The 72,089-nt window shown below is 36.0% G+C and overlaps 1 protein-coding gene, 1 long non-coding RNA gene and 1 pseudogene across 2 annotated transcripts; 2 read left to right on the plus strand and 1 right to left on the minus strand.

The window, feature by feature from the left end:
- Positions 1-6,073: 6,073 nt before the first annotated feature.
- Positions 6,074-19,142, plus strand: LOC139706198 (uncharacterized). Its single transcript, XR_011707848.1, has 3 exons — positions 6,074-6,136; positions 17,238-17,389; positions 19,004-19,142. It is a non-coding gene; the product is annotated as an uncharacterized lncRNA (long non-coding RNA).
- A 3,333-nt stretch (positions 19,143-22,475) lies between these two features.
- On the plus strand, positions 22,476-32,873 carry LOC139706197 (amine sulfotransferase-like). Its single transcript, XM_071613879.1, has 4 exons — positions 22,476-22,566; positions 23,386-23,480; positions 30,379-30,565; positions 32,557-32,873. The coding sequence occupies exons 1-4, from the start codon at positions 22,548-22,550 to the stop codon at positions 32,676-32,678; spliced, it is 423 nt and encodes a 140-aa protein (XP_071469980.1). The 5' UTR covers positions 22,476-22,547; the 3' UTR covers positions 32,679-32,873.
- Positions 32,874-59,361: 26,488 nt separating this feature from the next.
- The window catches only part of LOC139706199 (amine sulfotransferase-like), a 15,566-nt pseudogene continuing 2,838 nt past the window's right edge, over positions 59,362-72,089 (minus strand).

A 72,089-nucleotide genomic window follows, 5' to 3' on the forward strand; every position in this document is an offset into this window, starting at 1 on the left:
GAGTATTCCCTAATTTTTAAACTTTTGCTAACTATGAATTAATGTTTTGTCCATTTAATTACTGCAAGATTTTTTCTGCTCTTTGGAAATGTTTTCTTATTTATTTTATAAATCAAATAAATGTATGGTAAAAATCAGAAAAATATACAAATCCTATGTACACTGTCACACAAATATTCCCAAAAGGAACAGTACTAAGATCAAGGGAAAAGAAAAAATGCTAACATCCCAGAAGTGCTCTCATTTACCTGTTAAGTTACTGCATTATTCCTTGAAGGTGAACACCCACCTTCTAAAACCATCATTAGTTGCACCTTTTTTCGAATCATATAAGAAAACATGCAATAAGTGTCTGGCATGTTTCCACTGAATATTATATTTCTAAACTTGTGTATGTTTTTCAGAGAATTGTAATTCATGCTTCTTTATAGATAATTTGTTTCATAATGTGAAATATCACAATTTACTTATTTATTTGGATGTACATGGATATTGGTTTGTGCTATGGTTTGGGTAAGTGTCCTCCAAAAGACCCCTGTGTTGAAAGCTCCATCCCTACTCCTTAGTGCTCTTGGGAAGCAGACCACCTGTCGGGTCTAGATGGAGAAAGTTAAGTCATCAGGGCCATTCCATTGGGGAATATTAGGACCCTGGACTTTTCTTCTTTCTCTCTTTTTCCTTCCCAGATGCCTTGAAGGGAGGAGCTTTACTCCACTACACACTGCCCATCATGAAATAATGTTTCACTACAGCCCATAATCCACTGAGTCAAGTGACTGTGTCTGAAAACTCTGAAACAATGATCCAAAATGGACTTTTCCTTTCTTATGAATTTATTATCTCAGGTATTTTGTTATAATAATGGAAAGCCAAGTAACACAGGTTGTTTCCATTTGATGACTTTGTATGGTGCTACCCTTAAAGGCTTATAAATCTACTAAACTTTTATTAAATATTCAACTGTTCAATTTCTGTGATGTAATTTTATTGAGTGATACATTATGGATAGAACTTTGTTGTTGTGGTGGTAGTGTTACTGTACTGGGGAATAACCACAGGGGAGTTCTACTACTGAACTATATCCCCAAGCCTCCTTTCCTTTTCTAAAACTTTTGACACAGGGTCTCTGTATGTAGCTGAGGCTGGCTAGAACTTGCTATCCTCTTACCTCAGCTTCCTAGGTCGTGAGATTACAAGTGCATGCCATCCTGACCAGCCTAAAAAACTATTTTTTCATCTAGTGCAAACTGTGATCTGTTAAATTATTAAAAAGAAGTACCTATTTATATAGGACTTCTCCATTTATTCTATATCACATTTGAATATCCACATTGATTTCGAAACCAAAGAATTAAAATTTAAGTACAAGAATAAAATGATTTTTAATGTTTAATTGATCCTGAATTTAATTGTGGGTATTGGAAAATACACAATACAGAATTGCTGGGAGCCATTAGCCAAGTAGGTATGACAATTTCCTTGCCAGCGTACCCCATGTTGCAGTGACATTGAATGTAGGTGACCTTGCTCAAGGACCAAGGCGAATTAGGGCGTTCCCGGTTTAGGTTCCAGGTTTAAGGTTTAAGATTATTCCTGCTGGGAATAGGGCGTATCCTGCTGCCTGAGTTCCCCTTGAGTTCTCACGGGATTCAGACAGTATATTTTGGAGATAGAAGCCCAGTGGAGGTGGATTTGGGCAGAGAACGTGGATTTCCCCAGAACGTGTTTGTAGACGGCTGGTGTGAGTTTGGGAATAAAGAGCTGCTGTTTGAATCTACAAGCTGAAGGAGCCGTCAATTGGCTTGGTGTCGTGGCATTTCTGTATCCTCCTCCCTTCTGCTAGTGATGGTCTAAAATTTGGGGGCCAATGGCTTATGCTGGACCGGTAGTCAGTGACGGGTATGATCCAATTGCAGTGGTATCAACCTAAGACAGGAGGCTGACGCCTAAAGGTCAGTTTTCCGATGACGGGTAAGAACCATATGTTGAATTGGACAACCTACCAGGCACGGTCCTTAAGCCACATTAACCTCACTCCCCCACTGGCACCAAGGCCAAATTTGGGGGCCAACAGAGGTGAGGCAAAGAACCTCACCCCCCCCCCCCCACTGGTGCATAGACCTATCCACAAGTATGGCTGTATGCTGGACTGGTGGTCAGTTACGGGTATGATTCAATTGCAGTGGTATCAACCTAAGACAGGAGGCTGATGCCTAAAGGTCAGTTTTCCGATGACGGGTAAGAACCATATGTTGAATTGGACAACCTACCAGGCACGGTCCTTAAGCCACATTGCTTGTTGTTTAATTAATCAGAAGGGGGGAGATGCTGGGAGCCATTAGCCAAGTAGGTATGACAATTTCCTTGCCAGCATACCCCATGTTGCAGTGACATTGCATGTAGGTGACCTTGCTCAAGGACCAGGGCGGATTAGGGTGTTCCCGGTTTAGGATAATTGGGTTTAGGGCGTTCCAGGTTTAAGATTATTCCTGCTGGGAATAGGGCATATCCTGCTGCCTGAGTTCCCCTTGAGTTCTCATGGGATTCAGAGTATTTTTTGGGAGACAGAAGCCCAGTGAGAGTGGATTTGGGCAGAGAACGTGGATTTCCCCAGAACGTGTTTGTAGACGGCTGGTGTGAGTTCGGGAATAAAGAGTTGCTGTTTGAATCTACAAGCTGTGTGGTGGCTCGTGATTGTGTGCCCAGCCAGACTGCGGCAAAGAAAGAGTATTTTAAGAATCATTTCATGAAGACTCAGTTGGATGTTTAGGGAATTTCAATAATTTGAAATCCTAGATTTTTCAGTGAAAAATTTATACCATGAATGAACCAAACGTATCCTAGAACTTTCTTAGGAAACACCTGTAATATGATTTGTATGTTTAAGTTATTAAAGAAAAACATCATAGCAAGATACATATTCCACATGAGGTACATTGTCATATTTCATTTATGAAATTTAAATCGCTTGGTTATATATTTCTTCACTTTTGCCTTACCTTCTTTTCCACTCCCTCTTCTACTTTCTCTCACCAAATCCAATTTGATTTCTAAATCATGTCGATTCTGTCTTTAAGATGTGTTCGTTTCCTTTCTATCTCATTATTTCAGCCAATTATCTGCTCCAGTGAGTTAAGAACTAGAAAGAATGAATTTCATATTGCAATCTTCAGCCACACATGACCAAAGACAAGGCATCAAATATTACTCCTCTTTATTAAATGTGACATCCCTAATATCTTGTTTTTAAAATACTGCTTTTGGGCTGGGATTGTGGTTCATTGATAGTGTGCTTGCCTACCATGTGTAAAGCACTAGGTTCATTCTCAGCACCACATGTAAATTAAATAAGATAAAGGTCCGCTGACAATTAAAATATATATTTTAAAAAACACTGTTTTTTCTTTCACAACTGAATTAATGAAACTTCCTCTACCCTCTCAATAACTAGTTGCATTTTATACATAAATACTAGTGTATGTTTTTTCAAATCCCAGAATTGCAATGTGAATTTACTTTTAAGAAAAGTCTCTGTCAAAATACTTTCACATTGAAAAGAAACTCTTCTGTTCAGTGTGGATACAGGCATGAATTGCTTTTCTGGTGAATATGCTTTATTATTTCTCAAATTTTGTTTCTAATTATTTGTTCAATTAGACCTTCTGTCCCAGTGAAGTAAATTTAATAAAAATCATTTTCATTCATATGGTAAGAACCAGCTAATAGCCTTTATAAGTTCCCAGTATGTCATTTCTCTCAAAAAATATTTTAAAATCATCTTTATGCTCAAGGACTTACCACTTTATGCCATTCCCAAACAATTCTTCCTTGGTTTAGAGTGGCTCTTTCTGAGAACACTGAATTGCTGCTATAAAATTTTGTAAATTATATATTTCCTATTCAGAAACTGCATTAGGTTCTTCCATGGCCAAGATTAGAATTGTATTTTTTATTTATTTCCTCCTTTGCTAGAAAGAAACAAAATAAATATAGGCTCAATAATTGTCTATTTACTATTAACTGACCTGAGATATTATTTCTGAGTTTCTTCTTTAATGTGTATGTTTATCTTTGACCTTAAGACTGTCATAAGACATTCTGAATTTAGTTGTACAATGTTCCTGATTTCATACACCAAAGGCATGTCCTAATCTTTGTAGATATATATTAAAAATTTTATGATGTTCTGAAAAGAATCAATATAAATTCTTATAGCTTTTATTTAATTATTTTATTCTCCAGTTATTATTCTCCAATTTCTCTTCATAGGGATTATTTGATAATAGCTAATTCTTGCATCAAATATAGTATAGGTAGTGTATTGTTCACATTGGTTATATTCTCATCATTTATTGATATTTAAGGGTCTTCTAAAAATAATTCTTCCACAGTTCCATTTCATTTGAAAGTTTCATATCAAGAGTATGAAACATATAAAATTACATGATTTCTATCACAGAGAATAAAAGAATTGCCTCTGATAATGTTCACAAACAAACATTTATAGGAAGAGATGTTGGCAAGGAGTAAGGATAGCCATAAATTTTTAATATGTTGAATATTTTTAATATGCTGAGCAAACCAAAGCAAGTAAAGTTCATGTCACAGAAAGAGAGAGAGAGAGAGAGAGAGAGAGAGAGAGAGAGAGAGAGAGAGAGAATATGTCACAAGAAAATATGCAGATGCTATTGGCAACCAATGTGAAAGGCAGTTCACAAATCTTATGTTTGAAGTATATGTTGTTCTGTTGCCCAAACATCACTGTTCTTGTTCTTCAACAGGATTGTTTTGACTAGGAGATTCTTTAAAACTTTATCAACCTTGCCTAATTTTTATTTAGTGTTGAAACTCATGGAGAAGCCTCTAGACTAAAAAGATGGTTGTTTGGGGGCAATAGCAGGGTTTTTAAGTAGAGTGTTTGATTTGCTCCAGTTAGGAGCTAAGAAAATCAGACTCCAAGCCCAAAGTCTTATTTTATTTTTCAATATATTTTTAAGTTTCAATATAATGTCCATATGTGCTTTATTCATAGTTCTTCATTTATAAAACTCCCTGGATTTTGTCCTTTCCTTTGTGGGACACTTTTGGAAGTCTGAGCTTAAAGATGATGCACTAGTTTATCTGGTGAAGGAAATTTCAATACAACACAGCATTTAGATCATAGCATTGGTGTTATTGACTGATTTTGATGCATGGGATTGAAAAGCAAAAAGGAAGAGAGCACAGGGATTTGGGAAATTTTTAGCTTGACCAGAAAAGAAAGAGTACAGAAAGTTTCAACTAAAATGGGCATGGCAATGCTTCACACTTGGACAATAAGAAGGATTTCTCAAGAGCAGCCATCACAGGCTCTGAGATATAAAAATGCAAATTTGTTTCAAAAGTATTGCAGAGAAGAATCATTTGAGAAAAGAGCCCTAGGCCACCCTGAATGCCCAGGACGACTTAGAGAATCATTTCTCTATGTATAGCCAATTTGGTAGTCAGAGGCTGCCACATCTGTGGATCAAGCAAGCCAAGGCACAGCTCATAGCAGATGCAGACTTTGGCATTACACACATGATCTCATTGGGCAAGTAGACAGAATGCAAGATGTATCATCATTGTAGCTTCCATTGAAATGTCAGAGGAAATCTTCGGGTGATGTCGGGCAATATCCAGGGTCAAAGTTTTGCAAGGAACTCAGTCTTGTGACAGCTACTCTCTTGAGACATGCCTGTGATTTCCGTGAAGTGTCTTGACACACTAGGACTATGGCTTCCGTGTATGTGCCTGCCTTAAGGCAGATATGGCTTCCGCATGTGCAAACCTAATTCTGCTAAAGCCCTAGCAACAAGGGTGTGCCTTATCTCTGTTGGCTCCTGCTATCTCCTCCATTCTAACCCCTCCTTCTTTCTCTATAAAAAGCCTATGTACACAATAAGAGTTGCTGGGCCAGTTCGGCTGACTCAACTCCGGACTCTGTGTGATTTTTGTCCAGGCGGGGTGGCAGAGGCCGGGTTGTGACACTCATCTCATTAAGCCCTGGGGACACTAGCTGGTCTAGTGCTCTCTGCTAATCTCCATCGGAGGGCAGTTCTGACAGCTGGTGCCCCATGTGAGGAGGGAACTTCGCTGATGAGCAATCAGTCTACGGGTGAGTGTACCCACATAAGTTCTGGGGCAGTCTTCTTCAAAAAATGATCTCTCCCTTCAATCCCTCGGAATCCTCCTTAAGAGTAGAGGTCTCGAGATTTCTGACACTCAGGCGTTTAAGACCTGGGAGACTATGGTTAAGGCTGCTTCCTGGCTACCAGAGAGTAATTTATTTGATTGGGAGACCTGGGATAGGATTGAACAGCTGGTCCGAAAAGCCCAGGTTAATCGGGGTGAAATTCCTCCTCTTGGAGTTTATCCCATCCTGTCAGCCCTTAAGAGTTGTTGCCCTCCTAGTAGGTCGTGTTCCACACCAGAGGTCAAGGGCCCGCAGCTAAGGGAGGCACTCGGGACAAGATCTATTCCCCTAGGAGACCCTGACCACACACCTTCAACTGAAGCCAGTCCTAAAAGGGAAAGGGGCGATGAGGAGTCCGGGGAGAGCCAAAATGCAGGACCCTTGGACCCCTTTGATGCTGCTCCATGGCCTCCTAGACAGGGAAATTCTCTCCACCCTCCATTACCTAGTTCTGAATCCTCTCAGAACCCTTTTAAAGCATCCACCAGCAGCCCTGGCAGGTCACCCTCTGCCCTTCCTCCACCATATCTGAACTCCGGACCGAGGCTGTACTCCCTTCTAAGGGCTCAAAGTCTCCTACCGGTTGCTGGCTCCACACGGAGTCAGAACCCCGCTCACAGCTTAGTTCAGGGCCATATCAATTATTTCCTGTTAATATTAATCCAGGTGGTAATCGCCCTGCAGCCTGGTATCCCTGGGATCCAGGTGATCTCAAGGAGTTACTTCAGGGCTTTGCCCATCAACCATGCACCTTGGCAGATTGGAGGGCTTTGGTCCTGGCGATTCTTCCTGCCCGGACAATGGGCAGCCAACTCCTTGTTGTTTGCCTCACCATGGTAACCATGGGGTGCCTGGGGAAAGAGCAAGTTTCCTGGTCCCACCTCCCACACTTTGGTGGGCTTCTAATTGATTCTTCCACAGTCACTCAGACAGAACTTCTAGTCCCGCCTTCCAATCACTAACCTGTATTTTCTGTTTCAGATTGCTTCCAGAGCTGCCCAGAGCCCATATTTTTAAGAATGCCTATCTGTAAATGCTAACGAAAGATATTTTTTTCAGACAAAATTTAATTCCACAGGTTTCTATGTTGCAGCCCTAAATTTAAGTTAGTTCTGAGTTACATAACCTGACTTTTGGGGCTGGGGATGTGGCTCAAGCGGTAGCGCGCTCCCTGGCATGCGTGCGGCCTGGGTTCGATCCTCAGTACCACATACAAACAAAGATGTTGTGTCCGCCAAAAACTAAATTCTCTCTCTCTAAAAAAAAAAAAAAAAAAAAATTAAAAAAAGATAACCTGGCTTTTCTTATAGTTGTGTTACTAAATAATCTATTAATAAGAGATATCTAACATGCTTGTTTGTATTTAACTTTAATTTTGGAGGTTATGGAGAAGCATTTGCTCGCCACAGGAACAAAGCCAGCAATGTTCCTGTAATGACCAAAAAAAACCCTTATTCTAATTCCTGACTATAAAAAATAAAAATGTATACACAAGGATCTTATTTCAGTTACATCAAGTGACATCACATAAAAGAGTGCACTCCTAGGTAAAAATAAATTGAAATGGATCCAAGTATTTTAAAAACCACGTGATTACATAAAGTTAATACAATTATAAGTTATGTCCTTATTCTTAATATAATCTGTAAAATAATTAGTACATGTCTAATTGTTTAGTTAATATATATTTGCCTAATTTTTTTTTAACAGAAAACTCGTAATTTATGTTTTATACGTACATTCATCAGATACTCTGCCTTTTCAGTTACAGATATTTGAGATAAATGTATTTACTATAAATTTGCTTTTAAGTGAAAATACAATCTTCAAGTAGTTTCTAATTCTCAAAGTTATTGTTCAAACTCAAAACATGATAAACAAATATAATTCTTTTTTATTTATTCATTTTTTAATAATTAGTTGTTCAAAACATTACATAGTGCTTGACATATCATATTTCATACATTTGATTCAAGTGGATTATGAACTCCTATTTTTACCCCGTATACAGATTGCAGAATCACATCGGTTGTACATCCACGTTTTTACATACTGCCATACTAGTGTCTGTTGTATTCTGCTGCCTTTCCTATCCTCTGCTATCCCCCTCCCCTCCCCTCCCCCCATCTTTTCTCTCTACCCTAACAAATATAATTCTGTCTACAAAACATCTAAGGATTTAAACTACATTTTTATTGATATTTTTCTTATCAAAGTACAATAATTTGTTTATAGATTCTAAGGTTTCCAGAAATTATTCCAAAGTATAACCAGAAAAAAAAATTCTAAAAGAAAAAGATGCTTCAACAAAGAGAAAGCACACATTGGATCCGAACAGGCAGAAAGAAATCAACATGCTACTCCTGTAGTTCCCCTTACCATGGGGATGCTCGCAGGGACTGCAGAACAATATGCCTCAGGGATACAACAAGCTGCCATTCCCCCCACTCACTCCTCTCTTCTGTCAGTGCCCACACTCAGACCCACCAGGTCCTCTTGCCAGCTAACTCAAAACTCAAACAAGCTGAGTAGAGCCCTCAGACCCCCGTATCAGAGACCTGATGAAAATGGCCTTTAACATTGCTTTGTCATCACTGAAAACAGGTTACTAAGAATTAAAGTCCCTTACAGGCTTTTTGGGATATTCACTCTGGTCTTCCCCTCTGCTCTACCTGTTCAACTGCTCAAGTTTTCCTTGCTAGGAAAATCCCAAACCACTTTCCCATTATTCTTTTACATCTCCTTCCTCATTCTCAGATCCACCAGAGCTGCTCTCAGCCCTGCCTTCCCCGTCTTCCCCCTCCCTACCCAGGCCCACAAAAAGTCTTAACTGACCTTCTCCAGAAATCTTCACCATGGCTGATTTTAGGACTTTCAGCAAAAGAATCCCTATAAAAGAGTTCAGTGTAGATAAACTTCCTTTTTTTCGTGTTGCCCTGTTTTACTTGGCCACTGGCTGGAAAAATCAGTGCTCCAAAAGCTAGACACTCCCTTACTAGTTTTTCACAAAATATGTAAATAAGGCCTCTGGCCTTGAGCTGGGCTTCACAGTGATGGCTACATTTCTAAGATAAGGGAGTTATCAACTAGGCTCCATGGTAACAGCTGGCAGGATGAGGAAAGAAAGGAAAGAAAAAGCTCTCCCCCTCCCAGGTGTCCTTGAAAAGTTAACTTGCCCAGAACAGAAATAAAACAAAAAACAATAAACAAAAACTGCTTTTTGTCAACAGAGTGATATTGTTTTGTCTTGATCCATCATGGCCACAGAGTGGTCTTGTCTAATCCTAATGTTATGTAAGATTGATTATGTTTAATAGGAGAACAACCAGACTTTGTCATGAGTAGCAGAACAGTTTGTCTGATAAAACTGGCCTCATACTCACAGCAGGGCCTGGCTGACAGGCCCCAAAGAGGAGACAAGATACTGGAAGATAATATACTTTCTTTAATATGAAGAGAAAAACTGGGCACAACCCCAGGACATCACATAGGGCAGGTATTTCCCCAGAAGTAAGTACTACAGTCTTAGCTGATGTTGCTGATGATTCTCAAATTACATCAAGGACACCCAGCACCCTGAGTGATACAGAGAAGTGAAGAATCTCCTTACATAAGAAGATCCAATTGAAAAACTTGAAATGTGAAGGATGAACAGCTTAAAAAGAAACCATGAAACCTTGATATGGCATTCCTGCTCCGTTAGATGGCTTTTTGCCACTGTGATAAAATGTTTGACAAGAACAGCTTAGAGGAGAAAAAATTTATTTTAGGCTCATATCTTCAGAAGTTCAGTCTATAGTCTCTTATTTAGTATGAGAAAACTGGTGTAAACTCAAAAAACTGTTGCAAAGGGCAGAGGTTATTTCATAAAATGGAATAGTCTAGTGAATAGGTTACAACTCTCATAATCTAATCATTTCACCTCTGAGCATTCCTGTATTGAGTACTGCAATGAGCTTATTGGGAGACACCTTATATCCAAACCGTAATACCAGCCTAGGAATTTTGCTTCAGTTTAAGTAGGATGGAGTGAGGGAGAAAGGAAGCTCCAAGTGTCCTCTATAACATAAAAAGATTGCAAGCTAATCATCATATTTGTCATAGTTGATGAACCAATATTGATACAGCATTTTTAACTAATGTCCACTGTTTACATTAGGGTTCATTGTTCATGTTGAATTTGTTTTATAGTCTGGACAAATGCCTCATGAGTCCAGCATTCAAAGTTCATACGGAATAGTTTCAGTAAAAATCCTATGTGCTCCACGTGTTAACCTCTCTTCCTTAACCCAAACCTTGGAAACCACTAATCTATTCACTATTTCTATTGTTGCCCTTTCCAGAATATGCTATAATTGGTATTACACAGTATTTAATCTTTTTGGACTGATCTTTTTGCACCTTTTGCATTTAAATCTCCTCCTTGTCTTTTCATGATTTCATAGCACATTACCTTTTTCACTAAATAATATTCACATTATTTATGAACAGAACCAGTTTTATTTCTTTCTTGTCAACAAGTATACATTTCATTTCCTTTACTTGTGTAATTGTATTATCTAGACCACGTAGTACAATAGGAGTGATAAAGGCACATTCTTACTTTTCTGTTAGGATAAAATAATTTATTTTTCTACCATTAAGTACAATGCTAGATGTAGGCATTATTTTTTAAAGATATTTATCATAAAATAAAGTCCCACTCCAATATTAAGTTGCTGGAGTTTCTTTTCAAAATGAGCGAGCATGAGATTTTGCGAAATACTTTTTCTATATTTACTGATAAAAGCATAATTTGTCTTCATAAAAATAAAATAAAGGTATTATGTCTACCTACAACTAAAAACTAAATGTTTAAAAAAATTTTGAGACTAAAATCATGTCCTTTTATTTCTATTTACTTATATGGGTATTTCCGTAGAATAATGACATTATCTAAAATAAACATAATACAATTATCAAAAGCAGGAAATGCAACATTGATGCAGTCCTATTATATAAACTACAAATATATATTTTAAAATGTTCAGTTGTAACAACAATATCCTATAGATTTTTTTTCTGTGATAGGATCAAATGCAACATCATGCATATTTATTAATTTATTTATATTGTGGTCTTGGGTATAGAACCCAGGGGCACTGTAACACATAAGTACACCAGCAAGCTCTTCTATTTTTTATTTTGAGACAGTGTCTGACTAACCTTCCTGACTGCCCTCAATCTTGCAATCCTCCTGCCTCTGCCTCCCAAGTCACTGAAATTACAGGTGTACACCATTGTGCCAGACTATGCTTTGTATTTAATTGTCATGTCTAGCTAGTTTCCTTTATTCTCAAATCATTTCTGTCCTGCTTGCTTACTCCTTTTGGCATTGTTAAAAATAGTATATGGCATAATGGGTATTAATGAGTTTTTCTGATGTTTACTCATGATAGAATAAGGTTGAACTTTTTGACAGGAATGCCCTGAATTCAATGTGCTCTCAGTGGTCAACAGGAGAAATGTAGGTTGGCTTAATGTCAGTATTAGGGATGCTACTTTGATTAAATTGGTTAAAGTGGTGTCTATCTGGGTTTTACCTAGTAAAATGACTCTTCTGCACTTTATTACATAAAAATTAATTATTTGACAGTACATGCTTTGAATACATGTAAATAACCTTTTCCTCATTCAAGCATTCCCTCCCATTATTTCTTCTATATTTACTTCTTGATATTTCAGTCCAAAGAGATATTTTTCCTTCTCACATATTTAATCATGCCTTCATTTTTACCAGTATCCATCAGAGATATTTTATCTACAGATGTGAGGCAAATCCATCCCATCATCTGTTTCTATATAGTCTGTGAAGGAAGAATGATTTTCCTTCATGAATGGAAAAGAATTAAAATAATTTTTTTCACATAAACATTATATGAACTCTAAATTTCAGTGTAATTTCATGAAGTTTCATTTTCAAAATGTTATGGTCATTCATTTAATATGTCTCTGATCACTTTTGTATTACATAGTCAGTTTGAGCAATTGTTGCAGAAACTACACCTGGCTGTCTACATGAACATTGCTTTGCACTGTTGCCTATCGCACTACAAGTCACAGTGATGTCATTGTAACACAACAGTGCTTCATGTGGCAGGTGTTTTGTCATACCCTGGTAGTTAGTTAATGTTTTAAAATCACCAGTGCATACTCAGTGTGTAAAAGCTAGAAGAGAAAGGTGTATTATGAATATTTTTAAGGAAACACGGAGTGTGGATTACCTCTTATTAAGGAAGTTGGCAAAGCACCCATTTGGCTACCAAATGCTAAAGAACATAGTGTATATCACCATTATCAGATTAAGCAATCATCACAATATTCCCAAGTCACAAGAAAGAAATGTTTAGAAACATTTAGAAGCTTAAAACCCATCAAATTCCAAATTCTTAGTTTTGCAAATATTTCAACACAGGCTACTAAAGTTATTGAAAGTGTTATATTTTTTGCTCCATTTAAGATTTTATACGTGTTCCACATCTGATAGGATGGGACAAAATATTAAACATGGTTTCATAGATTCAACATCAGAAAATAGTCTGCCCTGCTTGACTATCAAATGAATCACTAAGATGTTGACTTTGATTACAGATTCATTTTTATTTTTATTTTTATTTTTTATTTTTTTGGTAAAAAAAATTTAATGAGATTTAATGGGTGAGGCCTACTAAAGAGTCTAGTCTTTGGAAAGAGGATATAGTAATACTTTTTAAGTGCATGTTTTTTTCCAAAAAAAAAAAAAAGGAAAAATGAAAATGATGCTGTAAACAAACTTCTCAGTATTCATTTGTGAGTCAAGCAAGGTAGGCTGTTTCCTGCTGTTCATTCAAGTAAATGAACTTTGATTAAAGCAGTTGAACACATGTGCCCAGAGAAAATAAAGTTGCCTAACATCACACTCCCCTTCCAAAATGAGTGCACTCTAATTTTACTACACATGTATTGACAAGAACTGTTATAAATTAGTGTTATCTTTGCATCTGTTAGAAAAAATTAGGGACTTTTTTCTTTCTTGTTGATAACATCTGAATACTATTTTGTTCTTGCCCCTTGTCCTGAAAGGCCTAAAACTTTTAATGTATGTCTCAGCCAGTAAGGTTTGTCTTACCTTTATATAAACTCACATTTCCTTATTGTACTGAAAAGGTTGTGATCTATTCTATGATTATGTATTGCAAAATTCGAATTGTTCTTGAAGTGGTCAGATGTGATACCTGCAAGCTGGCTCTGGTGTCCTTTTGACTTTTTCATTATTCTTTGTGTAAATCTTTACACTGTGGTACAAGATGTCCCACATCTATCCTTTCCTGCCCCACCTCTGCACTCAGCCATTGCTCTGGATTCCTCTCAGGCCGCCTTATTTGCTAGATGCACATAACATCTAGCAAGAAGGGAAGAAGGGAATCAAAATGCTGCCTCTGCTCATGGAAGCAGCTGTCTTATTCACTTGGCTGTTATTACTGACTGGTCTAGATGTCTCACAGCTGATAATTATTGGGAGTCAGGGAGAAAAAGAGGGAAGAGAGGAAGGCAAAAGATTCCAAGAACCTCAAAAGACCCCCTTATACATTCGGTTCATTAAAATTTGTATAATAAAAGAAATTCTTATTGAGCCTGTCATAATAATAAATAGAATACTCCTATTGATTTCTACTTTTCATGCTGTATTTATTTTCACAAAATGGACTATTTTAGAAACTCTAATTTGACAAATATCATGAGGAATAAGAGACAGGTTTAATATTTATAAACTGAAATTAGCCTCAGATTACACACTACTTTCTAACCAGAAGGAATTTTATTTTGAAAAGATTCAAGATCTCTCCTAGGTTCAAATTCTGTATGTAGTGGGAACTTGAAAATCAATCATTAGATAATCATTATCTAAGAGCAGATTTTATGAGCAACAAAAGACTGAGGAATGACTCAATTTTCCATGAGAAATGTTAGAAAGACCTGAGATGAATCATAGTTATTTGTGGAAAACAAAAAGCTAACATCTATCATTAAAATGAATAAAGGCACATTGATTAGAAAAGGCAAACTCTATGTGCACTGGAAAACAAATTTATGTTCTTTTCGAGTTTATATAACCCACTTGTAAGTTTATATAACCCCTAGAGCCTTCTGTAGCCACTGCCAGTCAAACAACAGAAGAAACAAACTGGGTGAGATTATGCAAGGAAAGATCTTAAGAATGATCACCAGCCCCTGAGATGGGCTGGAAAGACAGACTTAACCATCATTCAGGTACAAGGAAGCTGTCCTTGAAGATTTCGAATGTGTTTTTTTGTTTGTTTCATAATTGCTGTAATTCAGTAAATGTGCCCTCTCTTATTCTGAAATTTTTAAAGTATCTCCAAAGGTTTGATCCCTTTAAAAAAAAACCTGGGATAACCTGATATGCTTTCCACAGTGTCAACAAAATCTTACCCAATTTATAAGAGCTGAGTTACTCAGTCAGGTTCTAGAACACTACTCACTGGCCAAAACAAACTCCATAGGACTATTTATTCCTCAGTGACAGAGCAGTTCCTGTCAGCTTAAAATTTTTGTGAGAGCTGGTTTTCCTTCAGCAGCTGATCTCAACAGTGAGTAACAGAATAGTTTCTGAGCCATTGTCAATTCTCATCCTGTTTTGCATGAGAGACAAATATCTGTATTGACCTCCTTTTCTCCATAATTATCTATGAACACCCTCACCCCTTTTCTTTCGGACTTCCATGAAGGAATAAGAAGGAGACACAGAAAGGCTTGCTACTTACACAATTTCCTTCTCCTACATGCATCAAAGACATGCAAACTATACTGGGTAGCCAGACGGCACCTACCTGAATCCTCTTCACATGCAGCTTTTTCCTTTGCTTCTGTGATACCAGAGCTCTCAAAATTTTCTCTCCCCTCAGACTGACAGTTGAGTGACTAAATAGAAGAATTCGGAATGTTTGTAGATGCTGCCTGATGCTCTTTCTCATCACTCATAGTTTCTGGAACCCTTTGTGAAATTTCAAAGGGTGTGTGGATGGTGTTACTAGCGGTTAGGAAGGATGTGGTAGGGATCACACTTCACTTTTGGCTTTCTCCTCAACTTATATCTCCTACTATGCGCTTCTCCGTTTATCCATGTGATGCAGTATAAATTCTCCCTCACTACAATTTGAAGGCTGAATTCTCCAAGGTTTTTCCTAGGAAATGCAGGATGTCAATATCAAAATAGCTCTCCATCTGCCTGCATTGAAAACAATCTTTTGATGCATCAGCCCAGCTCTTCTGTCCCCAGGACTCAATATTTCATGTTTCCTAGATGTCAACTTAATGAGGGGAAACCTCTAGCAGCTTAGTAGGGCCTTAATTTTATCTTTCATTTGGTAGCCAAGAAACCAGTCATGAAGGCATCACCCAGGTGAGTCTAACATTAATCATTTTCTGTTCTTATTCTGGAAAAGACTAAACTCTGAATTCCTCCTATTGATCAGTTAACTTGGATTGTTTGTAAAGAACTCAATGTTATTTCTTGACATACAATTTAAACAAAGCCATATTTGCAGCTTTTTAGCAAATTCAGTTTCTTGGCATGCACAGAATTAAAAAAAAAACCTGAAATCTATATTGATTCTAAATCTACTATTAGAACTTATGGGATTGTCTCAATCATGTAACCTTCAAGAAAAGATTTCTCAGGAAGAGCAAATAGAAATGCTTGGCTGGTCTGAATTTTGTAGGTATTTTGACCATGGAAATATACATGGAAGCATTCCTCTTGTGAGCACACTCAGAGAGGGTAACTGGAACTCTGTTTCCCACCCTTAGAATGCCCTGAAATTTCTCCTAGGAACTAGTAAGATAATGAATACATGTGCAATGTATAGCTGCTGTGGCAATGCCCCTAGAGTCTTATTAGCCTAGACCTTGATCTCAGGCACACAGCTCCTGGGACAAACACAATGTTTCACTGAGCCTAAACCTCTCCACATAACAATAACTTTATACAGTGGACTTTCTTGAGAGCTACATAAAACACCTAACATTGCACATTGCAATTTAGTATGTAGCTGAGGATTAGCTGCATAATGTTGCTAAGTCTGTAATACAATGAACAATATGTACTAATGATGCCAATGACCTGAAGTAACCTATGGATATAAATAAATATATATGGCAGCTTGGCCATTCTGCCATCTTTCCTCCCTTTGCATCTTGCCTCTATGTCTCCCTTTTTGTTCTCATTACAAAATTTTAATTATATTTGTCTTTACATTGTTTGCTTTCCATTTTTGTTTTAGTTTATTATTGAGATTCATATGATTTCTGATTTTAAAATCTCCTACTGTAAACTAGGATAACTTTCATGAAGTAACTTGTAACTACGAGGGCAGCATTTCTGAAGTAACAACAATTTAAAGAGCAAAGCATTTTCATTTTTCACTTTCAACAGCATCTCAGATCCCTAATTCAGAAGTTTCTTTCAGACGCAATGAGTTATGCATACTCTAGAAAAACATTAGAAATAAAAGAATATCCATTGAAGAATTTCTTATTTCTACAACAATCAAAAAATATAAGCAATAAAAATGTAAAACACTAAGAATTTCTGGATAAAAATTATGAATTCTCTGGCCAAATTATCCCTTCTCCAATCTTTCCAGTTCAGCTAGCTGGACAAGTTTAAATAATTTGGTTGACTTCTCTGAGTTAATTCCTCTTCTCTATGTTGAGGATCATGGTATCTGTTCCTCATGGACCTTTAAGAAGAGTTGTCTCACTTTTCAGCATTTCTGCTGCCTCATCTTTAAAACACTGATGCTAGCAACACAGCAATGTTGGTGTTTTGTGAAGTTTTAAATCATTCATATATGTGCTGTGGTTAGTGTCATTAATATGTTCATACACATCAGTCATTGCAATAGTGCTAGGCATATATTGACCACTCAATAACTATTATTCACTTCTAAAATAACTTGATATTATATGTTTGCACTTGTAGGTGAAAAATTATGGACAACACAGAGGAATACTTATTTGAATTTAAAGGCTACAATTTTGAAAGGTCTTTAGTTAAAATGCATATAGTACGAAGTGCAGATGATTTTGAAATTAGAGATGATGATGTCTTCATAGTTACCTATCCAAAATCTGGTAAGTGTAAAGAGTGGCCTCATGAGAGTAGATTTTTCCAAAGTTTGGTATGTGTGTGTGTGTGTGTGTGTGTGTGTGTGTGTGATTGTGTCTCTGTGTATGTAAATGTGCTCAGACATCAACAGCAGCCTGACCTACATTTATATATCCATTAGGAATCAGAAAAAAAGTTAGCTAAATCTCAAATCTATACTACCAAAGCTCATTTGCAATAGATATATTGTCAATTCTGTTAAATATATATATATATATATATATATATATATATATATATATATATATATATATATATATATATATTTCTTTATATATATATATATATATAAAGAAACCAAATACTGAGCCATGAGCAGGTACTGGGTAAAGGCTGACCTGTTGGCTTGGTCTGTTGGACAGACCTGAGACAGTCCAAACTCATCTTTTCTCTAATTTGTAAATGCTTCCTGAGTTGGAAGATTTATCTTCCATAATTATACATGTTTTAAGATGTTTCATTTTCTTGAGAAGTATTCCATGTCAGCTGAGTTCCACTGAAGATTCTCAAAAACGTTTTCAACCAGTAAGTTCTACTAGAAAATGAAATAAGAATGATTTTGAGATTTGTGAAGATAATCATTACAAAGAAGTGGTAAAACACAATCCTGTTGGGCTAAACAAGTACTAATAATAGTAATAGTGACTTCTACTTCAGCAGGGCGGGATGCTTGGCTTGGTTTGAGTTTTTAGAGTGGCCCATGCAGACTAAGGAGTAAAGCTGTAGTTATTAAGATTTTACATACAATGTTTTGCTTATTTATAGTGTGGTTTCCCCAGAACACCACAAAGAAGTTGATCATACATGATTAGGCCAAACAAGTGAATAAAATGATATATATATATATATATATATATATATATATATATATATATACACACTCATGTCAAGTTCTGCTATTTCCTGACATCCTTGGATGCTTAAATAGTTTACAAAACCACCTTACATGGTAAAGAGAAAAGGAGGGGAAAGTGAACTCGCTATAATTTTGTTAATTTGTCTATAATTCTAAAGGGTAAAGTTCTGAAAAAGGAATTTCATGAAAGAAAAACAGGTACCCACAAAATATAGTCAAAAGGGACTCAGTAACCAATAACATATTGTAAGAAAGTACAGAAGGAATAAGCTCGAAGACTCCAAACAGAAAGAAATGACACAGAGAAGGAAATGCTAATTTCCCTGATGTGATAGTACAGGGTGTATGCATGTGTGGAATACCACACTCTACCCCATCAATATGTAGAATTATTATAAGTTAAGGAAAAAGTTAAAAACACGAAAAAGGACCTAACATGGAGCAGGAAACAGAGAAGGAGAGGCAGAATTAATCTAAATCATTACTATCATGGAATCAGAACAAACACAGCTCTTCAAGTGACAAAGGAATTTAGAGTCTTTGATTTTATCTTTATTAACTTTAAAGTTTCATAGAGACAAAAATGAAAGTTGGACAAAGTTGTTAGCATACTTAGAGTGTTTAAAAGAAAAGAAAGCTCAAATGATTATGGTGAATGACACTATTGTTGAGTTAATTTTTAATGACTAATTGAGTTTGAAAACAAGATGATTTATTTTTTCAGGTACCATCTGGACTCAGCAGATACTAAGCTTGATTTATTTTGAGGGGCATCGTAACAGAACCGAAGACATCAAAACAATAGATAGAGCTCCCTTCTTTGAATACAATAATCATAATTTGGACTTTACCAAAATACCATCCCCTCGAATCTTCAGTTCTCATCTTCCATATTATTTAGTTCCAAAAGGTCTGAAGAACAAAAAAGCTAAAGTATGTCATAGAGCTTAGTCTCTCTCTCTCTCTCTCTCTCTCTCTTTTTTTTTTTTGCAAAAGCAAAATAACCTGCTTTAAGTAGATTCCCCAAATTATGTTTAGGATATTGCCTTCCACAATAAAAATATATGAATGTCCTAAAAACTATGCCTGTAATAAGCAATTGTGGATATAATTTGCAATTTATTCTATAGCATATAACAAAAATTCTTTCACATTGGCCATAAAATGCCATTCTTTTTTATGATTTCATAGAATTTTATTGTGTGGCTTTGCAATAATTAATGTGTATTTGATGGACAGATAAGTTTCAGCCAATGGATGTCTTGTGTTGTCATAAACATTCCTATAAAGACTTGCACTTTATTTCTCATGCCATGTTTCAATTAATGTGAAGTTTTCAAATTAAAATGTCTAATATTTTAAGTGTTGACAGGGATTACCTACCTGCTTTTTATAATATATGAATCATACTTCATCAAATACCATGTAGGAATGCCTCTGTCCTCACATGCTTACTAATAATGGGAATTTTCAAATTTGCCTAATATGCTAAGTAAGAAAGTAATCTCATTTTTGAGCGAATTTCACTTTCAATTTTAATAAGATTATCTTTTTATATATTTTATAGGCCTTTAAATATCCTTTTTATTTTTTGCCCCTGTGTCTTTAGGTTGTCTTATTTACTGTTTTGTGGAATATTTACTTGGGGCAGTCTTCCCCTTTAAAAAGAAAAGACTTTTCTGAAAAACGGCTTAAAACTTTTAACCTTATGTAACCCAACTGTTAATACTTCTTTCCTGACTTCTGGTTCTGGTGATTTACTAAGAAAACACAACACCAACAACAAAGATTATGTAAATACCCTCCTAGCTAACATTATTTTTAACCTTTTTGGGGGAGGTACATGGGCTTGAACTCAGGATCACTCAACCACTGAGCCACATCCCCGGCCCTATTTTGTATTTTATTGAGAGACAGGGTTTCATTCTTTCATTTCATTTCTGTGGTTATATATTTTCAGCACCTCTCTTTTTGAGGCTGGCTCTGAACTTGTGATCCTCCTGTCTCAGCCTCCCAAGTAGCTGGGACTACAGACTTGAGTCACCAAGCCTGGCTATATTAAAACCTTCTTAGGATTATAAATTAAATCTTATACTACTTATTATATGAGATATGAATATTGCATTATACTTGTCCCAAGAGATACTAATTGACACAGAATATTTTCTTAAATCTTTGACTTGAGTATCTCCACTATTTTGAAGTCTATATATTGATATGCTAAATTTTCATTGTCTCTCTCTTCAGTGTGCAATCTTTATTCCAAAAATAGGTACTTCTGCTGATTATGTAGCAGTTCCTCCCTGTTTTGTACATTTTAACTGATAAGGCAAAGTTTTCTATCTACTTTTTACAATATAGCGTAGTTCCACAACGCTTATCAAATGTGGATTTTAATTTAAGAGAGATTTTTTTCTGGGAAAACAAACATTGCAATATACCAACATTCTTGGAGCTTCATTCTATGTCTCTATTTTATCAGGTCTACTTTAATACCATCAATATGTACCTTTTATTATTCTTTTTACCCACTTGTAGATATTTAACATTGAAAAAAGTATAACTTTTTAATAATCTCGTCAATTTACTCCAATTTTGTGGTTATATATTTGCATTCATGCTGCAAAGATAAAAATTTTATATTCTCTTATTTTTAGAGTTTTCAGGATATAACGAGTTTTCTATTTTACTAGGTTTTCACCCTCTGAGGAACTAGCTTTTTTTCTGGATGTATACTTTCATTTTAATTATTATCTCATTTTAGTATATGTCTTTCTATCTTCTTTAATTAAATGTTCAGTTTACCTATTTCCAGTGTTTATATTTGTCAATATTAACATTTTAAAATGAATATCACTTTTAGTATAACTATGGATATGATTTTGTTAATGTTTAAAACTCTGTTATTTCAGTTTTACTTTTATAATTGGTTTCAGCTCTCTTGAGACTTTTTTAGTTTGTATAGTTTTCTATCATGGGCAATGATGTTTACATATTCTAATTTTTGGATTTTATTTAAAAGTTAATTGTCAATTGCATGATCAGTTTTCAAACATGTAATATGTTTCATACATGAGAAAAGGAGATAAACTTTCTGTGTTGGGTACTTATACAAATTTTAAAAACTAAATAAAATAAAATTTTAATAATCAATTTTATAAATTTATTTTTGCTTTTATTCTTATGTTAAAGACAGTTCTCTGTAAGTGTTCTACTATGATTGTGGCTAAATCAAAATACTTACAGATTTACTGGAACTTTTCCATTGAAGTTTTTCTATTATGATCATCAGTGGACAAAGGTTCCTTTTCTGTTGGTCTTTGAAAACAAATTATGGGCCATCATGTTAAATCATTTGGCCTACAATTTTACTTAATTTCATTTTGTTCCTTATTCTCTAAATCTCTGGGATTTTGCCACATGCTCTTGTTTGTTCTTGATTTGAAATGCCATTTTCACTGCTGCATAATATAACTTCTGAAAGTAGTTCTATCAGATCTGTACTTTCTCTTCATAGAAAAATTAGAATATTCCAGCATTTGCATATCACTACTTGCTGCTATGAATGTTCTTGAGAATGGCCTTTGGGCACATATGCAGGAATTTTCCTATAATATACATCCAAGAAGGGAACTGCAAAGCCAAAAGTACAAGGATTTTCAGTTCTATGGGATGGGGACTATATTTTCTTAAGAAAGCAGGTGTATCAGTTCCTGCTAAATTGCTAATGGACATGTTTTGACTTCCTCCTAGTAATGATACATATCAGACTTTTAAATTTTTTCAATGTGTTATTTATGAAGAGGTATGTTAAAGTGATCTTAACCTACATGTCCATACTCACTAATGAGATTAAGCCTGTTTTGATAGGTTATTGACAATAATTATTGTGTATTCTGTGAAAGGCCTTTTTTTGGTTCAACTTTTCATTAGTGGTATTTTCATATTAATTTTTTTATACAGTTTCTGTCCTATAAGTAAAAGAATTTATTTCAACACTTTTTGTAATAGAGAAAAATTGGGGGAACACCTAATTTTCCATGACTAGAAGAATGGATTAAGATGATTATGATTCATTCAGCTAATGAATATGATGCAACTGTTAAAAACTTGAAATAATATGCTGGAATTGTTAATATTATTTCTAATTCTTCCTGCAGATTCTTTATATCTACAGAAATCCTAAAGATGTTTTGGTTTCCTTTTTTCATTATTCAAATTGGGTGGCTATATTAAAGAATTCTGAAACTTTTGAGAATTATATAAAAATGTTTCTAGATGGACAAGGTAACTATGAGTTTATTTATCAAGAAACTTAGGAAAGATATGTAGAGAGATGGAAAAGGGCAATTGTACAATGCATGCTCTTGAGTAGTTACTATGACATATCAACTTAGTCTGCCACCCAGTGGCGTTTCCATTCCTTGCCAGGACCATGTGGGTTTTGTCAAGTTTTCAAAGGCATGTTGTTTGGAAAATATTTTGACCAGTCCATAAGAGGCTTACACGTATTCTATCAATTTAAACTAGCTACAAATATAATTAAAACAATACATTCCAGAATCACTAATGATCAGGGTGTTTGTGTACTCTCTCCTGGACCTGTGGTAAGCCTTCTAGGGCCATGGTGGAGTTTATCACTCCACTACTGATGAGGATTGAAGGTTGCAAGGGACTTGTAGTGAGAAGTATCAGGATCTCACTCATTTAAAGATTACATTCAGGTTTTGTCTCATTGTAAACAGGTAGCTTTGCTATCCAGAAATCTTAGAGAATGAGAAGAAAAATGGACATGTGTGTTTTCTGGTGGATATAGGAAAGTGGAGGAAATTGCTTTAAAGAAATCTGATTTAAACTTAGACCCAGGGGCTTTCTCATTTCTTCATTGCTGCCTTCCTACATCCATAAAGTCACTTTTCATGATCACTTCTCTATGAAAACCATGATTGTTCCCCTAAGCAGTAATCATTTCAAAACAGTAATATAGATGTTCAGTGGTTGGGGCCTTTATTTTTGTTTTTGTGACCATAAGGAGGAAAAGACAGAATACTTTGCTATTCAATAAGTGCAACATCTTTACCTTCTTACTAATTATTTTTTGCACAGTGGTGGGAAGTCGTTGGTTTGATCACATAAAAGGCTGGTATGAACACAGACATGACTTCAATATTCTGTTCATGAGCTATGAAGATATGAAAAAGGTAAAATAAGAAGTATTTTTTAAAATTCTATTTTTAAACCTTTTTTCTCCTGGTTTCAGTAAAACTCATTCTCCTAGTCATTTTCATACATATTTCGTAGGCTTTTGGGGGGTAAGTGGGGGGTCTAATTTCCTGCTTATCCATTAATTATTACTGGTTTTCCTCAAGGGTGTCTTCTCACTACACACAGTCACCATGGTTATCATTTAAAAACTGTAGAAATAAAGGCAACCTCAAATATCTAGGATACCAATCTTGTAAATCATTTTTATTAATATTAATTACGTATTAATGGGTTTTGTTATCTGATTTCTATATGACCATGCAACATGCACTGATCATATACAATCTCCCTTCTTCCACTCTTACTTACCCTTCCCCCTGGACCCTTCACAGGCACTAGTATTCATGATTCTAGTTTCAGTCCATATTTGTTGTTGTTCTCACGTGTGCCTCTTGCACTACTTGTCTTTGTATGTCTGGCTTATTTTATTTAACATGATCTCCTTCAGTTCATGAATTTTGCTGGAAGATTTCATTTTTTTATATCTGAATAATAGTCCAGTGTGTGTGTGTGTGTGTGTGCACCATGTTTTCTTTATGTGTTCATCTTTGATAGACACCTAGGCTGAATCCTTATCTATTGTGAATAGTGATACAATAAACATGAACATGTGAGTTGTCTCTTCTATGGTGACTCTATTTCTTTTTGATATATACCCAGGAATGTAACAGTTGGATTATACAGTAGTTCTGTTTTTAGTTTAGTGGGTTTTTTTTTTTTTTTTTTTGAGGATACACCATACAACAAACTTTTTTCCATGGTACTTGTACTTAAGAAAGTTCATCAAGGAACACCATGACAATGGGGGAAGAAGCCACTTCAAAGACAGGATAATTGTTGCTATAGATGAGGGTGAGGCCTGTGAGGCATGTTCTTCCTGTTTTTTAAAGAGAATCTTCATGTGAAGTCATAGGATGCTTATATGCTGGTGAAAGTTTCAAAACTGCCTGAAAACTTTGTGTAATTCAAACACAAGATAGTTGAAATTTATTGTTCTGTGGACTCTGGTTGGTATGTGGATTCATTAATACATCATATATTCAGTTACTTCAACAATCACTGAATGATTGCTCTGTGACTGGCACTGAATCATGAGTAATAGATGACTGAATTTTTTATAAACAGAACTCATAATCTATCAGGGAAAACAGGTACTCACCAAGCTAGTATATGTAGTTCAAAAGTAATAAGTGAAATTATTAAGGAAAAGTCTAACTATAATGTCAATGTGCATATGTACTGAGAGTATCTAGTATAGTTGAAAGTGAAGGTCTTTTTTTTTCCTGAAATAAATAAATAAGAGCGAACAGAAAGAAAAGAAATGGGAGAGACTTATAAGAAAAAAGGAAAATGCATGAGACCTTTGAAGACCTAAGGGAAGAACTTGAACAATGTGGAAGAGATGAAATATTAATATAGAGGGGTTTTGTAGGAGCCAGATTTTATAAGATCTGTGGACTATGTTAATGAGAGTGATTTCTTTAAAGTTAAAAGTAGTCAAGAGCCTCTAAAAGAATTATTAAGAGGGGTAGCCATAGAATATGATTTATATTTTTGAATGTTATTCCCATTCATGAATTAAAAAGAAAAAATAGTGAGTATAACTAATCCAGTCCAGACACAGACCAGTGTGTTAATCCACTGAACATCAGTGCTTCCTTGGATTGGAGTAATGTCATTATGAATGAAGAGAATACAGAGTTTTGAGGCACAGTTAAGATGTAAAAAGAAAAGGGATTGTACAAAGTACAAATGATAAAGAGAGAGGTATCAAGGATGCTTCCTTTATTTCCAGTTGGTGCAGGTGTGCAGATAGTGGTCTCATTCGTGAAGGTGTTTAGGGCACTCTGAGGCAGGGTTGGGTTAGAGGGGGATCAGAGGAGCTTGAATATGACATTGTTTTTGACCTGTGAAGATTAAAGTGATTTAGAAGAAATCAAATGAATAGAGTGAGAAACAAATGAAAAATACAAATCAAACTCAAAAAGATTTCTGCCTTTAGATATTAATGCCATTAATTTGAACATCATCACTATAAAGAATATAATGGCAGTAGCCTGGGAGGCTGAAGCAGGAGGGTTGAGAGTTCAAAAGTAGCTTCAGCAATTTAGTGAGGCTCTAAGCAACTCAATGAGACCCTATCTCAAAATAGAATATAAAAAGGGATAGGGATGTGGTTCAGTGGTTAAGGGGCCCTGGATTCAATTCCCAATACCAAAAAGAACAAAAGAATGTATGAGAAGAATGAATGTGGATAAAATTGATTGGGGTAGGATGGAGTAAGGAAGTAAAGGAGAGAAGGAATATAGACATTGGTCAACTCAAGTTTTCCGCTTTACAGCTCTTTCTAGAGAAACCTCACAATGTTGTCAAAAATTAGATATTCAGGGCTGGGGTGGTGGCTCAGTTGGTAGAGTGCTTGCCTAGCATGTGTCAGGAACTGGGTTCTATTTTCAGCAACGTATTTAAATAAATGAATAAAATAAAGGTCCATCAACATTCAAACAATATTTTTTTTAAAAAAACATTAGGTATTCATCAAAGTTGGAATACGTTTTGGAGTCTTCCTTTGTCTGTTGCTTCCCTTGGAAATGTCTTGGTAGTTTTACGAAACACTGCCCATGCCTGCTTCTCCAGTGATAAACCCAGCAAAATGTATAAACTCAGGGCAGTTTCTCTCAGAGGATTTTTCACATTTCTCACTTAATTAGTAGTAGTAGCCCTAGAACCTTAATGACTATGCAGGATTATTTTCTACTTTCCTGTCACAAGTAGAGTCGAGTGGTATATAATTGAACTAGAAGCAATTATAACTATAATGTTTAAAGATTCATATTTAGGTGGAAAAAGTCAAGTTAGAAGACCAATAATTCATTATCATATAATGAGGATGGAGGTTACCATTAGGGGAAGGACAAGGTTTAAAATGAGGAAAGGGTGTTTATTGGGGGATTCTGGAATGCGTGTCATTTTCATATATGTATTTTATTTTAAAATGTAAAAATTCTGGAAATACTTTATCTTAAGAGAAATGATACTCCCCTTTGGGGGGAGTCTAATATGAGAGATTTAATCATTCCCATCCTGTTATCTTTTCCTTCAACATATTGGAACTGGCTGATGCCTCTAGGAAAGAGATGCATATATACCTGAAGGGTGTGGGGCAGTTGTCTTTGGAGACCCCACAAATACAGTGGTAAAGAAGAGAGCTGCCCGTTGTGTTACATGAAAAACCATTTTGTGGAATATGGCTCAGAATTTTGGATAGTAATTGGTAGTAGAATTAGGGAATGGCTGGTGTTCTGAAGAACTGGCCAAAGTACAAGACTGTAGCAAGACCTAGAAAATAATCTCTGAATCTATGTTATGGTTTAATTATGACTTGTCCCCCAAAAGATCATATGTGAGACTATGAAAGAAAAGTTTAGGGATGATATATGATAGGATGATAAAAGGCCTGATCTAATCAGGGCATTAATATCCTAAGTGGTAATTTTAGGCAGGTAGGTAGGGTAGAGCTGGAGGAGGTAGGTCATCAGGGATATCCCTTTGTGGTATAATGTCATGAGCTGATTGGAGCTCTCTCTGCTTCCTGGTGTGATGTCTTGAGTTGCTTTTCTCCACCACATTCTTCCACCGTGATATTCTGACTCACTTCAGGCCCTGTGGAATGGAGCCGGCTGTCTATGGACTGAGACCTCTGAAACCGCGAGCCACCAAAAAAACTTTGCCTCCTCTACGTTTATTCTTGTCAGGTTTTTTTGGTCACAGCAACGAAAAACCTGACTAAAACAATCTGTGTTTCATCTTCCATTAAAATTATTCACTAAAGTCTACATTTCGATTAACAAGCTGGGGGTTTATCTGATACTTTGGTTAATAATAGTTGGCTTTGAGGGAAAGACTTTAATTTTATCTCTTATTTCCTTGTATGTGACAAGTATAGCTGTTTTGAAATTCTTTCGGATAATTTCTACATTTGTAACATCGATAGTTCTATTTTATTGTCTTTTTTATGCTAGAACTTGTTCACATTTTCTTATCCCTTTGTATTCATTTATATCCTAATTTTATTATTTTTTTCTGCACCCAAGTTTGGTGTAGAAATAAGTTAATAACTGTGGTGTGGGAGACCAACCTTGCACATGACTGAGTCACACTCCTCTGCTGGGTGCTGAGGCACTCAATCACAGAAATGTGGCAGAGCTTTCCCCACCCTTCTTGGGTTCAAGGGTTGGTGTTTCGTGCATGGGTGTGTCTTGCTACAGCCCCATGGGTGAAGCTATGCTCACCTGTTCTTTTGTAATATAACCCCTTGCCCTGTTTAGGATAGAATCTTCCATGGAAGTGCCTTGTGTGTGTCCCCTTCTCTTACTCTGCCCTTGGGTGTGGCCTACCCAGGTGTCAGTAAACCTGCTGACAGTGGACATCATGAACATAGACTCAGCCCCCTGAAACCTGACCCGTTGCCTCATTTGAATAGCTTCTCCTCAATAAAAGGGGTCAGGGCATGTGCACTCTCTCTCTTCCTGCGGACCCTTAAGGTCAGAGGAGCCATCACAGCGACCCCAAAGAAAAAGGTATTTGTGTCCCTTGTGTGGTTATTTTGCACAGCCCAATTAGCCCAGTTCAACTGGAGTAACCCCTGAGCATTTTCTGTGGACCTGTTATTTTTATTCATCCTCTCACACTACATTTTTTCCCCTACAAGAATACAGCTAACATACTCAGGAAGTTAGCAAGGCCCTGTATCCTCTGTCCCCAACCTGCCAACCCATCTCCATTTCTTGTGAGCACATAGTGTATCAAGCACTTTGAAGTTCACATTTCATAGGGTTAGGGGTTTCAGGTTTCTTTAGTTGGGGGCTCATTTTTTAAAATTTTATCCAGAAAAGAAATCTTTGCTTCTTGAATTGAAAGAAAAGTTCCTTTCTCATGAAAATTGTTATAACCTCTTTGAGATACAGTTTTTCCAGTTAAAGTACTATTGCCTATAGTAATTCTGTTTAGGTTTTATCCTCCCACTGAAGTTTTTACTTGTGATAAAATATCCATGACATAAAGTATATTTTTTACTTGTGATAAAATATCCATGACATAAAATATGCCACTTTAACGACTTTGAAGCGGATACCAGGGATTGAACTCAGGGACACGCAACCACTGAGTCACATCCCCAGCCCTATTTTGTATTTTTTTAGAGACAGGGTCTCACAGAGTTGCTTAGCCCTTGCTAAATTGCTGAGGCTGGCTTTGAACTCACCATCCTTCTGCCTCTGCCTCCTGAGTCCCTGGGATTACAGGCATGAGCCACCGTTCCCAGCCTGCTTTAACCATTTTTTAAGGGAACAGTTGTGTGTCATGAAGTATGTTCATATTCTTGTGCCAACATCACCACTCTCCTACTCTAAAATGAATTCATATTGCAAAACTGAAACTCTATATTCACAAGGCTATAATCCCTCATTCTCCAGTCTCAGCTCCCTGTAGGTCTTGTAAAAAAACATTCTACTTTCTGTGTTTATGAAGTTGATTAGTCTTAGTATATCATATCAGTGGAATCATACAGTATTTGTCCTTTTTGACTGGCTCATTTAACTTAACTTACCATAATGTCTTCAGGGTTCATGCATTTGTAGCATAATGCCTTCCTTCTAAGGCTGAATAATATTCCAATGTACATATGTACTACATTGTATTTGTGTATCTCATACATATACATACATATAGATCACTTTTATATTCTGCATTGTGAATAATGATGTATGAACATGGTGTACAAATCTCTCTCTGAGACTTTAACTTTCAATATTTGGGGTACATACACAGAAGTGGATTTGTTGGGTCATATTGTAATGCTGTTTTTAGGTTCATACTATTTCCATTGCATTTGCAGCATTTTTACATTTCTACCAACATGCATAAATCTTAATTTTTCTGATTCATTGGTCTTATTGTTGTCTGATGTGGTTTATTTTTAATAATAAAAATATTGAAATAAAAATAAATAAAATATTTAAAATTTTAAAATAATAATAGCCTTCCTAATGGGTGTGAAGTGGTACCTTACTGTGGTTGATTTGCATTTCCCTAATGATTAGTGATACTGAGCATCTTTTCATGTACTTATTGGACATGTGTATATCTACTTTGAAGAAATCCTTTGCCAATTTTTAATTGGACTGATTTTTTTATTCTCGTTGATTTGTAAGAATTCTTTATGTATTCTGGGTAGTAGAACTTTTAAGATATTTGGTTTCTTATTCTACAACTTAAATTTCTTTGTTCTAATGTCTTTTTTGTTTTATTTTTTGTTTGTTTTGGTGTGTGTGTGTGTGTGTGTGTGAGTGTACTTGGGGTTTTTAATGTAAAAGATAATCTTATGCGCTAACAGGGACCACTTCATTTGCTTTATTTTCTATTTCAGTACCTTTTTTGTTTTTATTGCTTAGGTGCTGCAGCTAGTATTTCTAGTATCATGATAAATTAAAGTGGAAAAATGGAGTTGAACTTACTCCACATCTCAGATGAAAATCTTTCTCTCTTAGTTGAGTTTGCTGTTAGCTGTTCCATATAAGACTTTTTCATGTTGACGTAGATTCCTTCCATTGCAGATTTATTGAGAGTTTCATCATAAAAAGATGTTGGGTTTTGTTAAATGTTTTTTGTGCATCAATTGAGATAATCATGTCAGTTTGTTTCCCCATTCTCTTCTCATAACAAACTGCATGGTTCATATGATGACACTTCTTTGCATTCCAGCAATCAATTTCACTAGAATATGAAAATGTTGTGTGTTTGGCTGTAACTCATGCATACTCATGACTCTTTCAGGACCTCAGAAGTGCAGTGTTGAAAATCTGTAGATTTCTTGAGAAAGAACTTAGTGAAGAAGTCGTGGATACTGTTGTGAAACAGGCTTCATTTCAGAACATGAAGACTAATCCACAAGCAAATTATGATGATATTGTAAAACAGGAAATGGGAGTGAGAAACAACGAAGGAAATTTTCTGCGGAAAGGTACTATTCAGTAGTTCTTAGTAGCAAGATGTAAGCTGTCATTCAAGTCCTTGATACCTAGGAGAAATAATAAGTGCTTCCATTATGTCTCTCCAAGTAACAGTGACATTTGGAACCTAGAGAAATTAAGCATCTAATTGAGAGTAGGTCTGAAGAGGTTTTCAAGAAACCTAAGTGTTTTAGTATACAAACTGCTTAATTAATATTGCCTTATTTCTAAGTCACATGAGCCTCGTCAGGTATATTAAATGAGAAGAACAATAATCCTTATTTTCCCTTTGTTCTTCTAGAATAATCTAAGGAGTAAACTTAATGTGTGTTTTGCTGTGCTGGGAGGAGGTTTGGATTACTGTGTTACCATGTGTCATCACAAAGAGTGATATCTTATTAGTGCTATCTGCTATGAATTCAGTTACTTCAAAAAATCCTTGAAATCGTTTTTACTGTGATCTTATTACATGCTTGAAGTAGTTGTCAAGAATGAATATTATTTCCCTTGTAACTGATACCCTTTAAATTCAAAGTATTATTATTATTATTAGTAGTAGTATAGTAGTACCAAGGATTGAACTCGGGGGCACTCAAGCACTAAACCACATCCCCAGCTGCTATTTGGTATTTTATTTAGAGACAGGGTCTCACACTGAGATGCTTAGAGCCTCACCCTTGCTGAGGCTGGCTTTGAACTCAACATCCTCCTGCTCAGCCTCCTGAGCTGCTGGGATTACAAGCATACAACACCACACCTGGCTTCAAATTGTTAATTTTTAATTTAATCATTTAGTGTATAAACATTCTAAACATTTCACTTCTACTTTATTCACATTTTATGTCATAATTGGCTCATAATTTACCAATAGGATGATGGATATTAATTTATGAACAATTGTATAAACATCCTATGGAAATTGCCCTAGATATTGATATATTTTTAAATTCCTTTTTTTGATGACATTTATTATAAATTCTCCCTTTTAATTCCTCAGCTACAGTAGATAAAAAGCAATTCTCATATCCCTAAGAGCTTGTTATCTTTTCCAAAGGCCAATAATAATGTCTATACATGTGAACCTGATAGCTGGAAATGCCAAGTTATTTTTCACTTAAGAAGAATGGCATAATGTAATCCCTGCGGTTCAGGAGGCTGAGGCAGAGGAATGCAAGTTCAAAGCCAGCCTCAGCAAAAACAAGGTGCTAAGCAACTCAGTGAGATCCTGGCTCTAAATAAAAAACAAAATAGAGGTGGGGAGTGGTTTAGTGGTCGAGTACCCCTGAGTTCAATCTCCGGTACTCACCCCCACGAAAAAGAATGGCATAATGATGGTTTAATCTTGTATAAAAAAAAAAAAGATGCAGAAAGAGAAGCTCTGGTGCTCTATATGACTTTGATTTTATAGGTTGAAAATACTTGAGTTTTGTTTTGTTTTTTTTTTTTCAAATTGAAAAAGAAAGAAATACTTATCTTGGAGGGTTTTAGTAAGAATTATATTACAGTTGATAAATGTGGTGCACTTAGTATGAGGTTCACTTAGTATATATACAGGAGTATATATATTAAAATACTTTTTAAATTCTAATGTATTCATATCTTTATAGTTTTTTTATTCCTAAGGATCACAGAGTGGGAAAGGCTAACATATGGAGAAGTAAATTTTAAATCTCTTTACTGCATTATTTTGTTCCTAGATTCTTTATTCAATCATTCCTGTGTAAGAAAAGATGAGGTCTCCAATCCTGTGGATCTGAACAAATATTTAGCTTGGTTGAAAAGAGATTAACCCATTAATTTCCAATTTTTAAATTCTGTGAACACAATAATATTCACATATTATTAGAAAGTTAAAAAATAGGTATATTGGTTGCTCCATTTAAATTTGACAGGGGTTCCACATCTGGGACAATGGGACACATGGGTTCAAATGGTTGAGGCAGTCTTTAGCATGAAGTGTTCTTTATTCACCAAAGTGACATTCATGTTCATATCCCATTAGGTACCATTGGAGATTGGAAACATCATTTTACTGTGGAGCAGAATGAAAGATTTGACCAGATATTCCAAAGGGAAATGAAAGACTTTCCCCTCAAGTTCGTCTGGGATATAAATGAGGAGTAGAATTCTAATCAAACTATAAAAGAATCATGTAAACTCTAATCAAATGCTATACCTTAACATACATAATAATAATAACATACATAATGCCTACTACTAATTATAAAACTTCATTAACAAAATAAATAAACTATGCTTAGATCAGTTGCCATGAATTCTTTAAAATTTAAAAAAATTAGTTTTACTTTAATAATTAAAATTACAAATCAGAAATTAAAATGCTTTTGCAGCTTTGGTACCCTGCATGAAAATGGCAAAACAGGAAGCATAAAACATGACTTGCAAATATCTTCAGAAATTATTCTGTATTGTGTATTTTCCAATACCCACAATTAAATTCAGGATCAATTAAACATTAAAAATCATTTTATTCTTGTACTTAAATTTTAATTCTTTGGTTTCGAAATCAATGTGGATATTCAAATGTGATATAGAATAAATGGAGAAGTCCTATATAAATAGGTACTTCTTTTTAATAATTTAACAGATCACAGTTTGCACTAGATGAAAAAATAGTTTTTTCAGGCTGGTCAGGATGGCATGCACTTGTAATCTCACGACCTAGGAAGCTGAGGTAAGAGGATAGCAAGTTCTAGCCAGCCTCAGCTACATACAGAGACCCTGTGTCAAAAGTTTTAGAAAAGGAAAGGAGGCTTGGGGATATAGTTCAGTAGTAGAACTCCCCTGTGGTTATTCCCCAGTACAGTAACACTACCACCACTACAACAAAGTTCTATCCATAATGTATCACTCAATAAAATTACATCACAGAAATTGAACAGTTGAATATTTAATAAAAGTTTAGTAGATTTATAAGCCTTTAAGGGTAGCACCATACAAAGTCATCAAATGGAAACAACCTGTGTTACTTGGCTTTCCATTATTATAACAAAATACCTGAGATAATAAATTCATAAGAAAGGAAAAGTCCATTTTGGATCATTGTTTCAGAGTTTTCAGACACAGTCACTTGACTCAGTGGATTATGGGCTGTAGTGAAACATTATTTCATGATGGGCAGTGTGTAGTGGAGTAAAGCTCCTCCCTTCAAGGCATCTGGGAAGGAAAAAGAGAGAAAGAAGAAAAGTCCAGGGTCCTAATATTCCCCAATGGAATGGCCCTGATGACTTAACTTTCTCCATCTAGACCCGACAGGTGGTCTGCTTCCCAAGAGCACTAAGGAGTAGGGATGGAGCTTTCAACACAGGGGTCTTTTGGAGGACACTTACCCAAACCATAGCACAAACCAATATCCATGTACATCCAAATAAATAAGTAAATTGTGATATTTCACATTATGAAACAAATTATCTATAAAGAAGCATGAATTACAATTCTCTGAAAAACATACACAAGTTTAGAAATATAATATTCAGTGGAAACATGCCAGACACTTATTGCATGTTTTCTTATATGATTCGAAAAAAGGTGCAACTAATGATGGTTTTAGAAGGTGGGTGTTCACCTTCAAGGAATAATGCAGTAACTTAACAGGTAAATGAGAGCACTTCTGGGATGTTAGCATTTTTTCTTTTCCCTTGATCTTAGTACTGTTCCTTTTGGGAATATTTGTGTGACAGTGTACATAGGATTTGTATATTTTTCTGATTTTTACCATACATTTATTTGATTTATAAAATAAATAAGAAAACATTTCCAAAGAGCAGAAAAAATCTTGCAGTAATTAAATGGACAAAACATTAATTCATAGTTAGCAAAAGTTTAAAAATTAGGGAATACTCAATGATGTGCTCAGATGCAAAAAGTTCCAGAGGAAAAAAGAAAGAGAACAAAGCATTGGGCTCTTAGAGAACCACTGAAAATAAGGACTGATTATATTTTAAATGTTAATTTTAATGTTTCCTCTCAAAAATGGGTAGAAGTCTCCTAACCTTGAGAATCTTGAGAAGGGAAGGATCATGTATGTCCCCTATAGACTAAATTTGATGGATGTCATTGCAAGGATTAAAGAATATTGGGATGGGTATTGGCTCAAGCAGTAGCGCGCTCACCTGCCATGTGTGCAGCCTGGGTTCGATCTTCAGCACCACATACAAACAAAGATGTTGTGTCCGCGTATAACTAATATATATATATATATATATATATATATATATATATATATATATATATATATATATATATATATATATGGCTGGGAATAGATTTCACCTCTGCTTATGCTCATGGGGAAGTTCCAGTTAAGTAGGCTGAAACCCACTGTCTCTGCAGAACCCACTGTGGAGGAGGTAAGTGGCTTTTCCTTAGTATTTGCCTGGAAGAGATTGGGAAAGGGTGAAAAAGGATTCTGTTCTGCAAGATCTCTTTACTGCCATCCACTTGTTGAGAGAGCAGACCTGTCTCACAAAAAATTTTTTTTTTTTTTTGTACTAGGGATTGAACTCAAGGGCACTCAATCACTGAGCTACATCTCCAGCTCCATTTTGTATTTTATTAAGAGACAGGGTCTTACTGAGTTGCTTAGTACCTTGCTGTTGCTGAGGCTGGCTTTGAATTCACGATCCTCCTGTCTCATCCTCCTGAGCTGCTGGGATGACAGACGTGTGCCACTGCGCCAGGCTCAGAAATTTTTAAAGTATGTGCCCATTGAAATTTCTGGGTATATATTGTCCTTGTATCCAGGCTTGGATATATAGAAGGGGGAACAGACAGAACTTAACACTGGGTAGCTACTGAAGTCCTTAATCTCTGGGAAATCATCTTTTTTTCCTCCATCTTTCAACATCATCTGATAGTTGCTTTGATCAGTTTCTAGTTGTAAATAATAGGAATAACAATTCAGCTATCAAGGAGGTGGAATCGTCAATGAATGAGAGAACTGAATCAAGTTGGTTGATCTCTATAGTAAGAATGGATAATGGGTGATATGTGGACATAATGTAACATTCAACACTGGGTTGAGTCTTTCATGAAGGACAATGGGCTAATTATATGAAGTTAGCAATAAAAAAGAAGGACTGTCAAACACCACTCATGAGACAGAAAATGGCCACAATTGGAAAAAAAAATACTACAAGGAGAGCATTATTTTCATAAGGAAGATAAATGTTTCCTATAATAAAAAGTTGAAGGACAGGTTCCTAGAAGATTGCTGATGTTAAAGAGTATTTGGTTGATAGTTGCCCATGATTTCAAAAGGCATAAGATATAGGGCTTCAGAAGCAGAGGAGGCGTAGAAATTTGGCCAAGTTAGAGCAAATAGGTGAAGGACAGGTTCCCAGAAGACATAGATATTATAGAATATTTGGTTGATAATTGACTATGGATTTCAAAGGGATAAGAGATAGGGTTTCAGAAGCTGGGAAAAGGTGGACTGTTGACTCAGAACAAAAAGGTAAAGGGTATGTTTCAAAAGCAAACAGAGATTTCAGAGTATTTGATTGATAATTAACAGGGATTTCAAAGGGCACAAAAGTTAGGTCTTTAGGAGACAGGGACGGGTAGAATATGCACTCAGAAAAGGTAATTTTCAAAGCTCAGTAGAGCAAAAAAGGAGTGAAGACTTCTGAGAATCTAGTTATCTCCAAGTAACCAACAGGTAAGGGATCAAATGTGAAGTAGTGGAGAGTGGAGCTGCTGAGAGAACTGAGTGAGGAAGGGACTGTGGGAATCTTTCTTGGATCCTATAGCATCCTGGGTTCCCACTGGGGTCCTACCCATTAATGCATATTTGCCTGAAAAAAAAAAAACATGGTTATTCTGAGTATAGAGAAATAACAACATCTTATATCGATTTTTCTGGTCCTAACTTGAGAGAGACCTGCTGGTGAATGGTCTCAATTAAAATGTGCATCTTTTAAGTTTTTACATGTAAGAATGGAAGCAAAGAACTAAGCATTTTTCTGAAGAAGCTAGAAAATGGGAAAAGACGATGATGTTGACAAAGATAAGAACTAAAAGTAATATTTTGAAAATGGTCTAACAATTGGAATGACAATAAATACAAGTGTTCCACATTCTTCTGTTTTTTTTTTTTTTTCTGAAAATGTGAAGAACAAAACCTGTTAAGCTCATTAAAATGAAAAAAAAACACAAACAGGAAATAGTATGCTATATGACCACAGATACAGAGATGATTAAATGAGACTACCTTTTGCAATACCTGTTTACTGAGCTATAATATACTGATGACATGAACCTTTTTTTCTGAGCAAATATGAATGGCCAAAATGGAAGTAAGGATAGAAAAATAGCAGGACGTGATTAAAAGGCATGGAAAATATTGAAAATATTTTATCAAAAATATTATTTTCCTTAGATTTCTGTAGCTTAGTACCACAAAACGAGTGGCTTAAAACAGTAGAAATTGGGCTGGGATACAGCTCAGTGGCAAAGCACTTGCCTCATATTCTCAAAACCCTGGGTTTGATCCCCAGTTCCATAAAAGACAAGGAAAAAAACAGTGACAATTTATCCTTTATACATTTAGAGGCTACAAGTAGAAATTCAGGCGTAGACATGTGGGGCCATGTTCTCTCTGCTGCTTCTAGGGGAGAATTCTTCTGTGGTTTGGATATGGATTTTTTTCCTCAAAAGTTCATATGCTGACATCTTGATCCTCAGTATGATGGTATTAGGCTTAGTCCCATTTTGTTTAAGAGATAGAGCCTAGTAGAAGGTGTGTTAGTCAGTTTTCTATTGCTATGACAACATACCCAAGAAAAACAATTTGAAAGGTGGAAAGTTTGTTTTGGCTCACAATTTCAGAGGATTTAATCCATGTTGCTTTGGGTCTGTGACACAACAATGCATCATGGTAGGAATGCATGTTAGAGGAGGCCTGTTAACATCATGGTGACAAAGAAACAGAGAGAGAGAGAGAGAGAGAGAGAGAGAGAAAGAGCGAGCAGGGGTGGGGGGAGGGGCCAGGGTCTCAATAACTCCTTCAAGTGCATGCCCCAAATCATGTTTTTTCCATTAGGCCTCATCTTCGGAAGATTCACCCCCTCCCAATAGCACCACAGTCTGGAGACCAAGTGTTGAATACATGAACCTCCCAGTGGTCATTCAAGATCCAAACTACAAAGTCATGGGAGTCCACCATTCATGAATGGATTGATGCTGCCTCAGGAGGGATGGTTGTCATAAAGTGAGGCCAGTCCTTGCCTTGGCCCTTTCTATACACACCTAGGTCCATTTCTCCACTATGTTATGACTCCGCCATAGTCCCCTCACCATGATGTTGATGACATGATGCTTGCACCATACATTTACTGTAATTGTGGAGGAAACCAAGTATGAGATATTGCTTTCAAAGATACTTTAGTAAAGTTCTTTTAAAAAAGTTTCAAATTACTCACATATTCAAAAAGAAATCATAATTTCTTTTCATATGTAGTAGTGAATACATGTCAATAAACTACATGTCAAACTTGCAGCTGCAGCTAATGCTGAACTTAGATATTTATAGCTTTAAAAAATGTTCATTTAAAAAAAGTAAAAAGTCTTATAGTAAATGAGTTAAACATCTAATTTTTTAAAAATTAGAGGAATAACAGAATAAAACGAGAGAAATTAGATGAAATAATAAAGAGCAACAATTGATAACATAGATAACAGATATTTAAAATAATCAGAAGTCCCGTTTCTGAAAGGTTGAAATAAATTCCTAAAAATATATTTGACAAAACTGAACAATAAAAAGGTTAAAAGACCCAAGTACATAATACTATGAATAAAAAGGAAATTTCAACTACAGATATAGTAGAAAATAGAACAAAAGATGTTATTGAAAACTTATTTTTAATATGTTTTAAATTTAGTTAAAATTGTTAAATTACTAGGAAAGATTATATTACAAAAGTGATTCAAGAAAAAGTAGGAAAAAAGAAAAAAGAATGCCAACACTCTTCAAGTTATTCCTTAAAATATAAAAAAAATAAAATTTATTCTATGTAGCTAGTATCATTCTAATACCAGAACCAGGTAAGGACATACCAAAGAAAGAAAACTCATAGACCAAAATCACTGATTAAATTATATTTAAAAATCTGCAATAAAATATTAGCAAATCATATTCAACAATATATTGAGAAGATTAGATATCTTCACCAAGTTGATTTCAACCCAAGGTTACAAGGATGGTTTAACATTTGCAATTCAATTAAATGTAATTCACTTCATAAATAGGATTAAGGATATAAATCACAAATCATCTCCATAGATGTAGACAAATCTTCAACAATGTTCAACTCTCTTTCATGATAAAAACACTAAAGGAATGAGGGGTAGGAGGAACTTACCATAACATCCTATAGACTATATATGACAAACCCAAAGCCTTATAGTGAATGGGGAAAAGCCAAAAACATTTTCTTTAAAATCCAATATAAGTTAAGGATATCCACTCCTACCACTCCTATTCTATATAGAATTAGAAATTCTAGCCAGAACAATATGGCAAGAGAGGGAAATACAATGGATAACAGGAAAGGCAAAATTTAAATTTCCACTGTTTATCAGAATGTGGAAGATGGCGGCGAATGGAGTGCATCACCCCCGTGTACCGCGTCACTGCGCTGGTGAATGACGAGTTAGAACGGCCAAAAGCTATCTTGTTAGGAATTTCCAGCAAAATTGGGGTGCACCAAAACCTAGAGGAAGGATTTCCATCGCCCAAGGATCAGTTACTGGGGCTCAACCATGAGTGAACTGTCCGCCCAGAGATTCAAGCTGTTTATTCAGTGGCCCACCCCGCTGCTAGAGACTGTGGCGTGCTGGGAAACGGCGTCCCTAGAAATGGCAAGCTAGCAATGCAGAGAAATGGTGCTGCAGATTCTGTGGGCTCCTGCCAGCTGTGCCCTCACTGTGCTCCGGGCTGAGTTCTGGGTTTGAGACGGGGGAAGGAAGCGGTTCAGTTCTATCCTCCACACTGGGCAGCCCACCTAGGAAGCCAGCGGCCACCATCTTGGAGAGCTGACGTCACCATCGCCAGTTTTCGACAGATTGCAGCTCATTTAGCGATAGAACAGGTCTGTGTCATTTAGACCATCTCCCATACAGTGGGGAAATCACATAAAATCTCTCCCCGGCTTTCTGGGGGTGTGATTAACAGAGTGAACGTGAATAGACCTGTGGGGAAAGGTAAAGGCACCTGACCTCCAACTCCCGCCCCCAACAGCGGCGAAAACAAAACCTGTAGCGCCAGGTCTTGGAGGAGGGGCTAGTGGAGGGAATCAAAACAATAAGGTGCCAGTTCCCAAAATCTGCGCTCCATGTCCAGGAAACTGCAGGCACAGAGTGTAGTTTGAACTGCTGAGAGGTATCACACCGGGAAAGGCCTGGCTGACAGGAGAAGTCAGGAGACTAGAAACCAGTAATAAACCTAAGCTAACAGGATTTGAGAGACACCAGGGGGGGGAGGAGGTTGTGGCCTCACATGGATTGTTTCCTACAGCCAGAGGGCAAAATCTTGGCCCAGAAGACACAGCACCACCTACTGGAAGCGAAGAAAATAGAAGTCTAACAGTGTCCCATTTTTCTTTCTTTTTTTTTTAAATTTTTTAAAAATTTTTTAATTTTAATTTTTTTTCTTTTCTATAATTATATTATTATTTTTTAAATGTAATTTGTATTTTACTGCATTTTATTATTATTTTTTATTATCATTTCTTTTTCTTTTCTATTCTTTTCTCTTTCTTTCCTCTCTACCTCTCTCTTTCTTGGATTGCTTCCTTACCTTTTCCCCATCTTTCCTCTTAAGCATGACCACCCAGATTATGTACAACTTACTAAATGCAAATAGATGAATACTACAAATCGGTCCATAGTCCGCCTAAGCCCTTAACTACTCCCAAGTACTCCTGTCTTTTCTCTTGTTAATATCCGCCTGCATTTGAGCAACACCCCAAAGAAGCTAACATATACTAACCTCCATACCATCAAATCGCCCGACCTCAACATAAAATCCTAAGTTCAAACCTCAATTCTATACATGCCATCAAATTCTGTAGGCCTTTAATGAAACTAATGAATTTACCTTAAATCACAATTAAATCCAACATTTCTAAACATTGTCTCCCAACACAAAGGAGAGATATTGGAACTATAAAAACCAAAACAAATTTAAAGAAGAAAACAGAAACAGAGTAGTCAAACAGAGTTGGAAAGTAACGTGAGCACCATGAAAAAACAAGGGAAAAAAGGATTACAAACAATGCAGGACAACTTAAATTCACAGGAGAACCTAGAGGCATCAGAAAAATGGACAGAGAAAGAACTCAAGGCATACCTAACTCAGATGGAACGGAATCTTAGAGAAGACATTAGACAGCAAGTCCAAACAATGAAAGTATACTTTGGAAATGAATTAAATAGGCAAATTCAAATGGCAAAAAACGAGCTCTACCAGGAGATAGAGATTTAAAAAAAAATCAAACAGTAATCCTAGAAATGCAGAAAACCATAAACCAAATTAAAAACTCAAATGAGAATATTACAAATAGACTAGATCAAATAGAAGTCAGAACATCAGATAATGAAGACAAAGTTTATCAACTTGAAAAGAATATAGTCAACACAGAAAGGATGCTAAGAAATCACCAGCAATCTATCCAAGAGATATGGGATGTCATAAAAAAACCAAACTTGAGAGTCATCGGGATAGAAGAAGGTATAGAGGTTCAAACCAAAGGAATGAACAATCTACTGAATGAAATAATCCTAGAAAACTTCCCAGATATGAAAGATGGATTGGATTGCCAAATCCTGGAAGCCTACAGGACCCCAAACATACAAAACCGTAATAGACCAACTCCAAGACACATAATTATGAAGATATCCAACAGACAGAACAAGGAGAGAATGTTAAAAGCTACGAGAGAAAGAAGGCAAATTACATTCAGGGGTAAACTAATTAGGTTAATGGCTGATTTTTCATCACAGACATTGAAAGCAAGAAGATCCTGGAACAATGTATTTCAAATGCTGAAAAATAATGGATTCCAACCAAGAATACTGTATCCAGCAAAATTAAGCTTCAGATTTGACAATGAAATTAAAATATTTCATGATAAACAAAAGTTAAAAGAATTCGCAGCCAGAAAACCAGCACTGCAAGGCATTTTGAGCAAAACACTACAAGAAGAGGAATTGAAAAACAGCACCCAAAACTAACAGTGGGAGGTAACTCAGTAAAGGGAAGAAAAAAAAATAACCAAAAAGGAAAAACGAGCCATATTAAAATAAATAAATACATAAGCATGACTGGAAGTACAAACAATATATCAATAGTAACCTTAAACCTTAATGGCTTAAATTCACCAATCAAGAGACAAAGGCTAGTAACCTGGATTAAAAAAACAAATCCAACAATATGCTGCCTTCAGGAGACTCATATGATAGGAAAAGACATACACAGGTTGAAAGTGAAAAATTGGGAAAAATCAAACCACTCGCATGGTCCTTGGAAGCAAGCAGGAATGGCCATACTCATATTGAATAAAATCAACTTCAAACCCAAGTTAATCAAAAGGGATAAAGAAGGACACTATATACTGTTAAAAGGAACCATCCACCAACAAGACATAACAATTATCAATATGTATGCACCAAACAATGGTGCTGCAACGTTCATAAAACAAACTCTCCTCAAGTTCAAGAGCAAAATAGACCACAACACAATAATTATGGGTGACTTCAACACACCGCTCTCTCCATTGGACAGATCCATCAGACAAAAGCTGAATAAAGAAACTATAGAACTCAATAACACAATCAATAACCTAGACTTAACCGACATATATAGAATATATCAACCATCATCAAGTGGATACACGTTCTTCTCAGCAGCACATGGATCCTTCTCAAAGATAGACCATATATTATGCCATAGGGCAACTCTTAGTAAATATAAAGGTGTGGAGATAATACCATGCATCTTATCTGATCATAGTGGAATGAAACTGGAAATCAATGATAAAAGAAGGAAGGAAAAATCCTGCATCACCTGGAAAATGAACAATATGTTACTAAATGATCAATGGGTTACAGAAGACATAAAGGAGGAAATCAAAAAATTCTTAGAGATAAATGAAAATACAGACACAACATATCGGAATCTATGGGACACAATGAAAGCAGTTTTAAGAGTTTAAGAGGGAAATTCATTGCCTGGGGTTCATTCCTCAATAAAAGAAAAAACCAACAAATAAATGAATTCACACTTCATCTTGAAACCCTAGAAAAGGAAGGAAGAGCAAAACAACAGCAAATGTAGTAGAAGGCAAGAAATAATTAAAATCATAGTGGAAATCAACGAAATTGAACAAACAAACAAAAACCATTAAAAAAATTGATAAATTAAAAAAATTGTTGGTTCTTCGAAAAAATAAATAAGATCGACAGACCCTTAGCCATGCTAATGAAGAGAAGAAGAGAGAGAACTCAAATTACTAACATACGGGATGAAAAACGCAATATCACAACAGACACTACAGAAATACAGAAGATAATTAGAAATTATTTTGAAACCCTATATTACAATAAAATAGAAGATAGTGAAGATATCGATAAATTTCTTAAGTCATATGATTTGCCCAGATTGAGTCAGGAAGATACATACAATTTAAACAGACCAATAACAAAGGAGGAAATAGAAGAAGCCATCAAAAGACTACCAACCAAGAAAAGCCCTGGACTGGATGGATATACAGCAGAGTTTTACAAAACCTTAAAAGAAGAATTAATACCAATACATTTCAAGTTATTTCAAGAAATAGAAAAAGAAGGAGATCTTCCAAATTCATTCTATGAGGCCAAGATCACCCTAATCCCGAAACCAGAAAAAGACACTTCAAAGAAAGAAAACTACAGACCAATATCTCTAATGAACTTAGATGCAAAAATCCTCAATAAAATCCTGGCGAATCGAAAACAAAAGCATATCAAAAAAATTGTGCACCATGATCAAGTAGGATTCATCCCTGGGATGCAAGGCTGGTTCAATATACGGAAATCAATAAATGTTATTCACCACATCAATAGACTTAATGATAAGAACCACATGATCATCTCGATAGATGCAGAAAAAGCATTCGACAAAGTACAACATCCCTTTATGTTCAAAACACTAGAAAAACTAGGAATAATAGGAACTTACCTCAACATCGTAAAAGCTATATATGCTAAACCTCAGGCTAGCATCATTCTGAATGGAGAAAAACTGAAGGCATTCCCTCTAAAATCTGGAACAAGACAGGGATGTCCTCTCTCACCACTTCTATTCAATTTAGTTCTTGAAATACTAGCCAGAGCAATTAGACAGAAGAAAGAAATTAAAGGCATAAAAATAGGAAAAAAAGAATTTAAATTATCACTATTTGCGGCTGATATGATACTATATCTGACAGACCCAAAAGGGTCTACAAAGAAACTACTAGAGTTAATAAATGAATTCAGCAAAGTGGCAGGATATAAAATCAACACACATAAATCAAAGGCATTCCTGTATACCAGTGACAAATCTTCTGAAATGGAAATGAGGATAACCACCCCATTCACAATATCCTCAAAAAAAATAAAATACTTGGGAATCAACCTAACAAAAGAGGTGAAAGATCTTTACAATGAAAACTACAGAACCCTAAAGAGAGAAATAGGAGAAGACCTTAGAAGATGGAAAAATATACCCTGTTCATGGATAGGAAGAACTAACTTCATCAAAATGGCGATATTACCAAAAGTTCTCTATAGGTTTAATGCAAGGCCAATCAAAATCTCAAGGGCGTTTCTTGTAGAAATAGATAAAGCAATTATGAAATTCATATGGAAAAATAAAAGACCCAGAATAGCAAAAGCAATTCTAAGCAGGAAGTGTGAGTCAGGCGGTATAGCGATACCAGATTTTGAACTATACTACAGAGCAATAGTAACAAAAACAGCATGGTACTGGTACCAAAACAGGCAGGTGGACCAATGGTACAGAATAGAGGACACAGAGACCAATCCACAAAATTACAACTATCTTATATTTGATAAAGGTGCACGCAATGGTGGCAGGATAGCATATTCAACAAATGGTGCTGGGAAAACTGGAAATCCATATGCAACAAAATGAAACTGAATCCCTTTCTCTCGCCATGCACAAAAGTTAACTCAAAATGGATTAAGGAGCTTGATATCAAAACAGAGACTCTGCATCTGATTGAAGAAAATGTTGGCTCCGATCTACATATTGTGGGCTCAGGCTCCAAATTCCTTAATAGGACACCCAGAGCACAAGAGTTAATAACAAGAATCAACAAATGGGACTTACTCAAACTAAAAAGTTTTTTTCTCAGCAAGAGAAACAATAAGAGAGGAAAATAGGGAGCCTACATCCTGGGAACAAATTTTTACTCCTCACACTTCAGATAGAGCCCTAATATCCAGAGTATACAAAGAACTCAAAAAATTAAACAATAAGAAAACAAATAACCCCATCAACCAATGGGCCAAGGACCTGAACACACACTTCTCAGAGGAGGACATACAATCAATCAACAAGTACATGAAAAAATGCTCACCATCTCTAGCAGTCAGAGAAATGCAAATCAAAACCACCCTAAGATACCATCTCACTCCAGTAAGATTGGCAGCCATTATCAAGTCGAACAACAAGTGCTGGCGAGGATGTGGGGAAAAGGGTACACTTGTACATTGCTGGTGGGACTGCAAATTAGTGCCACCAATTGGAAAGCAGTATGGAGATTCCTTGGAAAGCTGGGAATGGAACCACCATTTGACCCAACTATTCCCCTTCTTGGACTATTCCCTAAAGACCTTAAAAGAGCATACTATAGAGATACTGCTACATCGATGTTCATAGCAGCACAATTCACAATAGCTAGACTGTGGAACCAACCTAGATGCCCTTCAATAGATGAATGGATAAAAAAAATGTGGCATTTATACACAATGGAATATAACTCTGCACTAAAAATGACAAAATCATGGAATTTGCAGTGAAATGGATGGCATTAGAGCAGATTATGCTAAGTGAAGCTAGCCAATCCCTAAAAAACAAATGACAAATGTCTTCTTTGATATAAGGAGAACAACAAAGAACAGAGCAGGGAGGAAGAGCATGAGAAGAAGATTACCATTAAACAGGGACGAGAGGTGGGAGGGAAAGGGAGAGAGAAGGGAAACTGCATGGAAATGGAAGGAGACCCTCATTGTTATACAAAATTACATATAAGAGGAAGTGAGGGGAAAGAGAAAAAAAACAAGGGGGAGAAATGAATTACAGTAGAGGGGGTAGAAAGAGAAGATGGGAGGGGAGGGGAGGGGAGGGGGGATAGTAGAGGAAAGGATAGGCAGCAGAATACAACAGACATTAGTATGGCAGTATGTAAAAAAAGTGGATGTGTAACCGATGTGATTCTGCAATCTGTATATGGGGTAAAATTGGGAGTTCATAACCCACTTCAATCTAATGTATGAAATATGATATGTCAAGAACTATGTAATGTTTTGAACAACTAATATTAAAAATTAAAAAAAAGAAAAAACACTACAGAAGATACTGGAAGGTGGAAGGAACTTTCATGGGCAGAATTATTGTTAATATTGCCATATTACCAAAAACAATGTACAGATTCAATGAAATTCCCATCAAAATACCAAGGACGTTCTTCACAGAATTGCAAAAATATTCCTAAATTTATTTTGAGAAATAAATGATCCCGAATGGCCCAAGCAGTTATAATTCAAAAAGCAGTGCTGGAAGTATCACAACACCTAATTTCAAATTACAATATAAAGCTCTAGTAACAAAAAAACACATAATACTGGCATAAAAACAGACATATAGACCAATCGTACAGATAGATGACACAGTGACAAACCCACACATTTACAGTCTTTTGATCCTTGACAAAACATACATTGAAGGCACCAAAAACATACATTGGAGAAAAGATAGCCCCTTCAACAAATGGTACTGGGAAAACTGAAATCCATATGTGACAAAATGAAATTAAACCCCTATCTTTCACCATGCAACTCAACTCAAAGTAGATCAAGGACCTAGGAATTAAACCAAAGACCCTGCATCTAATAAAAAGAAAAAGTAGGTACAAACCTCCATCATATTAGATTAGGCTCCTATTTCCTTAATAAGACTCCTATAGTGCAAGAATTAAAATAAAAAATTAATATGTGGGATGTATTTAAACTACAAAACTTCTTCTCGGCAAAGGAAACAATCAGTGAGGTGAATAGAGAGCCTACAGCTGGGGAGCAAATTTTTACAACTTGCACATCAGATAGAGGTATCTCTAGGGTATATAAAGAACTCAAAAAGCTAAACACCAAAAAAAAAAACAAAAAAACAAATAACCCAATCAATAAATGGGACAAGGAACTGCTCTCAGAAGAGGATATACAATCAATCAATAAATATATGGAAAAATATGTTCAACATCTCTAGCAATTAGAGAAATGCAAATCAAAACTACTCTAAGATTTCATCTCACTCTAATCAGAATGGCAGCTATTAAGAATAGAAACAACAATAAGTGTTGGTGAGGATGTGGGGGAAAAGGCACACTCATACATTGCTGGTGTGACTGCAAAATGGTGCAGACAATACAAAAAGCAGTATGGAGATTCCTTGGAAAACTTGGAAGGGAACCACATTTGACCCAGCTATCCTACTCCTCAGTCTATACCCAGACGACTTAAAAACATCATTCTACAGTGACACAGCCACATCAATGTTTATTGCAATACAATTCACAATAGCTAAACTGTGGAACCAACCAAGATGCCCCTCAGTAGATCAATGGACAAAGAAAATGTAATACCTATACACAATGGAATATTACTCAGCAATAAAAGAGAATAAAATCATGGCATTTGCAGGTAAATGGATGTAGTTGGAAAATGTAACGCTAGGTAAAGTTAGCCAATCCCCAAAAAACAAATGCTGAACGTTTTCTCTGATTTTAAGGAGGCTGACTCATAGTGGGGTTGGAAAGGGGAGCAAGGAAGAATTAAACAAATTCTAGATAGGGCAAAGGGATTGGAGGGAAAGGGAGAAGGCATGGGGATAAAAAAGGCGGTGGAATGAGATGGACATCATTACCCAAAGTACATGATTAAAGACATGAATGGTGTGAATATACTTTGTATACAACCAGAGATATAAAACATTGTGCTCTATATGTGTAATATGAACTGTAATGCATTCTGCTGTCATAGATAACAAATTAGAATAAAAAATATATTGAATAAAAGATACCCTTTTAAACAAATGGTACTGAGAAAACTGGTCATTCATATGTAGAAGAATAGGACTAGATCCTCATCTCCCACCCTGCACACAAGTGAACCCAAAATGGAATAAAGACCTAAGAATTGACCAGGAAGTATGCAACTCATAGAAGAAAACATAGGTTCACCATTCCAACATATAGATTCAGGCAACAATTTCTTAAATAGAACTCCTAAAGCTCAAGAAATAATATCAAGGGGCTGGCTTTGTGGCCCAGTGGTAGAATGCTTGCCTAGCACACGTGAGGCACTGGGTTCAAACCTCAGCACCACATAAAAATGAAATAAAGATATTATGTACACCTACAACTAAAAAAATAAATATCAAAAAGAAATAATACCAAGAATTAATAAATGGGATGGCATCGAATAAAAAGCTTCTGCATGGCCACAGAAGCAATCACAAATGTGACGATAGAATGTACATAATGGGAGAACATCTTTGCTAGCTACTCTTCTGACAGAGGATTAATATCCAGAATATATAAAGAACTCAAAAATCTGAACACAACCACCCACTGAAAACCAAATAACCCAATTAATAAATGGGCAAAAATGAACGAAACAGACATTTCTCAAAAGAAAGAAATAGTTCAAATGACCAACAAATACATGAAAAAATGTTAACATTTTTAGCAATCCGGGGAACTGCAAATCAAAGGCAGACAGAGCTCTCATCTCTGGTTAGAATGGCAGCCAGAAAGAATACAAGCAATAATAAATGCTTGTGAGAACGTATCGGAAAAGGAACATTTTTACATTGTTGGTTGTATAGTAAATTAGTATGATCACTATGGAAATTGGTATGGAGTTTCCTCAAATGTCTAGGAATGGAACCACCACCATATGACCCAGCTATACCACCACTTAGTATTTACCCTAAAGCATTAACGTCTTCATACTATAGTTATAAATGCATATCCACGTTTATAGTAGCATAATTCACAATAATCAAACTGTAGAACCAACCTAAATATCCATCAATGAATGAATGGATAAGGAAAATGTGGTATATATCCCAAATTGAGTTTTATTCAATCCAAAAAAAAAAAATAAATTATGTCATTTTTAGGAAAATGGATGGAACTTAAGAACATTATGTTAGGTGAAATACGCCAAACTCAGACAGCCAAGGGCCATATGTTTTGTCTCAGATGTGTAAACTAGAGAGGAAGAAGCAAAAGAAAAGATAGCGGAGATTTTATGAAAATAGAAGGGAGGCCACTAAGTAGAGAAAAGGGACCAGAGGGAGGGAGAAGGGGAGGGAGAGGATAAACGGAAATGATATTGAACCAAGTGAATTGTTATATCATGTGCATGTACAAATATATAACGAAAAATCCCTTTATTATGTATAATTATAATGTAAAAATAAAAAAACAGGAAAGAAAGAAAAAGTGGAATATTTAAATGGTTTGATATTTATAAGCTATTTAAGGCCTTCCCAAACAGAGTTACTGGGAGTTATATTTTACATGTGCTATCAGGGAAATAAGAAACCTAAGAGATATTTAAATTGAGTTCTGAGTTAGGTTAGAGAGAAAGAACCATGCACCTATCTAGGAGAATGCCACTTCAAGCAGAGGGAACACCTACTGCCAAAGACATGGTTGAAAAATAGCATGGGACACCTGAAGAGAATTAAGTACTAGTATAGCTCATGTGTGGTGATCTTGAAGACAAGTCGGGTAAGACACGGGAGTGTCAGGCACAGCTTTACTTGCAGTAGTTTACACAAGGATAAATGCTTTCCTTAGGAATGTGGTTTCATTCTGCATGCAGCAAAAAATTCTTCAGAGTATATTAAGAAAATAAATGATGTAGTTTAATCCTATGTTCAGAACACCAGTAAGATAGTTCGTGATTACTCCCTAATTTTCACTGGAAATTATGGTTACTAAGGATTAAAAATTATATCTGTAATTTAAAGTACTAATATTATAAGAGAAACAACCATGTATACAAGGAAAATACATGTATTTTCATGTATTTACAAGGAGAGTTATAAGTTATGATGATGTGTTTTTGTTAAGGGGAAAAGAGAGCAATTAATTTGGGTTTTTTTTTTTTTGCATTTTTTATTTGTGGGTTTTAGGTATACATGACAGTAGGGTGTATTTTGACATATTGTACATACATGGGTTGCAACTTATTACAATTTTCATCCCATTCTTGTGGTTGAATAGGATGTGGATTTACACTGGTCGTGTGGATTTACAATTTTCATCCCATTCTTGTGGTTGAATAGGATGTGGATTTACATGACCATTTACACTGGTCGTGGATTTACTTTCCTATATATGAGTATAGGAAAGTTATATCTGATTCATTCTACTGTCTTTCCTAGTCCCATCTCCTGTCCCTTCCTTTCATTCCCATTTGTCTAATCCAATGAATTTCTATACATCCCCTCATTACCCTCCCTTGTGATGGATTAGCATCCACATATCAGAGAGAACAATTGAACTTTGTTTTTTGGGGACTGGCTTATTTCACTCAGCATTATATTCTCCAGTTCCATCCATTTACCTGCATATGCCATAATTTTATTCTTCTTTATGGTTGAGTAATATTCCATTGTGCATACATATCATATTTCTTTACCCATTCATCTATCGAAGGGCATCTAGGTCAGTTCCACAATTTGGCTATTGTAAATTGTGCTGTAATAAACACTGATGTGGCTGTGTCACTGTGGTATGCTGTTTTTAAGTCCTTTGGGTATAAGCTGAGGAGTGGGATAGCTGGGTCAAATGGTGGTTCCATTCCAAGTTTTCCAAGGAATCTCCATACTGCTTTCCATTTTGGCTGCATCAATTTGCAGTCCCACCAGCAGTGTATGTGTGACCCTTTTTCCTCACATCCTTGCCAACATTTATTGTTGCTTGCATTCTTGATAATTGCAATTGTGACTGGAGTGAGATGGAATCTTGGTATTTTTAATTTGCATTTCTCTAATAGTTAGAGATGTGGAATATTTTTTCATATATTTGTTGACCGATCATATTTCTTTTTCTGTGAACTGCCTGTTCAGTTTCTTTGCCCATTTGTCGATTGGGTTTGTTTTTGATTGATTGATTTATTGATTTGTTTTCTTGGTGTTAAGTTTTTTGAGTTATTTGTATATCCTGGAGATTAATGCTGTATCTGAGGCGCAGGTGGTAAAGATTTTCTGCCCTTCTATATGCTCTCTTTCATGTTATTGTTTCTTTCCATTGCTGTGTAAAGCTTTTTAGTTTGATATCATCCTATTTATTGATTCTTCATTCTACTTCTTGTGCTTTAGGAGTCTCATTGGGGAAGTTTGTTCCTGAACCTATATGATGGAGAGCTGGGTCTACTTTTTCTGCTAGTATGTGCAAAGTCTCTGTTCTAATGCCAAGGTCCTTGATATACTTTGAGTTGAGTTTGTGCAGACTGAGATATAAGGGTTAAATTTTAATCTACTATATATGGATTTCCAATTTTCCCAACACCATTTGTTGAAGAGGCACCTCAGATAGAGCATTAAAGTGGACCTGGAAGAGAATAAACGAGGTATCAAGAGAGAGTCCAATTAATCAAAAAATATCTAAAATTAGAACTCTGATAAAACAAAACATTTCGAGACACTGGAATTGGTTAATAGCATGCAGTAAGTGGAATACCTATCATATATGGATTCCTATTTCTTCTTGCTAATGTATTTTAAGTAGAACCTTTCTTTTTGAGATTTCAATTGTAGTGTATCTTAACCATTGCTGGGAGCCATTAGCCAAGTAGGTATGACAATTTCCTTGCCAGCGTACCCCATGTTGCTGACATGTTGCAGCGACATTGAATGTAGGTGACCTTGCTCAAGGACCAAGGCAGATTAGGGTGTTCCCGGTTTTAAGATAATCGTGTTTAGGGCGTTCCCAGTTTAGGTTCCAGGTTTAAGGTTTAAGATTATTCCTGCTGGGAATAGGGCGTATCTTGCTGCCTGAGTTCCCCTTGAGTTCTCACGGGATTCAGACAATATATTTTGGAGAAAGAAGCCCAGTGGAGGTAAATTTGGGCAGAGAACGTGGATTTGGGCAGAGAACGTGGATTTCCCCAGAACGTGATTGTAGACGGCTGGTGTGAGTTCGGGAATAAAGAGTTGCTGTTTGAATCTACAAGCTGTGTGGTGGCTCGTGATTGTGTGCCCAGCCAGACTGCGGCATTTGTGCCCAACCAGACTGCGGCATTTGGCGGCTCGTACGGGGAACTTCTAAAGCTTGGAGGTAAGTGAAATTGCTCGCCCCTGAGGAAGAGCGAAAGAATGGGTGACCAATTCAAAAAACAATGTGTTATTGTTTTGATTTATCTTGTTTTTGTTTCAAGCTGCCTATCCCTAGAAATTTCTCAGGCAAACTGGAAAAAATGGTTGACTAAAGGTTTGAAGTTTGTCGGCCCTGAGGAAGAGAAAATTGATACAATGATTTTTTATTCCGTTTTTGTTTCATTCAGTTTCGGCTTTGTTTTGTGCTATCTTATTGGGTTGCGTTATCTTTATAGTAGATTAGAAATAAGTAAAAAACAAACCAAAAAGATGTTAAGTAAATTGTTAGAGGTTCAGACCATGGAGAAAGACATTTTAGATCAAACAAAAGAGATGGTCTCTCGAGCTAGTCAGACAGAGGAAGAAAATTTAAAGGAAAAGGGGTTGTTAGGAAAAAGGCCACAACAGGAGGCTGTTACTAACTCTGTTTTATCACAAGAGGGCGTAATTCAACCAACAGCCCCACCGATGGAGACAGCTGAGTGGCCCTCAAACCCCGTAGTTGATAAATGGGATCCTGAGACAGGACCTCAAAGATTAGCATGCCCTGTACTTGAACAGGCAGGAGGGCAGCGAATTCACTGTGCATTAGATTTTAAAACAGTGAAGCAGTTAAAGGAGGCTGTAACAACCTATGGTCCCCAAGCTCCCTTCACGGTAAGCATGGTTGAGTCCATTACTAACTTGGACATGACGCCAGCAGATTGGGCTAGCATGTGTAAATCTGTACTAAATGGAGGACAATATTTGTTATGGAAGGTTGCCAATGAGGAATTTTGCACGGAGACAGCTAGGCGAAATGCAGCAGCCGGTTACCCTCAAAGAAATCTAGATATGTTGTTAGGAAAAGGACCTTATGAGGGTCAACAGCAACAAATTGAATATGATCCTGCTATATATGCACAAATTGCTGCAGACGCAGTTAGGGCATGGAAGACTTTACAAGGACATGGAGATTTACAAGGTCAGCTATCTAAGGTAATACAGAGAGCTAATGAACCTTACGCTGACTTTGTAGATAGGCTAATTCAAACGGCTGCCAAAATTTTTGGGGATACAGAACAAGCAATGCCATTAATAAAACAACTGGCTTATGACCAAGCAAATCGTTGCTGCAGAGAGGTTATTAGACCATGGAGACATGAAGATTTAAACACATATATTAAATTATGTAGAGATATTAATGAACAAGGGCAAGTCTTGGCAGCTGCAGTACAACAGGCTTTAGATGCCAGGCCAAAAACATGCTATGATTGTGAACAAACAGGACATTTTAAAAGGAATTGCCCCATAGGAGGAGGGTTTAACAAAAGTAGGTATCAAAGGAATAGAATACCGGGTATTTGCCCACGATGCCATAGAGGGAGACATTGGGCTAATGAATGCCGTTCTCAAACCACCATAGAAGGTACTCCCTTATCAAAAAATGGACAAAGACCAGGTATTTATCCAAGATATCGTGGAGAAAGGCATCAGGCTCCATTGCCAAAAAACGGACAGGGGGGCCCAATGCTCCGGGGCCCACAACCACAAATCTACGGGGCAGTGGAGGATCCCAGCAACACCATCAGGGTAGTGCCCAGGACACATTGTCCATTAAATCCCTCATCAGACAAACCCGAGGGAGCGCAGGGTTGGACATCTGCGCCTCTGCCAGAGCAGTATTAACTCCAGAGATGGGAGTTCAAATCATTCCCACAGGATTAAAAGGACCTCTTCCCCAAGGAACAGTAGGCTTATTACTGGGACGTAGTTCATCTACATTAAAAGGACTTATGATAAGTCCTGGGGTAATTGATCCCGATTATGTAGGTGAAATAAAAATTATAGCTAGTTCTCCAAGAGGTATATCAGTAATTTCACCTGGAGATAGAATAGCACAGTTGTTAATAATACCCAGCCTACATAATAAATTTCCTAGTCATAGTGTAGAAAGAGGTTCCAGGGGATTAGGCTCCACAGGTGTAGATTGGGCTATGTTGTCTTTAAATTTAGATTCTCGCCCAATGCTAAAACTAAATATTCAAGGTCATGAGTTTAATGGGCTACTGGACACAGGAGCTGACCTTAGCATCATATCTCGTCAAGAATGGCCAAAACATTGGCCATTACAACAAGCCACTCAAACACTTCGAGGCCTAGGAGTGGCGACTAATCCCCATAGAAGTTCTATGATATTAGATTGGAAGGATCCTGAAGGATGTGAAGGAACTATACAGCCATATGTATTGGATCATCTTCCTATAAATTTATGGGGATGAGATGTCCTAGATCAATTAGGTTTGACGTTAACAAATAACATCAATCCTAATGTGCCCACTACTAGGGATAGACAAGGCTTTAGGAAAGAAAAAAGATTAGGAAAACAAGGGCAAGGTATAGCAGCACCAGTACAAATAGATCAAGGAACAGACAGACATGGGTTGGATTTTCAGAAAGGGCCACTGAGACAATCAAAATTACTTGGAAATCAGAAAGACCAGTGTGGGTTCCTCAGTGGCCCCTGACTAAAGAAAAGACACAAGTAGCCCATGATCTGGTCAAACAACAATTAGCGGAAGGACATATACAACCTTCCATATCTCCTCATAATACTCCCATTTTTGTCATCAAAAAGAAATCTGGTAAATGGAGATTATTGCAAGATTTAAGAGCCATTAATAATGAGATGGTTATTATGGGACCTGCTCAATCAGGGATTCCTCAATTGTCTGCTTTGCCAAAAACCTGGCATGTTTTAGCTATAGATATTAAAGATTGTTTTTTTTCAATTCCAATTCATCCCAAGGATAGTCCACGTTTTGCATTTACTATCCCTTCATTAAATCATGAAGGTCCTGATCAGAGATATGAATGGAAAGTACTCCCTCAAGGGATGGCTAACAGTCCAACTATGTGCCAAATATATGTTAACAAAGCAATCCAGCCACTTAGAAATCAAAATCCTGAACTACAAATATTTCACTATATGGATGATGTATTATTGGCACATAAAGATAAAAACATATTGCTGGAATGTTATGCCACACTTACAAACTTATTAAAAAATTATAATCTAGAGATAGCAATAGATAAAGTACAATTAAATTTTCCAATTAATTATTTAGGAGTTCTATTATCCTCAACCATGGTCCGTCCACCAAAAATTCAAATACGAGTAGATCAACTCAAATCACTTAACGACTTTCAAAAGTTATTGGGAGACATAAATTGGATAAGGCCTTATCTAGGTATACCAACAGGAGAGTTGGGACCTTTATTTGATATTCTAAAAGGTCCATCAGATCCAAATTCACCCCGCATGTTAACTCGTAAAGCAAGAAAGGCATTAAAAATTATTGAAACATATATGGAAAATATGCATTTGGATAGAATTGATATAAGTTTGCCTTTATTATTTATTGCACTACCAACAAAAAATATTCCTACAGGAGTATTTTGGCAAGAAGGTCCATTATTATGGATACATTTATCTTATTCTCCTAACACTATTCTTACTAGGTATCCTGAGGCTGTAGGACAATTAATACTCAAAGGAATAAAAGCAGCGAAGGGAGTGTTTGGAATTTCTCCCAATAAAATTATTACTCCATATACTATGGATCAAATTGATGAGTTAGCTAATGAGTTAAATGCTTGGGCAATAATCATGTGTAAATCTAATGTTTCATTTGATAATCATTTACCATCTAATCCTTTGTTGTCTTTTTGGTCTAAGCATCCTGTAGTTTTTCCTAAAATGACAAGAAAAACACCTATCATGAATGCTCCAAATATTTTCACTGATGGGTCAAATAATGGTACAGCAGCAGTAGTTACCCCTGATCAAACTTTTACATTTTTAGTACCCAAACAATCAGCTCAAAAGGTAGAGCTTAATGCAGTTTTACAAGCTTTTTTGATGTTTAAAGATTCTGTATTTAATTTATTTTCTGATAGTCAGTATGTAGTTAATGCTATAGTATCTCTTGAAGTTGCTGGTAGGATTTCCCCTTCTTCTACTGTTTTCTCTTTGTTTTCCACTATACAAAGTCTAATCTGGGACAGAAAAGATCCATTCTTCATAGGACATATTAGGGCACATACAGGATTGCCTGGAGCCCTTAGTTTAGGCAATGATTTAGCAGATAAAACTACACATGACATACATATTTTCTCTACATTTGAAGAAGCTACAAATTTTCATAAAAGGTTTCATGTTAATGCTAATACTTTACAAAAGCATTTTAAAATAACTAAGGAACAAGCCAGACATATAATAAAACAATGTCAAAATTGTGTGACATTTTTACCACAAGTTAATCTTGGAGTCAATCCTAGAGGACTGATACCTAACCATATTTGGCAGATGGACGTCACACACTTGCCAGAATTTGGAAAATTAAAATATTTACATGTTACAGTTGATACTTCTTCCGGATTTCTGATGGGCTCCCTTCATGCCGGAGAAAAAAACTAAAGATGTTATAGCTCATTGCTTACAAAATTTTGCCACTGTGGGCGTTCCTAAACAGTTAAAAACCGATAATGGTCCTGGCTATACCTCTACCTCTTTTAAACAATTTTGCTCATCATTTGGTATTACTCATATAACAGGAATCCCATACAATCCACAGGGACAAGGCATAGTTGAAAGAGCTCATCAAACTATTAAAACATACTTATTAAAGCAAAAAGAGGGAATTGGAAAGGGGTATATATCCCCCAAAGATAAACTTAAAATAACGCTTTTTACTCTAAACTTTTTAAATTTGGATTCATCAGGACTTAGTGCTGCAGAAAGACATATGTATCCAAAAAATGTACATAAGCCTAAAGTACTTTGGAAAGATATTCTAACAGGACAATGGAAAGGTCCTGACCCAGTGATTGTCTGGAGTCGGGGGTCTGTTTGTGTTTTTCCACAGGGAGAACAGCAGCCCTTTTGGATTCCAGAGAGATTAACTAAAACAGTCTCTACAGATCGAAAAGAAGATGATTTGACTCAAATCCATAACAGCTGATATCCAGAACTCCAGCTTGGCCATTCTTACATCTGCGACAGTGATTAACCAGGATGCTTTTTTCAATAGCTATTTTATTATTGCATTTTTCCACATCATAAGGTTCTATTTTTATTTTTTGAGCTCATACAAACCTAGGTTAATGTTTTTCTGATCAGTTTTATTTTTTGACGGTGGAGTTTTTAAACATTGCAATGGAGATTTCACCTAGGTAAAGCTACAAGGCCTTTACTATTTTCTTATGTGTTGTACGTTTGTGTACACTCTTGTGTTTTGTGTTGTATGTCTGTATGTGCGTATGTCCATATTTCTTATATGAGGAGCGCTCATGAAAAAATGGATCTGAATTATTATTTTTTTTTTATTCACATGATTTAAATGGTTTAATTTAAATTAGGTAAGCAGCTGTTAAGGACTGTTTTTAAAGGTGGTTAGCAGATCTGTTTGTTTACTAATTTAAATTAGGTAAAAAGCTGTTAAGGATTGTTTTTAAAGTAGGTTAACAGATCTGTTTGTTTACTTTCACCTTTCCTTTTCATTATATTTAATAATTCTTTTCAGGATAATGTCTTTTTAGCATCATTGCCAGAATTCCTATCTTCATCCCAGTGCCGGTGAAGACAAAGATAAAACCAAACTACAGCTTCTATGATAGCTATCACAGTAAACTGTATAAACTGATGCATCAATGAATATAACTCCACAAGTAATGCTCAATCAAGGAGTCAACTTACTTTGGGAGGAAACGGATTTTGGGAGGAAATGGACATATTGATAGATTCCTCTGCTTTGAACTGCTTGCAGAACTTGCCTGGACTACGTAACTATCGTTTGGTGCAGCGAATTGTGGTAATGCTGGCATATCTTTGCTGATGGTGTCACTAGTGATGCAATTTTTATTTCCTTGCCAGCGCACCCCATGTTAATTGTGGTAGTGCTGACATATCTTTGCTGATGGTGTCACCAGTGATGCAATTTTTCCCAAGGAGCCGTCTATTGGCTTGGTGTTGTGGCATTTCTGTATCCTCCTCCCTTCTGCTAGTGATCGTCTAAAATTTGGGGGCCAATGGCTATATGCTGGACCGGTAGTCAGTGACGGGTATGATCCAATTGCAGTGGTATCAACCTAAGACAGGAGGCTGACGCCTAAAGGTCAGTTTTCCGATGACGGGTAAGAACCATATGTTGAATTGGACAACCTACCAGGCACGGTCCTTAAGCCACATTAACCTCACTCCCCCACTGGCACCAAGGCCAAATTTGGGGGCCAACAGAGGTGAGGCAAAGAACCTCACCCCCCCACTGGTGCATAGACCTATCCACAAGTATGGCTGTATGCTGGACCGGTGGTCAGTGATGGGTATGATTCAATTGCAGTGGTATCAACCTAAGACAGGAGGCTGACGCCTAAAGGTCAGTTTTCCGATGACGGGTAAGAACCATATGTTGAATTGGACAACCTACCAGGCATGGTCCTTAAGCCACATTGCTTGTTGTTTAATTAATCAGAAGGGGGGAGATGCTGGGAGCCATTAGCCAAGTAGGTATGACAATTTCCTTGCCAGCGTACCCCATGTTGCATTGACATTGAATGTAGGTGACCTTGCTCAAGGACCAAGGTGAATTAGGGCGTTCCCGGTTTAGGTTCCAGGTTTAAGGTTTAAGATTATTCCTGCTGGGAATAGGGCATATCCTGCTGCCTGAGTTCCCCTTGAGTTCTCACGGGATTCAGACAGTATATTTTGGAGATAGAAGCCCAGTGGAGGTGGATTTGGGCAGAGAACGTGGATTTCCCCAGAACGTGTTTGTAGACGGCTGGTGTGAGTTCGGGAATAAAGAGTTGCTGTTTGAATCTACAAGCTGTGTGGTGGCTCGTGATTGTGTGCCCAGCCAGACTGCGGCACAGAATCGTCTCTAAATATATTTCCAAGTCATGTTTTATGCTTCCTGTTTTGCCATTTTCATGCAGGGTACCAAAGCTGCAAAAGCATTTTAATTTCTGATTTGTAATTTTAATTATTAAAGTAAAACTAATTTTTTTTAAATTTTAAAGAATTCATGGCAACTGATCTAAGCATAGTTTATTTATTTTGTTAATGAAGTTGTATAATTAGTAATAGGCATTACGTATGTTATTATGTATGTTAAGGTATAGCATTTGATTAGAGTTTATATGATTCTTTTATAGTTTGATTAGAATTCTACTCCTCATTTATATCCCAGACGAACTTGAGGGGAAAGTCTTTCATTTCCCTTTGGAATATCTGGTCAAATCGTTCATTCTGCTCCACAGTAAAATGATGTTTCCAATCTCCAATGGTACCTAATGGGATAAGAACATGAATGGCACTTTGGTGAATAAAGAACACATCATGTTAAAGACTGTCTCAACCATTTGAACCCATGTGTCCTATTGTCCCAGATGTGGAACCCCTGTCAAATTTAAATGGAGCAACCAATATACCTATTTTTTTAACTTTCTAATAATATGTGAATATTATTGTGTTCACAGAATTTAAAAATTGGAAATTAATGGGTTAATCTCTTTTCAACCAAGCTAAATATTTATTCAGGTCCACAGGATTGGAGACCTCATCTTTTCTTACACAGGAATGATTGAATAAACAATCTAGGAACAAAATAATGCAGTAAAGAGATTGAAAATTTACTTCCTCATATGTTAGCCTTTCCCACTCTGTGATCCTTAGGAATAAAAAACTATAAAGATACGAATATATTAGAATTTAAAAAGTATTTTAATATATATACTCCTGTATATATACTAAGTGAACCTCATACTAAGTGAACCACATTTATCAACTGTAATATAATTCTTACTAAAACCCTCCAAGATAAGTATTTCTTTCTTTTTCAATTTGAAAAAAAAACAAAACAAACAAGACTCAAGTATTTTCAACCTATAAAATCAAAGTCATATAGAGCACCAGAGCTTCTCTTTCTGCATCTTTTTTTTTATACAAGATTAAACCATCATTATGCCATTCTTTTTCGTGGGGGTGAGTACCAGAGATTGAACTCTGGGGTACTCGACCACTGAACCAGTCCCCACCACTATTTTGTACTTTATTTAGAGCCAGGGTCTCATTGAGTTGCTTAGCACCTTGTTTTGGCTGAGGCTGGCTTTGAACTTGCATTCCTCTGCCTCAGCCTCCTGAACCACAGGGATTACATTATGCCATTCTTCTTAAGTGAAAAATAACTTGGCATTTCCAGCTATCAGGTTCACATGTATAGATATTATTATTGGCCTTTGGAAAAAGATAACAAGCTCTTAGGGATATGAGAATTGCTTTTTATCTACTGTAGCTGAGGAATTAAAAGGGAGAATTTATAATAAATGTCATCAAAAAAGGAATTTTAAAATATATCAATATCTAGGGCAATTTCCACAAGTTGTTTATACAATTGTTCATAAATTAATATCCATCATCCTATTGGTAAATTATGAGCCAATTATGACATAAAATGTGAATAAAGTAGAAGTGAAATGTTTAAAATGTTTATACACTAAATGATTAAATCAAAAATTAACAATTTGAAGCCAGGTGTGGTGCTGTATGCTTGTAATCCCAGCAGCTGAGGAGGCTGAGGCAGGAGAACGTTGAGTTCAAAGCCAGCCTCAGCAAGGGTGAGGCTCTAAGCATCTCAGTGTGAGATCCTGTCTCTAAATAAAATACCAAATAGCAGCTGGGGATGTGGCTTAGTGCTTGAGTGCCCCTGAGTTCAATCCCTGGTACTATACTACTACTACTACTACTACTACTACTACTACTACTACTAATAATAATAATAATAATAATAATTTGAATATAAAGGGTATCAGTTACAAGGAAAATAATATTCATTCTTGACAACTACTTCAAGCATGTAATAAGATCACAGTAAAAATGATTTCAAGGACTTTTTGAAGTAACTGAATTCATAGCAGATAGCACTAATAAGATATCACTCTTTGTGACGACACATGGGAACACAGTAATCCAAACCTCCTCCCAGCACAGCAAAACACACATTAAGTTTACTCCTTAGATTATTCTAGAAGAAAAAAGGGAACATAAGGATTATTATTCTCATTTAATATACCTGACCAGGCTCATGTGACTTAGAAATAAGGCAATATTAATTAAGCAAGTTAATGTGTCAGTTTGTATACTAAAACACTTAGGTTTCTTGAAAACCTCTTCAGACCTACTCTCAATTAGATGCTTAATTTCTCTAGGTTCCAAATGTCACTGTTACTTGGAGAGACATAATGGAAGCACTTACTATTTCTCCTAGGTATCAAGGACTTGAATGACAGCTTACATCTTGCTACTAAGAACTACTGAATAGTACCTTTGCGCAGAAAATTTCCTTCATTGTTTCTCACTCCAAGTTCCTGTTTTACAATATCATCATAATTTGCTTGTGGATTAGTCTTCATGTTCTGAAATGAAGCCTGTTTCACAACAGTATCCACAACTTCTTCACTAAGTTCTTTCTCAAGAAATCCACAGATTTTCAGCACTGCACTTCTGAGGTCCTGAAAGAGTCATGAGTATGCATGAGTTACAGCTAAACACACAACATTTTCATATTCTAGTGAAATTGATTGCTGGAATGCAAAGAAGTGTCATCATATGAACCATGCAGTTTGTTATGAGAAGAGAATGGGGAAACAAACTGACATGATTATCTCAATTGATGCACAAAAAACATTTAACAAAACCCAACATCTTTGTATGATGAAACTCTCAATAAATCTGCAATGGAAGGAAACTACCTCCACATGAAAAAGTCTTATATGGAATAGCTAACAGCAAACTCAACTAAAAGAGAAAGATTTTCATCCGAGATGTGGAGTAAGTTCAACTCCATTTTTCCACTTTTATTTATTATGATACTAGAAATACTAGCTGGAGCAACTAAGCAATAAAAACAAAAAAGGTACTGAAATAGAAAATAAAGCAAATGAAGTGGTCCCTGTTAGCACATAAGATTATCTTTTACATTGAAAACCCCAAGTACACACACACACACACACACACACACACACACACCCCAAAACAAACAAACAAACAAAAAATAAAACAAAAAAGACATTAGAACAAAGAAATTTAAGTTGTAGAATAAGAAGCCAAATATCTAAAAAGTTCTACTGCCCAGAATACATAAAGAATTCTTACAAATCAACAAGAACAACAAAATCAGTCCAATTAAAAATTGGCAAGGGATTTAAACAGAGATTTCTTCAAAGTAGATATACACATGTCCAATAAGTACATGAAAAGCTGCTCAGTATCACTAATCATTAGGGAAATGCAAATCAACCACAGTAAGGTACCACTTCACACCCATTAGGAAGGCTATTATTATTTTTAATTTTAAAATATTTTATTTATTTTTTACTTCAATATTTTTATTATTAAATATAAACCACAACAGAAAAGAATAAGACCAATGACACAGAAAACTTAAGATTTATGCATGTTGGTAGAAATATAAAAATGCTGCAAATGCAATGGAAATAGTATGAACCTAAAAACAGCATTACAATATGACCCAACAAATCCACTTCTGTGTATGTACCCCAAATATTGAAAGTTAAAGTCTCAGAGAGAGATTTGTACACCATGTTCATACATCATTATTCACAATGCAGAATATAAAAGTGATCTATATGTATGTATATGTATGAGATACACAAATACAATGTAGTACATATGTACATTGGAATATTATTCAGCCTTAGAAGGAAGGCATTATGCTACAAATGCATGAACCCTGAAGACATTATGGTAAGTTAAGTTAAATGAGCCAGTCAAAAAGGACAAATACTGTATGATTCCACTGATATGATATACTAAGACTAATCAACTTCATAAACACAGAAAGTAGAATGTTTTTTTACAAGACCTACAGGGAGCTGAGACTGGAGAATGAGGGATTATAGCCTTGTGAATATAGAGTTTCAGTTTTGCAATATGAATTCATTTTAGAGTAGGAGAGTGGTGATGTTGGCACAAGAATATGAACATACTTCATGCCACACAACCGTTCCCTTAAAAAAATAGTTAAAGCAGGCTGGGATCGGTGGCTCATGCCTGTAATCCCAGGGACTCAGGAGGCAGAGGCAGAAGGATGGCGAATTCAAAGCCAGCCTCAGCAATTTAGCAAGGGCTAAGGAACTCTGTGAGACCCTGTCTCTAAAAAAATACAAAATAGGGCTAGGGATGTGGCTCAGTGGTCGAGAGTCCCTGAGTTCAATCCCTGGTACCTGCCTCAAAGTCGTTAAAGTGGCATATTTTATGTCATGGATATTTTATCACAAGTAAAAAATATACTTTATGTCATGGATATTTAATCACAAGTAAAAATTTCAGTGGGAGGATAAAACCTAAACAGAATTATTATAGGCAAGAGTACTTAACTGGAAAAACTGTATCTCAAAGAGGTTATAACAATTTTCATGAGAAAGAAACTTTTCTTTCAATTCAAGAAGCAAGGATTTCTTTTCTGAATAAAATTAAAAAAATGAGCCCTCAACTAAAGAAACCTGAATCCCCTACCCCTATGAAATGTGAACTTCAAAGTGCTCGATACACTATGTGCTCACAAGAAATGGAGATGGGTTGGCAGGTTGGGGACAGAGGATACAGGGCCTTGCTAACTTCCTGAGTATGTTAGTTGTATTCTTGTAGGGGAAAAAATGTAGTGTGAGAGGATGAATAAAAATAACAGGTCCACAGAAAAGGCTCAGGGGTTACTCAAGTTGAACTGGGCTAACTGGGCTGTGCAAAATAACCACACAAGGGACACAAATACCTTTTTCTTTGGGGTCACTGTGATGGCTCCTCTGACCTTAAGGGTCCACAAGAAGAGAGAGAGTGCACATGCCCTTACCCCTTTTATTGAGGAGAAGCTATTCAAATGAGGCAAGGGGTCAGGTTTCAGGGGGCTGAGTCTATGTTCATGATGTCCACTGTCACCAGGTTGACTGACACCTGGGTAGGCCACACCCAAAGGCACAGTAAGAGAAGGGGACACACACAAGGCACTTCCATGGAAGATTCTATCCTAAACAGGGCAAGGGGTTATATTACAAAAGAACAGGTGAGCATAGCTTCACCCATGGGGCTGTAGCAAGACACACCCATGCAGGAGACACCAACCCTTGAACCCAAGAAGGGTGGGGAAAGCTCTGCCACATTTCTGTGATTGAGCACTTCAGCACCCAGAGGAGGAGTGTGACTCAGTCACGAGCAAGGTTGGTCTCCCACACCACAGTTATTAACTTATTTCTACACCAAACTTGGGTGCAGAAAAAAATAATAAAATCAGGATATAAATGAATACAAAGGGATAAGAAAATGTGAACAAGCTCTAGCATAAAAAAGACAATAAAAATAGAACTATAGATGTTACAAATGTAGAAATATCTGAAAGAATTTCAAAACAGCTATACTTGTCACATACAAGGAAATAAGAGATAAAATTAAAATCTTTCCCCAAAAGCTAACTATTATTAACCAAAGTATCAGATAAACCCCAGCTTGTTAATTGAAATGTAGACTTCAGTGAATAATTTTAATGGAAGATGAAACACAGATTGTTTTAGTCAGGTTTTTCATTGCTGTGACCAAAAAATCTGACAAGAATAAACTTAAAGGAGGCAAAGTTTGTTTGGAGACTTGCGGTTTCAGAGGTCTCAGTCCATAGACAGCCGGCTCCATTCCACAGGGCCTGAAGTGAGTCAGAATATCACGGTGGAAGAATGTGGTGGAGAAAAGCAACTCAAGACATCACACCAGGAAGCAGAGAGAGCTCCAATCAGCTCATGACATTATACCTCAAAGGAATATCCCTGATGACCTACCTCCTCCAGCTCTACCCTACCTACCTGCCTACAATTACCACTCAGGGGATTAATGCCTTGATTAGATCAGGCCATTTATCATCCTATCATATATCATCCCTAAACTTTTCTTTCATAGTCTCACATATGATCTTTTGGGGGACAGGTCATATCTAAATCATAACATAGATTCAGAGAATCTTTTCTAGGTCTTGCTACAGTCTTGCACTTTGGCCAATTCTTCAGAACACCAGCTGTTCCCTAATTCTACTACCTATTACTGTCCAATATTCTGAGCCATATTCCACAAAATGGTTTTTCATGGTAACACAACGGGCAGCTCTCTTCTTTACCACTGTATTTGTGGGGTCTCCAAAGACAACTGCCCCACACCCTTCAGGTATATATGCATTTCTTTCCAAGAGGCATCAGCCAGTTCCAATATGTTGAAGGAAAAGATAACAGGATTGGAATGATTAAATCTCTCATATTAGACTCCCCCCAAAGGGGAGTATCATTTCTCTTAAGATAAATTACAGTATTTCCAGAATTTTTACATTTTAAAATACACATGTGAAAATGACACACATTCCAGAACCCCCCAATAAACACCCTTTCCTCATTTTAAACCTTGTCCTTCCCCCAATGGTAACCTCCATCCTCATTATATGATAATGAATTATTGGTCTTTTAACTTGACTTTTTCCACCTAAATATGAATCTTTAAACATTATAGTTATAATTGCTTCTAGTTCAATTATATACCACTCAACTCTACTTGTGACAGGAAAGTAGAAAATAATCCTGCATAGTCATTAAGGTTCTAGGGCTACTACTACTAATTAAGTGAGAAATGTGAAAAATCCTCTGAGAGAAACTGCCCTGAGATTACACATCTTGCTGGGTTTATCACTGGAGAAGCAGGCATGGGCAGTGTTTCGTAAAACTACCAAGACATTTCCAAGGGAAGCAGCAGACAAAGGAAGACTCCAAAACGTATTCCAACTTTGATGAATACCTAATGTTTTTTTTTAAAAAAAATATTGTTTGCATGTTGATGTACCTTTATTTTATTCATTTATTTAAATACGGTGCTGAAAATAGAACCCAGTTCCTGACACATGCTAGGCAAGCACTCTACCAACTGAGCCACCACCCCAGCCCTGAATATCTAATTTTTGACAACATTGTGAGGTTTCTCTAGAAAGAGCTCTAAAGCGGAAAACTTGAGTTGACCAACGTCTATATTCCTTCTCTCCTTTACTTCCTTACTCCATCCTACCCCAATCAATTTTATCCACATTCATTCTTCTCATACATTCTTTTGTTCTTTTTGGTATTGGGAATTGAATCCAGGGCCCCTTAACCCCTTATCCACATCTCTATTCCTTTTTATATTCTATTTTGAGATAGGGTCTCATTGAGTTGCTTAGAGCCTCACTAAATTGCTGAAGCTACTTTTGAACTCTCAACCCTCCTGCTTCAGCCTCCCAGGCTACTGCCATTATATTCTTTATAGTGATGATGTTCAAATTAGTGGCATTAATATCTAAAGGCAGAAATCTTTTTGAGTTTGATTTGTATTTTTCATTTGTTTCTCACTCTATTCATTTGATTTCTTCTAAATCACTTTAATCTTCACAGGTCAAAAACAATGTCATATTCAAGCTCCTCTGATCCCCCTCTAACCCAACCCTGCCTCAGAGTGCCCTAAACACCTTCACGAATGAGACCACTATCTGCACACCTGCACCAACTGGAAATAAAGGAATCATCCTTGATACCTCTCTCTTTATCATTTGTCCTTTGTACAATCCCTTTTTTTTTACATCTTAACTGTGCCTCAAAACTCTGTATTCTCTTCATTCATAATGACATTACTCCAATCCAAGGAAGCACTGATGTTCAGTGGATTAACACACTGGTCTGTGTGTGTACTGGATTCCTTATACTCACTATTTTTCCTTTTCAACTCTGAATGGAAGTAATATTCAAAAATATGAATTATGTTCTATGGCTACCCTTCTTAATAATTCTTTAAGAGGCTCTTGACTACTTTTAACTTTAAAGAAATCACTCTCATTTACATAGCCCACAGATCTTATAAAATCTGGCTCCTACAAAACCCCTCTATATTAATCTTTCATCTCTTCAACATTGTTCAAGTTCTTCCCTTAGGTCTTCAAAGGTGTCATGTATTTTCCTTTTTCCTTATAAGTCTCTCCCATTTCTTTTCTTTCTGTTAGCTCTTATTTATTTATTTCAGAAAAAAAGACCATCAACTATATTAGCTATTCTCAGTACATATGCACATTGACATTGTAGGTAGACTTTTCCTTAATAATTTCACTTATTACTTTTGAACTACATATACTAGCTTGGTGAGTACCTGTTTTCCCTGATAGATTATGAATTCTGTCTATAAAAGATTCAGTCATCTATTACTCAAGATTCAGTACCAGTCACAGAGCAATCATTCAGTGATTTTTTAAATAACTGAATAGATGATGTACTAATGAATCAGCATATCAATCAGAGACCACAGAACAATAAACTTTAACTGTATTATGTTTGAATTACACAAAATTTTCAGTCAGTTTTGAAACTTTCACCAGCATATAAGCATCCTATGACTTCACATGAGAACTAGTTTTAAGATTCTCTTTAAAAAACAGGAAGAATGTGCCTCACAGGGCTCACCCTCATCTATAGCAAGAATTATCCTGTCTTTGAAGTGGCTTCTTTCCCCAGTGTCATGGTGTTCCTTGATGAACTTTCTTAAGTGTAACAACCATGGAAAATGTTTGGTGTATGGTGTATCCTCAAAAAGAAAAAAAAAAACTAAAAACAGAACTACTGTATAATCCAACTGTTACATTCCTGGGTATGTATCAAAAAGAAACAGGGTCACCATACAAGAGACAACTCACATGCCCATGTTTATTGTATCACTATTCACAATAGATAAGGATTCAGCCTAGGTGTCTATCAAAGATGAACACATAAAGAAAATATGGTGCACACACACACACACAACTGGACTATTATTCAGATATAAAAAATGAAATCTTCCAGCAAAATTCATGAACTGGAGGAGATCATGTTGAATAAAATAAGCCAGACATAGAAAGACAAGTAGCACAAGAGGCACACGTGAGAACAACAACAAATAATGACTGAAAGTAGAATCGTGAATACTAGGACCTATGAAGGGTCCAGGGCGAAGGGGAGGTAAGAGAGTGGAAGAAGGGAGATTGAATATGATCAGTGCATGTTATATTGTCATATAGAAATCAGATAACAAAAGCCGTTAATACGTAATTAATATTAATAAAAATGATTTACAAGATTGGTATCCTAGATATTTGAGGTTGCCTTTAATGCTACAGTTGTTACATGATAACCATGGTGACTGTGTGTAGTGAGAAGGCACCCTTGAGGAAAACCAGGAATAATTAATGGATAAGCAGGAAATTAGAACCCCCACTCGCCCTCCAAAAGCCTATGAAATATGTATGAAAATGACTAGGAGAATGAGTTTTCCTGAAACCAGGAGAAAAAAAGGTTTAAAAAATAGAATTTTTAAAAATACTTCTTATTACCTTTTTCATATCTTCATAGCTCATGAACTGAATATTGAAGTCATGTCTGTGTTCATACCAGCCTCTTATGTGATCAAACCAACAACTTCCCACCACTGTGCAAAAAATAATTAGTAAAAAAAAATAAAAATAAAAAAATAATTAGTAACAAGGTGGAGATGTTGCACTTATTGAATAGCAAAGTATTCTGTCTTTTCCTCCTTATAGTCACAAAAACAAAAATAAAGGCCCAACCACTGAACAACTATATTACAGTTTTGAAATGATTACTGCTTAGGGGAACAATCATGGTTTTCATAGAGAAGTGACCATGAAAAGCGACTTTATGGATGTAGGAAGGCAGCAATAAAAAAATGAGAATGCCCCTGGGTCTAAGTTTAAATCAGATTTCTTTAAAGCAAGTTCCTCCACTTTCCTATATCCACCAGAAAACACATGTCCATTTCTTCTTATTCTCTAAGATTTCTGGATAGCAAAGCTACCTGTTTACAATGAGACAGAACCTGAATATAATCTTTAAATGAGTGAGATCCTGACACTTCTCACTACAAGTCCCTTGCAACTTTCAATCCTCATCAGTAGTGGAGTGATAAACTCCACCATGGCCCTAGAAGGCTTCCCACAGGTCCAGGAGAGAGTACACAAACACCCTGATCATTAGCGATTCTGGAATGTATTGTTTTAATTATATTTGTAGCTAGTTTAAATTGATAGAATATTTGTAAGCCTTTTATGGACTGGTCAAAATGGTTCCTAAACAACATGCCTTTGAAAACTTGACAAGACCCACACGGTCCTGGCAAGGAAGGAAAGGCCACTGGGTGGCAGACTAAGTTGATGTGTCATAGTAACTACTCAAGAGCATCCATTGTACAATTGCCCTTTTCCATCTCTCTAAATATCTTCCCTAAGTTCCTTGATAAATAAACTCATAGTTACCTTGTCCATCTAGAAACATTTTCATAAAATTCTCAAAAGTTTCAGAATTCTTTAATATAGCCACCCAATTTGAATAATGAAAATAGGAAACCAAAACATCTTTAGGATTTCTGTAGATATAAAGAATCTGCAGGAAGAATTATAAATAATATTAACAATTCCAGCATATTATTTCAAGATTTTAACAGTTGCATCATATTCATTAGCTGAATGAATCATAATCATCTTAATCCATTCTTCTAGTCATGGAAAATTAGGTGTTCTCCCCATTTTTCTCTATTACAAAAAGTGTTGAAATAAATTCTTTTACTTATAGGACAGAAACTGTATAAAAAAATTAATATGAAAATACCACTAATGAAATGTTGAACCAAAAAAAGGCCTTTCACAGAATACACAATAATTATTGTCAATAACCTTTCAAAACAGGCTTAATCTCATTACTGAGTATGGACATGTAGGTTAAGATCACTTTAACATATCTCTTCATAAATAACACATTGAAACAATTTAAAATTCTGATATGTATCATTACTAGGAGGAAGTCAAAACACGTCCATTAGCAATTTAGCAGGAACTGATACACCTGCTTTCTTCAGAAAATATAGCCCCATCCCATAGAACTGAAAATCCTTGTACTTTTGGCTTTGCAGTTCCCTACTTGGATATATATTCTAGGAGAATTCCTGCATATGTGCCCAAAGGCCATTCTCAAGAACACGAATAAAAGCATGTAGTGATATGCAAATTCTGGAATATTCTAATTTTTCTATGAAGAGAAAGTACAGATCTGATAGAACTACTTTCAGAAGTTATATTATGCAGCAATGGAATTGGCATTTCAAGTCAAGAACAAACATGTGGCAAAGTCCCAGAGAATTAGAGAATAAGGAACAAAATGAAATTAAGTAAAATTGTAGGTCAAATGATTTAACAGGATGTCTCATAATTTGTTTTCAAAGACCAACAGAAAAAGAACTTTTGTCCACTGATGCTCATAATAGAAAAACTTCAATGGAAAAGTTCCAGTAAATCTGTAAATATTTTGATTTAGCCACAATCATAGTAGAACACTTACAGAGAACTGTCTTTAACATAACAATAAAAGCAAAAATAAATTTATAAAATTGATTATTAAAATTTTATTTCATTTAGTTTTTAAAATTTGTATAAGTATCCAACACAGAAAGTTTATCTCCTTTTCTCATGTATGAAACATATTACATGTTTGAAAACTGATCATGCAATTGACAATTAACTTTTAAATAAATTTCAAAAATTAGAATATGTAAACACCATTGCCCATGATAGAAAACTATACAAACACTTTCAAACTAAAAAAAATCTCAAAAGAGCTGAAACCAATTATAAAAGTAAAACTGAAATAACAGAGTTTTAAACATTAACAAAATCATATCCATAGTTATACTAAAAGTGATATCCTTTTTAAAATGTTAATATTGACAAAAATAAATGCTGGAAATAGGTAAACTGAACATTTAATTAAAGAAGATGGAAAGATATATACTAAAATGAGACAAATATTAAAATGAAAGTATACATCCAGGAAAAAAGCTAGTTCTTCAGAGGGTGAAAACCCAGTAAAATAGAAAACTCCTTATATCCCGAAAATCTAAAAATAGGAGAATATAAAATTTTTATCATTGCAGCATGAATGCAAATATATAACCACAAAATTGGAGTAAATTGACAAGATTATTAAAAAGTTATACTTTTTTCTATGTTAAATATCTACAAGTGGGTAAAAAGAATAATAAAAGGTACATATTGATGGTATTAAAGTAGACCTGATAAAATAGAGCCATAGAATGAAGCTCGAAGAATGTTGGTATTTTGCAATGTCTGTTTTCCCAGAACAAATGTCTCTTAAATTAAAATCCACATTTGACAAGCGTTGTGGAACTACACTATATTGTAAAAAGTTGATAGAAAACTTTTCCTTACTAATTGACACAGAAAATTTTAAAAAACTATTCTGTGTCAATTAGTGACTCTTGGGACAAGTATAATGCAATATTCATATATAATAAGCAGTATAAGATTTAATTTATAATCCTAAGAAGGTTTTAATATAGCCAGGCTTGGTGACACAAGCCTATAGTCCCAGCTACTTGGGAGGCTGAGACAGGAGGATCACAAGTTCAGAGCCAGCCTCAAAAAGAGAGGTGGTGAGGGGCTGGGGATGTGGCTCAAGCGGTAGCGCGCTCGCCTGACATGCATGCTGCCGGGGTTCGATCCTCAGCACCACATACAAACAAAGATGTTGTGTCCGCCAAAAACTAAAAAAATAAATATTAAAAAATTCAAAAAAAAAAAAAAAAAGAGAGAGGTGCTGAAAATATATAACCACAGAAATGAAATGAAAGAGCAAAACCCTGTCTCGAAATAAAATACAAAATAGGGCTGGGGATGTGGCTCAGTGGTTGAGTGACCCTG

This window comes from Marmota flaviventris, chromosome 6 (genome assembly GCF_047511675.1).
Source record: "Marmota flaviventris isolate mMarFla1 chromosome 6, mMarFla1.hap1, whole genome shotgun sequence".
NCBI classification, from domain to species: Eukaryota; Metazoa; Chordata; class Mammalia; order Rodentia; family Sciuridae; genus Marmota; species Marmota flaviventris.

Bases quoted from the DNA above. Each gene is read 5' to 3' on its own strand.
- LOC139706197 (XM_071613879.1), top strand. The intron at 23,481-30,378 runs GTAAAATAAGAA...TGACTCTTTCAG, and splicing joins GCTATGAAGATATGAAAAAG to GACCTCAGAAGTGCAGTGTT. The intron at 30,566-32,556 runs GTACTATTCAGT...ATATCCCATTAG, and splicing joins AGGAAATTTTCTGCGGAAAG to GTACCATTGGAGATTGGAAA.